A 72089-nucleotide genomic window follows, 5' to 3' on the forward strand; every position below is an offset into this window, starting at 1 on the left:
AAAAAATAATCAGTATATCTTAAGGACTTTGAAACGCAAAAAATATACAGGGTGCTCTATTTGAAATAAGAAATTTCATTAGATTTCCAGAAAAACCGAAAATCTGACAACAATGTAATTATCACTGTAATATCGGCTGCATTAAAAAACCCCTACCCACCAAAACCTACGAAAAACGTGCAAGTCGTTTCCGAGATACTTGAGGGTTTTATACATAAAACTCACTCTATTATAAATATTATAATAATTATTATAATAATATTATATTAATACGTATTAATTGGTTCAATATTTCAATGCAATTAATTTGAACTTTTTATGATAAAATTAGTGAATTAGTCAGTATTCTCATTGTATATTTTGAATCTATAAAAAATACGACTATATTAGTTGCAATAAATTATCGCATTTAAGATGAAGACACCCCTAAGTTTCGGCTATGAAAATATATACAGATTTGAAATTTTGCAGTCATACAGGTTGATGGTTCACAATTTTTAAAATAGTCAACTGAACTTTAAATTTTAAACGCGGCCTACTGCGAATCCACAAACAGGGTGAATTTTCGATATGCGATTCGATTTGCTTCGCGTTACAGATATCGATAAAAGTTATTTGTAAAAGTTGTTCCAAATATTATTATAACCTCACATACCAAAATTTATGATAAAAATTCACAATTTTAGTTTTTTTTTCAGTTGTTGTAGCCAGGATCCTAAATCCTAAAATTGGCTGTCCCGAGATGCATCTCGAGACAGCCAAAAACGGTTTTCTCGATTTTTTCGTTCTTTCCGCTCAGATATTAAAAATTTCGCCTCTGCTATTTAAAAGAACGGCAAAAAGTACACAAAAGAATGCTATTTAAAAGTTGGCCAAATCATATTATCATAACCTAAAATTTTTTTGAAAATTTCAATAATTTTTCCTAAGCTCATTTTTCATTACAAAAATCTGAAAAAAATTAGGTTGTTTTGTATTCAAAAGATACAACCTCTTGAATTTTTTCAGATTTTTTAAACTAAAATTGCGCTCACAAAAAAATAAAACCTAAAAATTCTTCTTTTCTCGATTTGAGACGTTTTAGGACCTCTGGGAAGCTAAAAATTTGCATGAGGGTATAATTTTATATCCTTTATCGAAAACATAAGTAGCGGGGCTGATCGGTGCGGGGGCATTTTTGACCATCTTATCCCGCTATAGCCTTTCTGGTCTTGTCTTGAAATCTAAAATTACTTCTTGTCTTGATCTTGTCTCGAAATCAAGACAAGATCAAGACAATGTCTTGAAATTCTCAAGAAGTTGGCGACCCCTAGTTTAAAGTGTGCGTGAAGTAACAATATATTTTAAATGGGATTTACTTTTTCGCTCACTTTCAATGGGTTTTTTGGCACACTTTCATATAATCAAATATCCTTAACTTTCGCGTTGTCATTGTGATGACAATATGAGCAATGACTTACAACAAAATTTTTGACAATTTTGTGGTCTGAAAGTAGTTAGGATTTTTAAATGTCAAAGTTCTAAAAATTGTAGAATAGAAATGAATTCCAGTGACGAAGAGTTACAGTTTTTTTATGTGTTTATCGTAGATAAAATATTGTATGAAACTGTGCGTGAAGTACTTTTTGCAAACTTACGCGATGTATAGCACTCGCTCCGTTGTCGCTCGTGCTCTAAAAATCGCGTGCGTTCGCAAAAAGCATACTTCACGAACTGTTTCATAAATAACTATTTCAGCAAACTAGAGAGGAATCGCATTTTTGAATACCATAGATAAATTAACAGCAATAATTGTAAATAACCGACTAATAAACAGTGTGGAACCATGTGCATGGATCATGCATCGAACAAATTAATACAGTTAATCTTAGAACAGTAAGTAGCACGAACTCATCTCTTCACTATTCATATGTTTTGTGGACTTCAAGAGTGCCTTCGACACGCTTACCGGTATCGCCATATTGTATAGCACTAAAAGAACTGGGAATACCACAAAAAATAATAAATCTCATCAAAGCACTCTATAGTGATACAAAAAGCAAAGTCCTACACAACGGCATAACAACATGTTTAAAACTATACACTATATCAGTACCTTTGTTGCTAACATCGAAAAGTTCTTCAAACATGGCATACATTTCAAGGTTTCCAGCTACCAAAGATTTATTTTTGTGTAGTTATTTGGTTTGGATGTAATATAATTTTTTTACATTTTTCACGCAAGGAGTAATTATTGCCTTCGATATTGAGAGTTTGTCTTTGTCCTTTCACTCATTTCCGGTTAGTTTGTTAACTAATCGCAGACATCGAAGTACAAGTTTTGAAACATTTGACGTGTATTTGTCAAAACGACAAAAGGAAGAACACCACGCCATATCCTCCTATATCCCAGACTGTTCTAAAGGAGAATATTCCTACAAAGGACTGCTTTAATTTCATTAGTATCGTTCAATTTACAGTCCCTTTCTCATTGAAAATAGTGATTGAACTTGTTGGTTTAACAAACGACGTTCCAAGACTATTCCAATTACTAGGTATTAGTATTTTTTACGTCACCCTTGGTACCAAAAGGCCATTATGTGCTTGTCCACAGAATAGTTCAACATTTAGCCATTTTATGGATTTATCCTTTAACAGAAAAAGTTTTGTTCCTCATTATCTTCCCCTAAATCATCATCTGATTATTAACAGAAATTCCATTATATTGTTCCACATTATCTTCTTCGTCAGTATCGGATTCATCGCCCATTTTTTCGGCTCACGGGGGAAGCTACTAATAAGCAATGCAGTTCAGAGATCTGAAAAAAGTTTCCTAGTTTCCAAAAATACTGATTTATGGCTATATACGAATTATTGATCAATTAAGATAAAAAAATACGAAATAATTACATCAGACAAAAATCCCTATGATAATTACTTAGGAAATAGAGAGAGAAGCGATAGATGAAGGAAGAGAAATAGAGAATAGAGAACTTAAAACTAAGGACATCCGGTGAATAAATAATATTATAATTATTTAGACAAAAAAATTATATTACTTTTAAACAATAAACGTTGCAAATTTACTTTTTTACAAGACACAATATAATGAAGTTAACATTTTCCTTATCCTGAAACTATTTTTATGAATATTGAGAGCTTCTCAATTTTAATTTATACATCATAAAATATTACATCAAACCTGTTTTATTACTCAATCTCGTTTCCGTTTATACTGAGCTTCCTTTTTTCATAAATGATATTCATGCCCATTTTATAGGTACTCCATTTTTTCTTAACAGCTAGGTTTAATAGAGACCATAAGACAGTATTACGTTACTAGTCTATTTTATAGCCGAGGTACAAATTGGAAAAGTCTAGATAAAGTCGGGATGATAGGGCCATAAAAAAGATATATTTTGTTTCTGGAGTAAAAAGATAACGTTTATTGGAAATAATCATTGTTATCCATATTACTCCGAACAGAAATTATAGTTATGGCTTTGCTGATAATTTTTTTTGCGAACGAAAGGATTGGCAACGAGTCATTGTATAATTTAAAATAGAATATTGGTAATTAAAACGGTTCTGAAACTGGTTTCCTGTGGCATGTGTAAGTTAAATATTTCTATACACATATGTGGCTAAATACCGTACTGCATTTAGGTACAACTGGTTGTAATGAAAATTAAACTTTTAATTGAATTCCACTCTGGACATCGCTTTCAAAAAAAGATAGGTAATCTTTTTGGCTTCAAGAGTGTACAAGTTTCGGGCGTTATTTGGCATCCAGGTTTTAACATGTCAAGATGTAAATGTTGATGTATATGGCTGTTTTATGCACTACGTGAAAGCATTTAACACTATTAAACAAGAGAATTTACTTGCTATTGTAAATAACATAGGTATGGATAACCGTAACATTCGGATAACAGCCGGTTTGTACTGGAATCAGATAGCTTACTGTTCAATCACAAATTCCCTTAATTTGTGATCTCACAATAATCTTTACTTCCTAATATTTTATAATTTTACTGTGTATAATTCTAATACAGATTAATAATATAGTTTAATTACAAGTTTGTTCAACTTCTTGCAGAATAGAATCAATTGCTAAATTATGTTGCAATAACTTTCTCATTCCGATGATATTCGTGTAAGCACCAAAGTACAAATTTGTTTGTTACTATGCAAAGCCAATAACCTTGATGAATTGTGGTTTATTTGTGAACGTTATAAATTAGGGGTCGGGCTCTTCTGAGTCGCACTCTATTTAGAATATTTACTTCATTAACAGCCAGTAGGTAAATTAGTGTGATGTTACGTCGAGTGTATATATCAGTAGCTGGCAATAAATCATTTTTACTCCACATTGTACATTTGGTCCTTCGAGCCGGATGTACAGAATAAATATAATATACAGTATCATGTACAGAATAGATATTAGAATTAAAGGTCTCTCCAAATGTGTGATCTGTCCAATTTTGTTAAATTTATATGCAGAAAATATTTTCGGAGAAGCTTTGGAAGACGGAAGAAAGTCTAATTGTCAACGGAGTAGGCATCGATAACTGATATGCTGATGACACAATTTTGTTAATTGAAAAGATAGATATGTTTTTTAAAAAAATAGTATTTTTGAACTGTGTCAAGCTTTTAATTCCCTAGCTAACCGCTGTCGGCTTACAAAGCCATCTTCAGACCTACGAGTACCGCTAGAAGACAGAGGGATCCCATTAGAATTGAAAAAAAAATCTTATGCAGTTTTTTCATATTGTAAACTTTGTTCTAAGTTTGAATATTTTAAGTTTAATAATTGTAAGAAACTAAAAACCACCCAGGACAGCACACGAAACTTACACAAAAATCATATAAAATTTTTTTGATCATATTAAGGTTAAAAAACCTTGATGATGCTGATAAAAATATAAGGGTCCATGTGTTAATTTCGCAATATCTCTAACACCATATAAATTAAACGGTCAAATAATATCCTGGTCGTATAAATAAAAATTCCATGATCGTAGTTGTGCCAAACATCTCGGTTATAAACCCTAGTTGTCAAATATCACTAAGAAAATTGTGACAATTATTGTGAAAATTAATGACAAAACCCTGTCATGAAAGTACAATCGCAAAAATGACTATCAATTGAAAGAAAATATTATTCTGCTCTCTATTCGCTCCGTGCATGACTTCCGCGACACCTAACGCCTTCACCTGACTTTTTGGATCTCACAATTTGACGTTAAAACACGTTGGCTACCAATGATACTGTGATGGTTCTGTATTGTGATACATTATCACGGGTGTTCAACTTTCTTGGTTTATTAAGTCTATGCAAATTTATGCCGGTATAACAGCAACTGATATATCATCGGTAATTCATATGGGAGCCAACCAGCACATGATAAATAGGCAACATTGATTTACCACTTTGGTATACAATGACATTGCAAATATGGTTCCAATATTGTCATATTTCGCTGCTACTCACGCTGGCATCGTTTCGATTTCGAGTTACCCCCCACCATGGCCACGCACGGAGCGAATTAAAATGGGGATATAAGTGTAAAATACATATAGATACTCGTAAAATACAATAAACCACATGGGAAATAATGAAGGTTGCACATACTTTCGTAGATGACATCCCTTTAATGGTATGATGATAAAAGGAGAATCTACCAAATGTATCTTAAGATGTACAAAAAGGCTAATTAATCAAAAAATTGAAAAAAATATAGCCTATTTGACGTATTGAGGGGAACATATAATTCGAGACAATAAAGATGTCGAATCTTCGAAACCATAGAAAATTAAGACGAGAAAAAGTTTTCAGTAGTAATTGCACAAGAGCTCTAAAATTCTATATTAATTTTAGAGATCGAGTGCAATTTGTTGCGATTATTTCATGAATAAAACTGTTCAAAACCAAAATTTTATTGTAATTTATTTATATAAGTACAAATTAGTACAATTAAACACACAGTTGTTATAAATATGTATTTGACGGTTGAAAGTCATCACTTTTATAATTTTTAAAAAAATTGTCATTAATGTCACTGAATGTATTTTTTCGTAGCAACGAAGGGCATCTGACGTAATATGCTTGACGACGGGCAATTATCAGTAGTAATTGCACAAGAGCTCTAAAATTATTGAATTTTTCCCGAGTGTCACTTTGGCAGTTTTAATTTCACGAGCCGAAGGCGAGTGAAATTATGTCAAAGTGTCACGAGGGCAAAAATTCTATATTAATTTTAGAGTTCGAGTGCAATTTGTTGCGATTATTTCATGAATAAAACTGTTCAAAACCAAAATTTTATTGTAATTTATATATGTAAGTACCAATTAGTGAAATTAAACACACAGTGGTTATAAATATGTATTTGACGGTTGAAAGTCATCACTTTTATAATTTTTAAAACATTTGTCATTAATGTCACTGAATGTATTTTTTCGTAGCAACGAAGGGCATCTGACGTAATATGCTTAACGACGGGAGATTATCAAAAATTATCACCTTAATTTGCATGTCTGTAGCTTTCTATTGGTCAGAATCTCCTATGAATGAAATAATCAAAAAAGTTATCAGTTTAATTTAGATTTCTGTAGCTTTCTATTGGTCAGAATTTCCTATGAATGAAATAATCCCGTTAATATGTTTTAAAAATATATTGACGTTTAAGTATATATTGTGTATACAGCGTGTCTACTTAAGTTGGAAACATATGGGAAACTTTTTTATTATTAATATTACGAAAAAAAGTTATTCTTTATAAAAAGTTCTGCATGCCCCAAAACCTAAGATTCAATCATCAGATATCCAATTTTCTTAATATTATACGAGGTATGTCAAAAAATATGAATTTCGGTCAAGGGTAAAGTACCTTTATTTCTCTCAATATCGAAAATTTTTATGATAAAAAGTTGTTTGGAATTAAAAACTAAGATCAAATATGCAATTACATGCTTCTAGTTGAAAAAAAAAATATGGATACCCAACATCGTTTTTAATTATTACAAATATGATTATTACTCTTTTATTATTCACTTTACGAAAAAAAGTTATTCTTCATAAAAAGCTCTGTATGGTCTAAAATCTAAGACACAACCATGATATATCAACTTTTATTAATTTTATACGAGGTGTGTCAAAAAATATAAAATTCGCTGAAGATTATAGTACCTTTATATTTCACAATATTTCAATTAGAAGGATGTAATTGCATATTGAAACATAGTTTTTAATTCTAAACAACTTTTTTAATAAGCATTTTCCATTATGAGAAAAATAAAGGTACTTTACTCTTGAGTGATATTCATATTTTTTGACATACCTCGTATAAAATTAATAAAATGTGATATCTGATGGTTGCATCTTCAGTCTTAGGACATACAGAGCTTTTTATAAAGAATACATTTTTTTCGTAAAAGTAATAATAAAAGAGTTATCGTATGTGTAATAAATAAAAACGAAGTTAAGTATCAATAAATTTGAGAAAAATTTGGAAAATATTTCTTTCCAATTAGAAGCATGTAATTGCATATTTGATCTTAGTTTTTATTTCCAAACAACTTTTCATAATAAGAATTTTCGATATTGAGAGAAATAAAGGTACTTTACTCTTGAACGAAATTCATATTTTTTAACATACCTCGTATAATATTGACAAAATTTGATATCTAATGATTGAATCTGAGGTTTTAGAGCATGCAGAACTTTTTATAAAAAATAACTTTTTTTCGTAAAATGAATAAAAAAAAAGTTTCCCATATGTTTCCAACTTAAGTAGACACGCTGTATATTGACATTAAACAAATACAGTTTTTTTTAATTCCACCATTTGCCTCATTTGTAGAAACAGCACAACAATAATTTAACCGTCAAAAAACAGTTAAATCAGAATTCCGTACAAATCTTCATAAACAAATTACAAAATACAAACAGGTACCAATTCATAAAATGTTGAGAATGTTATGTTTAATTTGCAGCAATTTCTATCATAAAATATTTTGTTTGGCAACAGTAACGAGATATTCGTGCAAAATAAAAGGTGTCGTGGCTCCACCTCTGACCTAACAAATGCTGTTTGGATTGTAATAGTGTGCAAGATATACATACATTTTGAAATTAAAATAATACACTCACCGGCACAAAATTCTGCCAATAAAAATTTTTGATTAATTTTGACAATTTATAACTTTTATCCAATTTTCAAGATTCTTGCATCAAAAATGAATAACCATTTTCAATTTCGTTGCAACACGAAACTACAGCCGCATCATCATTCCAGTTCAATCAGAGAGTGCAGCAAGCACCTCTACCGGTTTCTAAACTTATTAGTCTCTCATCAGGAGGCACATATGCTGCTCTCTCTGACCCAACTAGGACAAACCCCGTCGTGCAATCACGGATTGCAACAAACGAAATAGCAGGGATGCCCTAGCGGCAACTGCTATCAAAAAACTAAGTTTTCAATCTAATAGCATATAAAACAACACCAAAAACTGTCATTCTACATCCTACCAGACTGAAAACAATGGGGACCTTCTCTGGTAACACATCCGAGGCTTCTACAATTTGCAAGCCATAACGGATGCTGAGACTAAGGAAGATGAGGGAATTTTACAATTTATAATTCACGTCCCATCTGCTCAGCGCGGTAAAGTTCCAACAAGAATGGTTCCCATCGTACTCCAATGGGAGTAAACATAAATCAAAAATGAATAACCATTTTCAATTTCATTGCAACACGAAACTACAGCCGCATCATCATTCCAGTTCAATCAGAGAGTGCAGCAAGCACCTCTACCGGTTTCGAAACTTATTAGTCTCTCATCAGGAGGCACATATGCTGCTCTCTCTGACCCAACTAGGACAAACCCCGTCGTGCAGTCATGGGCATCCCTGCCATTTCGTTCGTTGCAATTCGTGACTGCACGACGGGGTTTGTCCTAGTTGGGTCAGAGAGAGCAGCATATGTGCCTCCTGATGAGAGACTAATAAGTTTCGAAACCGGTAGAGGTGCTTGCTGCACTCTCTGATTGAACTGGAATGATGATGCGGCTGTAGTTTCGTGTTGCAACGAAATTGAAAATAGTTATTCATTTTTGGTTTATGTTTACTCCCATTGGAGTACGAAGGGAAACATTCTTGTTGGAACTTTACCGCGCTGAGCAGATGGGAGGTGAATTATAAATTGTAAAATTCCCTCATCTTCCTTAGTCTCAGCATCTGTTATGGCTTGCAAATTGTAGAAGCCTCGGAGGTGTTACCAGAGAAGGTTCCCATTGTTCAGTCTGGTAGGATGTAGAATGACATTTTTTGGTGTTGTTTTATGTGCTATTAGATTGAAAACTTAGTGATTCTTGCATCAGTTTGTACGTACATGGTATTGTTATCGTTTGTTATTATTCCAGCAACCAAAAATTTGTGCTTAGGTAGAATTATACGGGGGTGAATGGAAACATTGTATTTTCTCCTAACTCTAAAAAATTCTGTGGAAAAATTTAAGGGCTGATTTTGTTTCATACTGCTTTCGTATTATCTCGGAGGCATCTCTAAGATTTTTTTTTGAATTATCCGAATATTTCTTTTCTTGTATGTAAATGAAGGGAGGCTTACACATAGACATAATAAGAACAGACAAGGTAAGGTATGGGCCGCTCTGTGCATCGAGGTGTAACGCCAATATCAAGGATGTCATTGGTCAATGTTCACTTTGAGTGGTCTAGCCATCTTTGTCTGTCACATGAGCGGATGGATTAGTAAAAAGAGATAGATAGACAACCGATCGACTGCACGCGCGTTACGCTATTTTGCTCAGTATACTTTGTCTATTCTTATTATGTCTATGGGCTTACATCCGACAATGGATAAAATAGCTGATGATGATGATAATATATTGACTTTTATTTACAAATGAGAAAATCAGCCCGTTTTAGCATTTTTGCAAAATCCAATGAGTGTTGCCAAATATGAGAGCGATTTTTTTGAGTGCCAGTCCTGTATATAATAACATTACACGAGATTTAAAGAACGATATATACATTCAGTTTTATGAATAACTAGCACATTAATATTACGTTTGTAGTAAAACTGACATTAATTAAAAAAGTAGTTTTCATTGAACTCTAATGTTCGATGTCTTAAACCAAACAGCACCTTTCACAGGTCAACGACTCTTTTTATTTTTAGTTTTACCGATTGAGTAACACAAAAATTAAAATAGTGTGTAGGTTATTTGTTATTTGTATATATGTATGTCGAACAGGTGAATTTTTAGAATAATATTATGCTTTGGTAAAGCATTGATAGAAAATATTTTTGTCGGGAGAATGTAACGAAGTATTGGTATGTCTACTATGCGAAGGTTTATAAGAGAAACCGTAGATATTTTCAATATTTGATCTATAAAAGCGAATACCGATTATAAAAAATATAAACTAGGACGGTTAGTATACTGCATGTCCCACTAAACTAAAACAGTAAGTAAAGAAATTACTAGATGCAGTTCCTGATGAAGTTAAATGTGCCATAAACCATCTAACTTATCTTCTTCTTCTTTTTATGCAATCCACTAATGGATGTTCGCGATCACGTTTGACCATTTTTCTCTATCCCTTGCGGTAGTATGTACTAGGTCTCCTATGTTTCTTAGTCTTGTCCATTGTTTGACATTACGGAGCCATGACATTTTCTTCCTGCCCACTCCCCTTCTTCCTTCGATCTTTCCTTCAATTAAAGTTTGCAGAAACTGGTATCTTTCGTTTCTAATTAGGTGCACCAGGTATGCCTTTTTTCTCTGTTTAATTGTGCATAGCAGTTGTTGTGTACCAATTTTTCTCAGGATTTCTTCATATTTGTTATTCGTGCGGTCCAGGGAACTTTAAGGATTCGTCGATATATCCACATCTCAAATTTCTCTAGCTGCTAGCTTATATTCATTGTGTTACACTAAATATATTCTTTTATCTGCATTAGTCGGAACTTCAATATCCATTTGTGTAGTCAGGCTTCTAACTTATTCGTCAGCGTTATGTTGAGCATCCAGGCCTCCGTGTTATTCCTTCTGAAGAGTGTGATAAAGCGTTCGCAAATATTACGTCAGAGTAGATATTAAACAGTATCGGTGATAGCACACAACCCTGTCTGACACCTCGTTGTACTTTAATTGGTCTTGACGTGTTACCATTGGTATTTATGATGGCTGTCTGATTCTAATAAATAGCTTCTATAATTCTAGAATCTCTTTTGTCGCCTCCTATCTTGTTCAATATGTATTTCTATTAAGGTCCTGTGCTGCAGTCGACTAGCGTCGGCGTCATGTAACCGAGCCTTCAGTTACAGTCGACTCCTGTCCTTCAATTTCATGTTTCGGTTGAAGTTCAAAAAGAAGTTTAAACAACATTCATTGCAGAACAATATATGGAGTTGATTGTATAATATCCGATATTGTTGAATTATTGGATTTAGAATAAATTATTGTTGCATTGATCCAAATGAACGCCTATGCAGAAGGCTTCCTTCCATAATAAGTCCGATGAATGACTAAAATTATGGTGATTTACAGCATCGTATTTTATCAAATCCAATTAAAACTTGCAGAAGTAGGTTTAATGTGAAAGGTGTGTTCAAAGCCTGACCACTGCTTTATATATTCCACGAAAATGGAAACTGCTATCGTGTGATGTTTGAAACAGTAAATTTTGCTGCTACTACAAGTAATTAATAATTTACATTTTATTATTAAAGAATGGAGATATAACGGTAAAATTTATTGACGCCTTTATGTATCAAAATGTAATAAGTTTAACAAAAGTATATAAATTATCGATAATTTTTTTTAACTCACTAGCGAATATATTTATATTTTTTGTTCTTGTTTGTAATAACTGTATCCGATTGCTAAATTTTTGTTCTCTCTTTAAACGCTTACGTTTTCCTTAAGAGCATAGGCGCAAAATTTCGGGCCAATGCTTTTTAAATGCAAATACACAGTAAGCCTTAGATCTAATACTTATACAGGGTGATTGATTAGTAGGGTAAAGCTCAATAGCTCCGCTATAATAATAGATAGCAATAAAAGTTAATAACAAAAATTTTAGCCACCTTTGAGCTTCACATTACAAAATTAGTTAGAATGTTACATGGTGTTCGATAACACAGTGGCAGACCTAACTTATGTTTTTTAAATGGAACACCCTATATTTTATTTTATATTCGAAATCCTGTTAACTTCTCCATCACAAAAATATAAAGGTTTGTAATGTTATACAGGGTATTTACAAAGTTATAACCAATTTTGTATGACAATCGTAACAAGTTCAACTCCCTATATAAAAAAATAAGCATAACAGCAATGGATTATTAATGCCATATTTTTTTATTTATTGTCAAAATTTTTAAGAATTATTGATATTGCTAATTTTCTTTATATCAAATACAGGGTGAGTCAAAACGCAAGTACATTATTTTCTCAGTAACGTTAAATGGAACACCCTGTATTTTATATCATTATTGAAAAGTAACGTTAACGTACTTTAATTTTTATATAACATTCCCTATGCCCAAATTTATTAGTTTTCGAGATATTTTCATTTTTCAGAGCCAATTATTTTAGGTGTTTAAATTTATCTAAATTTTAAGTAAGCCATGACTGAATTGACAATTGAAGATTACCGATTATCAATCCGGTAATCAATGTAACACTGTAGCAAATAAAGAAATAAAAATAATTTATTAGTAATACATTTTACACACAAAAACACAACCACTACATGCAACATTTTTGAAACAATTAAAAAGTATCTTTTTATGTAAATGCAACAAATAAACAAAGAAAATTAGTAATAAATTTTACAAAAAAACACACAAACACAAAATACAATATTTTGTGAAGACAATTAAACACTACTTTTGTATGTAAATGTAACAATGTAACAAATAAAGAACGGAACATAATTTATCAGTAATACATTTTGCAAAAAAAGAATGTGTGTGTACTTTGTACGCACGTAAGAAGTTATAATTCTATTATAATATAATTTCAACGAAATAAATATACCTACTTAACAGTTACAATACAAAAAATTAACAATAATTACCAAAAATGAACCAAAACTTAACAATGCCAAATATTAAAAAAAAAAAAAGAAAGAAGTATGAATCGTCCGGGATTTGAACCCGCAATCTCGCGATTTTTTGATCTCTGGTCCAATGCTCTACCAACAACAAGGCCATCAAGCCGCATGCTACTTACCTTTCAGATATACATAATTATACATTACGGCGACAAGTGAAATATAAAAATAGATGTTTTATTATTTTACGGCCAAGGAAGACAAATCCAAAGACACAAAATTATAATAAAAAACATTTTAAACCACCTTTTTCAAATTGCGCAAGTTGTATTATTAATATTAATGTTAATAAATGAAATATAAATATTTTGACGTTTCACAATTTGACAATTCACTTTTAACTGCAGTGCCTTAAAATTTTTAAAGCACTAGTGCCTTAAAGTAGCATTTTTAACGCTCCTATGGAGTCCTAAAAATTGCATTTTTAACACGTTTGTAGAAAATTATATTTAAAAACACTAATATATTCTTTCCACACCTTTTCTGGACTGATACATACATAAATTAAAACATTTTGAAGTATAACTTCAAAAATATAATATTGTAGCGTGATTAGTGTAATTACTTCTAATTACAATAAAACTAGCGGTTCGTAATTTATTTACGACTTTATTATTTATTTATACAAGTTTACTTTACAAACTTTAGCTTAAGACTAACTCTATTTACAAATATGTCCTATTTATATATGCGATACAGATATTCCAGAAATATCTATATATCTCCAGCTATGTCCATGTGACTCGACCGCTTGCACGTCATCGGCGCTGCATCGGCGTATCTCGAAACATCGATAGTGTTCTGTCTGTGCGGAGACGGGAGCTGGTATACGAGGGTAGGTCAATAATTATTTTGTTACACTGCTCCCCTCTTAAGATCTGAGCGTCCCGATCAGCAACTCTAGATGGCCCAGGATGGCGGAATCTACAGGATTCTCCAGCTCTGCATACACCCCTAGAAAAGAAGTAACAGTCTACTGTCTTTGAAGGGTATGACATCTTCGGGTTCATGCAACACACAGTAATCCGTACGCCAGTTTCTCTGAAGATCACTTCCAGCATGCTTCTCACAATCTTCCAATCCAGATTTTCTACTGCATGGCCAATTTTTGGTAAAGCCAAATCTTTGATGTCATAATTACAGACCATTTTCTTCAAATTAGTTAGAGCACGCCATATGTTCTCGTAGCTTGGCGTGTCCGTATAAGACTTCCTGGTCACTATATACAGCAAAGATCGAGGACCATCTTCCAATCGCAATACTCTTCCAATTTTAGGTTGTTGATTCCTTAACTCGTCCAGGCGGCCGAACTTTCTATTGAATACGGACGAGATTCCTTTAGTCATCTCGAGGTCTTGGGCAACACAGTGGGCCAGAGAGACGTTTTCTGGAACACCAAACAGATCTTGCTGAACTTCTGTGGTCACGCCGAATCTAGCACTCTTTCTCGCTGCGTAATTTGACATAAATTGATTAAAACTTGGCTGTGCGACATCTTTCATCTCCTGTTGGAGGACTCGTGCTTCTTCTGTTTCATTTGAGCCAGCATATGGTGCAAGACGATTTATGTGAATAACTTTTGGTTTACCGTTTGGCAACTTCTTAATTCTATATATTACGTCATTTATTTTCTTCTTAACTTCATATGGACCTTCCCATTGTCTTTGCAGTTTAGGACATAAGCCTCGACGACGTTGCGGATTATAAAGCCAGACAAGATCACCTACTTCGAAGCTTTCATTCTTGCATCGAGAATCATATTGATCTTTCATTCTGTCACTGGCTATCTGGATGTGTTGTCGGGCAAGTTCATGAATGTTGTTCATTCGTAATTTCAGGCGGTCAACGTAGTCTTCGCCTGCAACATGTTCCTCGGAAGGTCCGCAGCCAAACTCTAGGTCGCAAGGCAACCGAACTTCACGACCCAACATCAGGCAGGTTGGTGTTTGACCTGTAGTTTCATTTACGGCCGAGCGGTAGGCCATCAGGAATAAATGAATCTGTTGGTCCCAATCTCGCTGATGTTCAGATACAACTTTGGACAAGTGTTTACCCATCGTTCGGTTCATCCTCTCGACCATTCCATCTGATTGAGGATGCAGGGGTGTTGTTCTGGTCTTATTGGCACCAATCAATTTACAAACGTTTTGGAAAAGAGCTGACTCAAAGTTTCGCCCTTGGTCGGAGTGGATCTCCAAGGGAACACCAAATCGGCTGAAGAATTCTTTAACAAGTACCTCTGCAACGGTAGCAGCTTCTTGATTTGGTAATGCATAGGCCTCGGTCCATTTCGTAAGATAATCCATGGCTACCAGGATGTATTTATTTCCAGCATCAGTTTCTGGAAATGGACCTGCAATGTCGATTGCTACTCTTTCCATAGGACTGCCAACATTGTACTGTCTCATGGGTGCTCTCTTTTTACCAACTGGACCATTACCGGATGCACACAGTTCACATTTCTGGCACCATCTTCTTACATCATCTTTACAGTTCACCCAATAGAACCGTTCTCGAACCTTTTGCAGAGTCTTCGTAATACCAAAGTGTCCACCTGATGTACCGTCATGCAACTGACGCAATACTTCTGACACTTTACTTTTAGGTACAATCAACTGAAGCTTAGATTCTGTACCATCATCGTTCTCAAAGGTTCTGTACAGAAGATCATCTTTTAGTATCAGGCAATTCCATTGGCTCCAGTAGGCCTTGACTTCCGGACTACATGCACTAATGTTTTGCCAACTAGGTCTCTCACCTCGACGCATCCAATCCAATACTCTTTTTATACATGGATCGTCTTCTTGGGCTTCTTGTAACTGTTGTGGCTGCCATTGCTCATTAACGACGGTAGTTCGTCTCACAGGGCAAAGCTGTTCATCTACTTTAAGCCGGTGATTACAACTTTCACTGCATGGCCGTATCGAGGAAGCATCTGTATTTGAACCAACTCTTCCAGCCCTCTTCATGCGTCTCTTCGGCATCGTGTCACGAATCACCCTCCGTACCATTTCCACCAAACGTTCATCTTTTCTCTTATCGCCTTTTTCCACGGTTATTACTCGATTGTTTCGTGAAGCTTGGCTAGCTGCTTCGTGTTCCAAGGCAATAGCAAGTGCTTCATCTAAAACTTTCGGCCTTGCTAGTCGTAAAGCTTTCTGTAGTTCATTATCTTTCAGCCCATTGACGAAGGTATCTACTGCAATTTCTTCTAAAACGCTGTCTGGCACCTCTGGATAAGCCAACCGCACCACACGAGCCACATCTGCTTCAAATTCTTGCAGATTCTCACTTGCTCGTTGACTTCTACTTCGCAGTTGTGCTTTGTATACTTGTTGTAGATGGGCATCTCCATAGCGTTTTTCTAGACGAGTGAACAAGGTCTGGTAACAATTTTCTTGACCCTTGGGAATTGACCTTAATATATCTGCAGCATCACCTCGTAAAGCAGCAGTCAAGGAAACAGCCTTTTCTTGTTCGGTCCAATGATTGGCGGTCGCAATAGCTTCAAACTGTCTAAGATATATGGACCAAGAGGACTTTCCATCAAATGGTGGTAATTTGAATCTCATATTATGCGACGTTTCGTCTCTCGGTAGTTCATCTTTCACTAAAGGATCTAACGTTGCTGCATTAACTGATGGTTGTACTTTTGTATCGGTTATCCTGCTCTCTAGCTGTTTGATCTTTTCTTCTACGGTCTCTACACTTTTCTGCATCTTATCGAATGTTCTAGAAACTTCTTCAAATTTCTCATTGTTCTGTTTACAAACTTCTTCTAGTTTTTCGTTGTTTTGCCTACAGACCTCTTTAATTATTTGAGAAGTCTCATCGAATCTTTTAGCAACATTTTCGAATTTCTCGTCGCTTTTTCTACTAACTTCTTCAAGTTTCTCGTTGTTCTTTATAGAAGTTCCATCGATCTTTTGAGAAATGGTTTCGAATTTCTCATTATTTATCTTAGAAGTATCATCGATCGTTTCAGAAACAGTTTTTAATTTCGATAAGATTGCTTGTTCTGCTGACTGGAAGTGGAACGTCTTTGGGTCTTCTCCGTTCTTCGTGAGGACATCCTCGAGTCGTGCTTGTAGGACTATCTTGAGCCCACTGCTGTCCAGATCCCGTTCCTCGAGCTGTTCACGGAGCTGTTTTACTGTAAGTTCTTGTAGCAACATCTTTGGTCGGCACACACGTACTTTCCAAAATGTCTTTTAACAGTCTTTCCGAATACCGAACAATTAACGCACTCCGGTTATTCCCCACGAATAAAGTTCAAAAGTCTTTTAAAGTCTCTCTGTAATTCACTTATTTATATCGCACTAAGTTAACCGAACACCGACACCAACTGTAGCGTGATTAGTGTAATTACTTCTAATTACAATAAAACTAGCGGTTCGTAATTTATTTACGACTTTATTATTTATTTATACAAGTTTACTTTACAAACTTTAGCTTAAGACTAACTCTATTTACAAATATGTCCTATTTATATATGCGATACAGATATTCCAGAAATATCTATATATCTCCAGCTATGTCCATGTGACTCGACCGCTTGCACGTCATCGGCGCTGCATCGGCGTATCTCGAAACATCGATAGTGTTCTGTCTGTGCGGAGACGGGAGCTGGTATACGAGGGTAGGTCAATAATTATTTTGTTACAATATGAAAACTATTTAAAAAGGTAGTATATCTATTAACTAACCTTTGTTGTTTCTCTTCCCACAAATTTTAAAACGAAACAACCATACATAACCAAACCGTCAACCGTCCAAACCACAGCTGCGCTACAGCTGCCATATTGGATAATTTTTGACATGTCATTTGAACATCCAATCAGAACAAAGTTATAATGCGCATGCGCCCGGATCGTAGGTTTTAACATATAAAAATTCACCCTCATATCGCGCGTAAAGAAGTATAACTTCAAAAAACATGTTTGAAAAAATTAGAAGCTACTTTTAATAAAATATTTTTAATATTTAATTACAATAAGGTGTTCAAAATTATCTCCTAACACATTTATGTACGCCTAAAAACGATCATTGAATGAGCTACTTACTCTACGGAGCATTTGTAAATTAACACATCGAAATACACTTTGTATTCTATTTTTCATCTCGACCCTTGTTGTTGGAGGTATTTTATAAACTTCATTATTAACGTGACCCCAAAAAAATCAGTCCAGTTTATTAAATTCTGGTGATTTGGGTGGCCACGGTACTGGTCCATTGAAAAATGAAAATATCTCGAAAACTAATAAATTTAGACATAGGGAATGTTATCTAAAAATTAAAGTACGGTAATGGTACTTTTCAATACTGATATAAAATACAGGTCGTTCCATTTAAGATTACTGATAAAATAATGTACTTGCGTTTTGACTCACCCTGTATTTGATATAAAGAAAATTAGCAATATCGACCATTCTTGAAAATTTTGACAATACGTTAAAAAATATGGCATTAATAAACCATTGTTGTTTTGCTTATTTTTATTTATACAGGGAGTTGAACTCGATACGATTTTCATATAAAATTGGTTATAACTTTGTAAATACCCTGTATAACATAACAAACCTTTATATTTTTGTGATGGAGAAGTTAACAGGATTTCAAATTTAAAATAAAATATAGGGTGTTCCATTTAAAAAAACATAAGTTTGGTCTGCCACTGTGTTATCGAACACCCTGTAACATTCTAACTAATTTTGTTATGTGAAGCTCAAAGGTGGCTTAAATTTTTGTTATTAAATTTTATTGCTATCTATTACTATAGCGGAGCTATTGAGCTTTACCCTACTAATCAATCACCCTGTATAAAGTAGAGCGTCGATAATCCGAACCCTGGTAATCCGAACGTTTGCTAATCCGAACGCAAAAAAATTATAAAATTAAAAAATATGATCGCTGACCGAATTCTTGGATTTAATATGACAATATGGGCAAAATATGACGGCGGATTTTTGTTTTGTTTCTGCAGAAATACTTACAATATATTTGTTTATTATGCAGGTGTTTCATGCCTTGTAACTAAAACGTGTGTACATATGTACATAATATGTACTATGTTTATGAGCTGTATATATTTTGTATATATTTTGAACATATGTTCGATAATCCGAACATTTTGATAACCCGAACTACCCCTGGCCCTGTACCAATTAGTTCGGAGTATCGACGCTCTACTGTATATTTAGACCTAATTTATTATTAATATCTAGTTTAACAATTAACAATAAGCATGACAGTAACTATCAAATTCAAGCTAAATTTTATTGCTTAAGTATACTTGCAATAAAATTGATTTCTTAATTTAATAATAAAATATAAACTACTATACCTCTTTGGTACAAATTCTAGAACTTCATATATTTACCTGAAAAGAATAAAAAAAAATTGTTAAAATAATGTCAAAACTGAAAATAGAATTAATGGATGCTCAAGGTTCAAGTCGCATATAATATACAGAGTGAGTCTGTAATTTGGAATAAATTCAATGGCTCTAATATTACAGTGTTTTTGAAAAATTCTCAGACCTGTCGACTAGTATTTCAAATCGAAATTTTTTACATACAATAATAATGTATAGAGGGTGTCCCAATTTAAAGATATGACGTCATCGTTGATTTTATTAAATGACATACAGCTTAAATGCTATCAAAATAACAGTGTTGCCATTGAAGAAAATCAACGATGACGTCATATCTCTAAATTGGGACACCCTGTATACATTATTATTGTATGTAAAAAAATTAGATTTGAAATACTGATTGACAGGTCTGAATATTTTTGAAGGAAACAATCAGTATTTGAACTATGTATTGAATTGATTCCAAATTACAGTTTTACTCTGTATATGTAAACTTTGTGAGGGGAACTTTGACTGGTGAAGGCAATTTGTTTTGCGAAACCGTATGGAAGGTACTCGGGAAGCTCTTTTTTGTATGCGAATACTCTTACAAAAGAGCATTGAGTTTGGGAAAAATATTTTTTTAGAGTATCACATACGTTACTATTTCAATTCTTAGACTTAGTTAGTTTGGACACGTACGAGATTAGATTGCTCAAAAATCTTTACTACAATCAGACCGCTTGTATTAAGATGGATGAATGGGTTTCAGCTAAAGTTTATATTAAGCGTGCTGTCAGACATGGATGCTTTATGTCACCGATGTTGTTTAATGCCTACAGTGAACCAGTTTTTGAGACAGCCTTAAATAATCGTCAATAAGGTGTTAAAATCAGTGCTGAAATTGTTAATAATAGAGTTTTTAAGCCCCTTATTTCAGGAACGTTAAACGTTATAGGTTATTCTGCTCATGCGCAGTAACAGAAAAATAACGTATTACTTTTTTAGCGGATAAGGTATCCCCTTATTTAGGTAGAAATAAGGTTCACGTTATTAAGAGATTGCGTATTTGTAAGATTGCCAAATGTCATATATCTAAATTCTAAATCATAAAAAACGAAAAAAAGGTGAAATGATTTCATCTAAAATTGGTGGAGGAGGTAGTCAAACCAATGGGCGCCGTAAATTATCGCGTCGTAAAAAATCGCCCGTGTGGCCAAAGCCTAATAGTGAACGAGGGAAAGATTGGACTAGGAAGGAAAAGACTATCCTGGCCAAGAAACATCCGACAATGAACAGGACTAAATTTTGAACAGCTAATAAGAACAATTATTGAACACAGACAAAAATTGGCACTACTGTAATAGCCAACCTCTATTAACGAAAGAGCACTTTAAGAAGAAGAATGCGATGTTAAAATACCGGCAAGCTTATCTTTAAAGTGGCTACTCGAATTTCTGAAACATTTACACCAAACATTGATACCGCCATGTTGTTGGTGACCGCATTACGTTTCTACTATTACTATAACAACCGAGCTATAGTCTTTTTACTACAAAATCAAGATTAGAAAAACATTAGAATGTGACTTTTCATCATGGCCACGTTTATGTCATTACTTGTCGGAGATACTTTTCTTTTTTTTTTGTTTACTATAAAAATAATATCCATAATTATTTTTTATTCTAATTAATGATGCCATTTGGTTTTCATTACTTGCCGAAATATATTAATTAACAACAATATTATCATAGCGTAGGTATAATCATTAAAATAGATTATTTAATATTTCTAAAACTTAGTACTGCAAACGCTAAAATTCATAAGAAAACTTTCTGATCTTTAAATCCAATAATAGTCTTATTTTTAATAAACCTAATCTAAGAAATCTAAATTCTTTAACTTACTTCTCTGCAGTTAATGGTAAAAGTGATAGTCCGTTCTTTAACGGTAAAATATTGCAAAATCTCTAAATTTTAAAGAACCGCTTGGATTGACATGAAATTTGGCATACACATAGCTAACAAGTCAAAGAAAAAAAGTGATATTGTGCCGATATGTGCTTTTGCCCTGGGGGTGGTTTTCACCCCTCTTGGGGGTGAAAAAATATTCGTCCAAAGAAAGTCAGGAAATAGATAAACTGGCTAATTTTAAGGAACTTTTGATCTATAGAGTTTTTTCACTAAGTCAATACTTTTCGGGTTATTTGGCAGTGAATATGTTCATTTTTTCAACAAAATAACCACGCTTTTAGACGGTTTTTCGCAAATAACTCAAATAGTAAGTATTTTGTCGAAAAAACATTCTTAGCAAAAATATAGCCTGTAAAATTAAAAAAAAATGGTGTATATCTCACGTCTCTACACCTAGTAGAAGCAGAGTTATAGCTAATGAAAAATAGGTTCATATTCGTCAAATTCCAAATGGAATACGTTAATGTGAAATAAATAAAAATGAAGCACATTTCGGGGAAAACTCATTACAACTTATTTAAAGAGTTTAAAAAAAGCTTCATTTTTTTTATAGAAAAATTTCTAGCATCAAAATTAAACAAGTTACGCTCAAAATAAAGTTAGTCCCTTTTGGTTTTGGTAAAAAAATCGAGAAAATCACCCCCTAATTAGTATCTTAATTGAACTTAATCGTTAAGACTTCACAAGTTTCTTAACTCGTGTATATATTGTTTATATAATATGTAAGTTTCATCGGTTCAAAGTCCTTATTATTGAAAGGGCTGTAGTTAAAAGGGGTTGAACGAGTCATTGATCACGAATGTATGCAAATTTAGAAACACCAAATCTTAATCAATTTTTGTCTAACAGAAAAACAAAAAAATACATGATATTTAGAAAAGTAAATCTGACTTTTTTTTGTTTTTCGAGATTTTTGGTATCTCTAACAATTTTTAAGTTATTTTGTAAAAAAGCATATTTTTCAAAATTTAAATTTTTAAAAATCTTATTTTGAAACCAAATTTTTTCAAAAATAAGCACTTTGAATCGATAAAACTTACAGATCATATAAAGACGACATAAGTAAAATAATTTGTGGAGCGGTAACGATTAATTTCATTTAAGTTGCTAATTAGGGGGTGGTCTTCCCGATTTTTTTTTTTGCAAAAACAAAAGGGGCCAACTTTATTTTGAGCGTAACTTGCTTAAATTTAATGCTAGAAACTTTTTGTAAAAACAGAAATAAAGCTTCTTTTAAACACTTTAAAAAAGTTATAATGGGTTTTCCCCAAAAAGTGCTGAAGTTTTTGGATATTTCACGTCGAAATATTCTATTTGAACTCTATTCTAATATTCTATTTTTCATTGGCTATAACTCTGGTTCTACGAGATCCAGAGACCCAATGCGTACACCATTTTTTTTACTTTTTTATAAGTTATATTTTAGCTAAGAACGTTTTTTTCGACAAAATACTTACTTTTTGAGTTGTTTGCAAAAAACCGTCTATTGTTTTGTTGAAAAATGAACATATTCACTCGCAAATAACTCGAAAAGTGTTGACTTGGCGAAAAAGCTCTATAGAACAAAAGTTACTTAAAATTAGTCAGTTTAGCCATTTCCGGACTTATTTTGGACGTATATTTTTTCACCCCCAGGGCAAAAGCACACATCGGCACAATATCACTTTTTTTCTTTGACATGTAAGCTATACGTATGCCAAATTTCATGTCAATCCAAGCGGTTCTTTAAAATTTAGAGCAAAAACCGTGAAAGAATGGACTATGAATCCGATTATTTCGTTCTTGTTCAAAGAAGCATTTTGATTTGGCATATTATTTTTCTCAATACAAACACAATAGTAAAAGTACACAACAATAATTACAATAGATAGTTTGTAAATTAAGCTGTATTTAATATGTAGGTATTTATAAAAACATTACAGTGTTTTAAAGCTATATTTTGAATCAAATTGTGTATGAAATTAAGTAAAAATGTAGCAACAGAGAACTGTCACATCAGTAGCGTAAGATTGTCTAATATATTTAAATAAAATTATTATTTTCTGGAGTATGTATTTAACTTAAAGGATTGTTTCATAAAATTTATATTATTAATAATAAAAAATGTTTTTGGCTATTTTATTAATATATTAATATAATTCTAAAATTCTCGATGTAATCGCGATTACGTTTTTCTTATTATAATACGTTGATGTTTATTTACGTTAATTAACATTACAAATATTTCGGCGTATTATTAATATATTTCGGAATTAATGAAAACCGATTGACATCATTAATTAGAATAAAGAATTAGAGATATTATTTGTACAGTAAACAAAAACAAAGCAAATATCTCACAAGTACTTAATGACATTAACGTGGACATGATGAAAAGTCACATTCTAATGATTTGGCAGTGCTCTGACGTCAGAAATTTTGACCCACGTAATCTTGCTTTTGTGGTAAAAATAATATATATGAACAAATTTTAAACGTAGACATAAAGGTATAGAAATTAAAAAAAAAATAAATAACGAATAACGAAACGATAATATTATTTCAAACTAACCTTTGATGGAACGATAACAATTATTCGAAATGTACTCCTCTTAGCGCTACAATTAATTTTCTCGCCATTGTTCATTTGACATACAAAAATAATTACATCAATTAAGTATTGTAAGAACTCACCAAATCTCGAACAAAGTTAAGATCATTCGCGATACCCTTGACCAATGCTCGCTGTTGCGATTATACCAGTACAAATTGAAGGTCCGAGTCTCTATTGTTGTGAAATTTTCGCAGCTGCTTCTTAATAATCAATAGAAACAACCATCAGGTGTCATTTAAATGAGGTGATATAGCTGATGTTAACGGATGCTTCGAGTTTTAGGGCAGATGATTATTTACATATTTAATTATGACTTTAATTTGACACCAGGCTACTGCCAAAATGAAATAATGTTTATTGGGACTATGCTTAACCCAGTGGTACTATGAAGGCAGATGGTTTGTAAATATACATAGTATCGAAAATATATATTTAATAAGGTAATAGAATTATTGATATATGGTAAGTGTACAAAAATATTCTTAAAAACATCAGGCGATGAATATTTCCAGGATAATAACGGAGGAGTTAAACACGGGAAAATGTCTTATAGGGGAGTGCAATTAGAACGAAAACATGCATTGTTTCGGAAAAAATCAAACAAGCTTATATTTTTCAAAAACTTTTTTTGTTAGTTTATATACATGTTAAAGTAAAAAGTTCTACTCGCGGATTTGGCCGCTAATTGTTTATTAATTGTTTAAACAATAACAATTGTTTTGTACAAATAATTTTAAAAATATCGTTGAATTCATCATCATTTTTTGATTATGCTGATTCCGAATATGGCATTACAATTTAAAAATTCTTATACAGAAGCTCGTATACAGTATGTTTTCGTAGCTAGGAACCACATGCAAAACATATATATATAGTCTTTTAAGTCCCTTTTACTTTTCAGTGTCGGGACCCATGCAAAACTTTTTATTATCAATTGTACGAAAAAAAAGTTATTCTTCATAAAATGCTCTGGATAGTCAAAAATTAAAACAACCGTCATATATCAAATTTTTATCAAATTTATACGAGTTGTGACAAAAAAAAATATAAACTTCGTTAAAGAGTAAAGTACCTTTATATTCCAGAATATCAAAAAATGCTATTATGAAAAGTTGTTTGAAATTAAAAACTATGTTTTAATATACAATTACATCATTCTAAACGAAAAAAAAAATTTCAATTTTTTCTCAAATTACGAATACCCATCATTTTATTACAATTATGATAACTGGTTTATTATCGATATTTACGAAAAAAAGTTATTCTTCATAAAATGCTCAACCTGGTCTAAACTCTAAGCTACAACTAACAAATATCAAACTTTTGCAATTTTATACGAGGTATGTAAAAATATGAATTTTACTTTTTATGAATTAAGTGCCTTTATTATTCACAATATTTTAATTAGAAGGATGTAATTGAACACTGAAACATATTTTTTAATTCCAAACAACTTTTCTTAATAACAAATTTCGATATTGTGAAATATAAAGGTACTTTACTCTTGAGTGAAATTCATATTTTTTGACATTCGTCGTATAAAATTAATAAATCAGATAGTTATTCAGTTTTTTCCAAATTACATTATAAAAAGTTGTTTGTGTTAATTAAAAATATATGTTTTTTCTTTCTTTAAACTTATAGATACTTAACATTAGTTTGAGAATCGGCAAAAAATCGGTGCTTTAACCTATATTTGTAATATTTATGTAGATATTAAGTCGTCATTTTGTTTACTTATTAACTATTTGTATGTTATATACAAATATACATGAAGATGACATTGGTTGAACCAAAAAAGTACGTAAATATAACGAAAAAAACATTGATTCAAAAACGGGGAGCATTAATTTTCGTCCGAAGATCAGTATCGTTGGTCCAATGTAAGTAGATACAATAACTAATGCTCAAAAACATTAACTTCTATGAATTAGTACGTTCATTCTATGTACTTTCTAGTTAAGAATTAATGTACCGATACATTGATTCAAGGTACCGATACATTGATTCTTAACTAGAAAATACATTGAATTAACGTACTGATTCATAAAAATTAATGTTTTTGAGCATTAGTAAAGTTAACGTATCTACTTACATTGGACCAATGATACTGATCTTTGGACGACAATTAATGCTCCCCGTTTTTGAATCAATGTTTTTTTCATTATATTTACGTACTTTTTTGGTTCAGTGTATAACTATTAGGTCTGGATCTCGCGTATGAAAAAAAAGTTGATTAATAGCAAGCTGAAAATTTGTTAATAGCTTAAGGGTGTCTAGTCGGACAAACTTTGATGTATGGAAACACTGGAATAGGGGAAGTTTTAATTATGGAACAATTTAAAAATTTGGAACCTTAGACCACGAAAACGTCCCATGTATTTTGTCGGACAGAACTTCCAATTGATTTGTTACCCTTTCATTAAACTCTCATGCAAAAATCAGACTGATATTTGTCACCTGTCATAATTAATGTCATTCGACGTGTTCTACGTATTCCACTCATTAAAATGCCCAGTTGGTGATAAATAGCAGTCTGATTTTTGCAGGACAGTTTAATGAAAGGGTAACAAATTAATTGGAAGTTCTGTGCGACAAAATACATGGGACGTTTTCGTAGTCTGACGTTCCAAATTTTTAACCTGTTCCACAATTAAAACTTCCCCTGTTCCAGTGTTCCCATACATCAAAGTCTGTCCGACTAGACACCCTTAAGCTAATAAAAAATTTTCAGCTTGCTATTAATCAACTTTTTTTCATACGCGGGATCCAGACCTATATGTATATCATCAAAATCGGCTGCAGGAAACATGTAGGTTATTATTATAGATGTCCATACTACTCAAAAAATTTGGTTTCGGCCTGAAGGGAATTGTGTCACCAGCAGGATATTTTTTTCCCTTTAGTCTAGTAAAATAAGATTATACTACATGTAAATCAAAATGTAAATTCGTACAGGTTGAAACAAATTTTATATCAAAGGTTAGGTTGGTACAAAATATATTTTCAAAAAAGTATCCAAATCATATAAGGGAATCATTATTTAAATAATTAAAAAGGGGTCATTTTTGCACAATATTTACTATTTTAACTGCTGAGGTAATTTATATTTTAATGAAGGTTTTTAGGATTTTTTTCTACAAAGCTGAAGGATAGATCTTTTACCTAAGACTTACTAAATTCAATTTGACCCCCTATTTATTTAAATAATTATATATAAAATTTAAAAATAAAATTTGCAAACAAATATTATTTGCGTTTTAAATAAGTATGTACTATAAATTATTTTATTTTATAGGAGAAGTTGCACTGTGATATCACTATAAGGAGAAAAAAAAATTGGTTAAAAAACGCGGTTGTTACCAAAAAAAAATATATGTAAGGCCTCATTACTTTTATTTTTATGTATATTTTCGATCAATGTGTTGATAAATTCAATTTTCAATTTAACTCCCCTCTAAAATGGCATCACTTTTTAGAAATGAAAATGTTGTTGTTGGTGTCGAGAATCCCTTATCTTACAGCTAAGCTACGGCCGCCTTGTAATATGTAATTATAGGTATCAGAGATGTGTTCCAAATTAATGCTCATTATTGCATTTTTTGGTATTTAGTTATATAAGAAAGTGCCAAACGAAAAATTTCGTATAGAATTTATTTGGATTTAAATATACTTACACACATTTTGTAAGAATAATTTACATACCTTGCTGTTAGCTGATTTCACCTTAGATAGGGAGCTATTGGTGAGGTAAATTTTAGCCTTTATGTTCCATTTTATCAATCAGAAATCTGCTTTTTTATGAATTGGAATTAGAATATAGAGGAGTTGAATTTTCTGTTCTTATTGTACCTTTTTCACGACATACTTCGTATTCTCACATATCGTTCATTTCTTAACTGAGTGAGAATCTAATCTATATCTCGTAATATCTCATTAGAGAAATTTACAACTCTTACATGTTATGTGTTCTTGCTACCTTTCGGGCTACAAAATATTATTAAGCTAACGCCTTGAGCATACATACAGGGGAATCATTGTACGCCGCAGGGATGCACTTAGACAACTTTAGCAATATATGAACAAGGGTTGGTACTTTACCAAGTTCAATATCTAAACTCAAGGGTATGTTGGAGATCAGGTGGTTGAAATGTGTAAAGGTTTTAAGTGATATTCATTTGTTACGGGAATACGTAGTGAAAGGGTTAATATATTGAGTATAATGCATAAGTATACCTTGGCCACTGTTTACATTCTAAACATTTGCCTGTAAAAACGTTAAAAATACTCATATCGTTTACTTTTTTTAGAAATATTTATTTAAAATAATTCGTTTCTCTGTCTCATTTAAGCAAATTGCTGGTTTAATTTTATGAAATTTCTTAATCTTTTAACGAAGGTATATCTACTTATTTCATTTGATTTAGTGAAGCTACATATAATAACTTAACGGGTGGATCTTAGAGGGTGGATCTCATACCTCAATCATATTATTAACCCTACTGTAATTTCTTCTTTTCACTTTAAATGTTCAAATATTTTCTTTTTCACTGTGTAGGTTCTTATTTTTGTGTCAGGGCATAATGCAATTGTTGGTCAAAAATCAAAGAAGGAACTAGCACTCCTTTTATTGGACAGAGTTAGTCTGCTTCTTCTTCTTCTTCCTCTTCTTCTTTATAAGCAATTCTGCTTGTTCATTGGCCGATTGATACCTCTATAAAAGCTTGTCACTCCATCCTTTGCGCGGTCGGCCGATACTTCTACAGATTTGTGATTTATCTCTTGCTATTTTGAACACACGTGTCTCCCCCATGGAAAGATCCATGTTGGGAATAAAACTACAAGACAGAAAATCAAACAAATGGATAAGAGAAAAAACAAAAGTCAAAAATGTAACTGAACATAATATAACAGGGTTAAAATGGAGATTTGCGAGCCACAATGCGAGACAGGAAGATAAAAGATGGAAGCTACAAAACTGGAGACCGTGGACAGGAAGAAGAGGAAGAGGAAGACCTCAGATGCGATGGAAGGACAATATTGTAAAAGCTGCAGGAACTAAATGAAAAAGCGCAGCCAAGGACAGACGGAAATGGAAAGATTTGGGGAAGGCCTATGTCCAAAGTTGGATAGAAATGGGCTAAAAGAAGAAGAAGAAGTCTCCCCCATTCTACTTATGTGGTTATTCCATTGTGTTTTTCTATTTAGTGTCCATTAGTTTATAATAATAATAATATCTTATGACATTTTTGCCGGGGAGAATCTTTCGGATTGTTCTGGCGCCATTTACATCTTTAAGCTTGTTTCAACTGTGTTTTTACTAGTGTCGATGTACACTAGCCCACGGGGACCGACGGCTTAACGTGCTCTCCGAGGCACGGTGAAAAGGTCCGTATCATTTTTAGAAATGAAAAATTGATTGTCGTTGGCAGGGCTCGAACCCGCGTGCTCTGGCGTATGAGGCCAGTGATCATGCCGTTGAGCTACGGCCGTTCACATTCGTTTATAAACTGTACGTTATATTGTCTTCTGTTATCTTCACTCCTCTTTCGATCACTCAACGTATTTCCTGTAATTTTTCTCAGTACTATCATCTCTGCCGTTTCTATATAGTAGTTTTTGTGTTGTAGCTGTATCGGGTCTTGTTTCGTTATTGGTCGTACTCTGGCTTTATAAATTCTTGACTTCATCTCAGTGTTTCACCATATTATAGTGTTATTAAGACATTTTACCAGTCTATTTGCTATTTGTACTTGATTTCTCACTTCTTTGTCCAGGTCTCCGTAGCTTGACAATGTAATTTCAAGGTAGTTTATTTACATTACTTGTTTATTTCTGATACCATCAATTTCTATTTTACATCTGATTGGTTCTTTACTGATTACTATTGTTTTAGTTTTCTAAGATCAAAATTGTCAGATTGAATTCCTTTGCTTTTATGTTAAATCTGTGGACTAATCTTTACAGACTATCTTCATCTTGGGCTATCAATATTGCATCGTCTGCGTCAAATTTTCTAAGTATTTTTACCTCTTTGTTTCCCATTCTATATCCTCTTCGTTTAATGGTTCGTTTAAATTATTTTATCCACGATTAAATTGAAAAGCATATGACTCAATGAGTCTCCCTGTCTTCTTATTCCGCTGCCTATGCTTGTAGATTCTGTCAGTTGTCGATCTATTCTGACTTGCATTGGTTTTTATGATATCTATGGGGACTTCCATATTATACAGAGCTCTTCTGTGGTATAAAAAAGCCGCAATGTGGAAGATATTCGAAAGTGGAAAAACAGACTTGTGTAATCTACTGGAAAACTTTTGAGGCTAAAGGAAAAGCGAAAAACATTTCAATATTTTACTACCTACAAAGAAAATTCGCTTGCAGCTTCCGAAAATTCGAAAATCCTAGTAATTAAAGTATGAGAAGTCGATTAGGAACGAAATGTACGCTTTTCAATTTATATTAACCCCCTCTAGAAAAAGAAGGGAGGAAAGAGAAATGCAAGGAATGCTTTCAACAAATTGAAAAAAGTATTTTGTAGCAGGAATATTGCAATTTCTTGATAAGACTTCTGAGATTCTACGTGTTCTCCGTATTATTCTATACGTTGGAGGCTTGAGCATTAAAGAAAGATGTTTCGGACAGATTAGAAGCCTTTTAGTTATGGAAGAATTAGTAGGGTGGAAGACGCATCTCTTGTTGAACAATTTGAGAGCTTGCTTTAACTGCACGACTGCACTTCTGCTGATCTGAATTACCAAAATGGTTGCCTACATGCACATGAGGACCTTCTTAGAAGACTGGGCACTAGTGATGTTGATTATAGTTACTTTCGAGTATTCGTTACAAATCGTTACTTTTGTATAAAGTAATCATTTACAGTATTCGTTACTTTGATTACTATGATTACTTTTGTTACTTTTGTATTTGAGTACGGGTAATCATATCGGGAATCGTATTTCTAAGGAGGTAGGTATTTTGTATAGGTATTCCGATATAATAACGACCTTCACGAAGTACGAAGTAATCAGATTAATCAAGGTAGATACAATAGTAGTTACTCGCTCTAATACGATTGGTATGAAGTAACGAAGTAATCAGAGTAAGCAAAGTAATCAAAGTAGATACAATAGTCGTTACTAGCTCTGATACGATTGGTACGAAGTAACGAAGTAATCAGAGTAATCAAAGTAACGATTTGCCTCTCTGTATAGTAATTGTTGCTTTCGGTATTCGTAAGTAACGAGTACTTTGTAACGAATAGTTACTTTTTCAACATCACTACTTGGCACATAAAGAAAAAGAACCCCCTCTGTAGTTCAGTGGTAAGGGAACCTACCTTTGGATTCAGGGGTCGTGAGTTCGAATATCAGCTGAGTGGAAAAATTTTAATTTATTAAAAACTAATGAATGAAAATAGTTTATATCCTTGAGGAATCGGTAGTCACCGGAGGGATCGCAGATGTTGAGAGGTATCTGATTGCAAAATCAACTGTACAATGTCAATGGTAATTAATTGTCGATGCATTAAGTCAAATAAAAAAATAGTAATTTTATTTTTTTGTCTGTTGAAACATGATTTTTTGCTTCTTTTTACTTCTTGTTTTTATGTGTGGGAATTTTACGATTCATTTTACTAATAGTTATATAATGCTTTCATTTTAAAACCTATAAAACCATAAATTGGGTAAACTGTAATAAAATTAAAATAAAACCAAATACGGCATTTTGAAGACCCGCGTGTTATGTAAATTACGACCTAACCCTATATTGTTTTTTCGAGAGACTGTATACATCGGAATTTGTTCATTAGGGTCTGAGAATGTATATATGCGTGCTTCTGAAAGCCACAGTACGAGGTATGCGACTACTGATAGATAAATGCTTTCACGTTAAATGTTTGGCATAAATATCTGTAACTTATGTTTGAAGGCAGGCTCCACTAACTTTCCTTTCTAACCATGAACAATCCATTGTTTTATTCGCTATTTTAAATTTGAAGGAATGTGTCATCATTAATTAATATAGTTTGGGTAGACATAAATTAAATAACGTTCATAGTCTTTAGTTTTCGGTCCAAACTATTCCAAACCAAAACAAACTCATGTATTCAAAATCTAAACGTTAAAATTGTATATTACAAGTCGGCTAAGCAATCATAAAGATATCAAGGAATACTTCCTTCCCAGTTATGAGGTATGCGACTACTGATAGATAAATGCTTGCACGTTAAATGTTTGGCATAAGTATCTGTAACTTATGTTTGAAGGCAGGCTCCACTAACTTTCCTTTTTAACCATGAACAACCCAGTGTTTTATTCGTTATTTTAAAATTGAAGTAATGTGTCATCATTAGTAAATATGTTTTGGGTAGACATAAATTGAAAATAAAATGAATAAACTCAAAAATAACAAATCTCCAGGACCTGACAATATTCATGCTGAAAGTTAAAACTCTTATGCAAAAGGACAATTCATTCTTAGAAACTTTAACCACTCTCTTTAATAATATACAAGGTGAGTCATGAGGAACTGTACATACTCTTACCTCGTATACAGGCCCCTATGGGGAATAACAAATGACCATTAAAAAGTGTCTGCTCCCATTGTATAATAATATACAGTGCGAGTTTCGCATTTTGACAGAAATTTGTATTCGTCATAATTTTTGAACGGTCAGATCGATGTGTCTCTTATTTTGGTCAATCGTTACACTATTACCACCTAATCAACTGATTCATTTAAACTAGAAAAAAATCAGGCTCGGCTTTAAAAAATTAGTTCGCTTGGGTCTTAGAAAAAATTTCATCCTGTATACGCTTTTTGAAAATTCTAATAGGAATTTTACAAATTAGACAAATAGGCAATTAAAATGGCATACATATTTATTTTTCCCCACACGATTACTTTATAAAAAAATCAAATTTGACTATATGAATTAAAAGTTTGGTACAGTGAACCATAGATTTAAAAAAATTAACTTACAAAAATTTATTTTTTTTTAACAAATATTTAATTTATGTTACCACCCAATCAACTGATTTATTCAAACTAGAAAAAAATCAGGGACGGCTTTAAAAAATTAGTTCGTTTGGGTCTTAGAAAAAATTTCACCGTGTCTAAGCTTTTTGAAAACTCTAATATGAATTTTACAAATTAGACAAATAGGCAATTAAAATGGCATATTTATTTTTTCCCAACACGATTACTTAATTTTTTATTAAAAAATCAAATTTGTCAAAATCGCAATTTTACCATAAAATTAAAAAAAATTAACCAACGTTTTTCTTAAAATTAAAAGTCTCACCATTTTTTTTTTCTATAACACGTCTATCTAAAACTCCCCATAACACTTCTCTTTGGACTTCTATAGTTTAACATAGACGTGATCAAATAGATAAATTTTAATGTTTTCACTTAATTTTTGCGATTAACTTTGCAATTCACGAATCTGCACCTTTTATTTTAAAAATTCCTAACTTTTACGAGAAGAAGACTGAAAGTCTACAACAATTTTCATAGTCTTCACAATGGTAAGAGATATGTGCTGTAAAAAAAGTACTTCAGAAAAAAAAATATTAAAATGGAACATAGTTGTAGCGAGTTAAACCGTGATTTCATTTTTTTTTTTTTCAGTTTTAGGTTAAAATTCCGATTTTGACAAATTTGATTTTTTAATAAAAAATTAAGTAATCGTGTGGGGAAAAAATAAATATGCCATTTTAATTGCCTATTTTTTTTTTATTTACATAAAGTACCTCGACAACTATGGCCATTGGTGCACTTGCCTATTTGTCTAATTTGTAAAATTCGTATTAGAGTTTTCAAAAAGCGTATACAGGGTGAAATTGTTTCTAAGACCAAAACGAACTAATTTTTTAAATCCGGGCCTGATTTTTTTCTAGTTTGAACAAATCAGTTGATTGGGCGGGCGGTAACATAAATTAAATATTTGTTAAAAAAAATTATTTTTTGTAATAAAAGTTATTTTTTTAAATCTATGGTTCACTTTTCCAAACTTTTAATTATTCATAGTCTTTGATTTTTTTATAAAAAATTAAGTAATCGTGTGGGAAAAAAATAAATATGCCATTTTAATTTCCTATTTGTCTAATTTGTAAAATTCATACTAGAGTTTTCAAAAAGCGTATACAGTGTGAAATTTTTTCTAAGACCCAAACGATCTAATTTTTTAAAGCCGGACCTGATTTTTTGCTAGTTTGAATAAATCAGTTGATTCGGTGGTAACATAAATTAAATATTTGTTTAAAAAATATTAATTCTTGTAATAAAAGTTAATTTTTTTAAATCCATGGTTCACTTTACCAAACTTTTAATTCATAGTCAAATTTGATTTTTTTATAAAAAATTAAGTAATCGTGTGGAGAAAAAATAAATATGCCATTTTAATTGACTATTTGTCTAATTTGTAAAATTCATATTAGAATTTTCAAAAAGCGTATACAGGGTGAAATTTTTTCTAAGACCCAAACGAACTAATTTTTTAAAGCCGGACCTGATTTTTGCTTTAGGAATAAATCAGTTGATTAGGTGGTAATAATGTAACGATTGACCAAAATAAGAGACACATCGATCTGACCGTTCAAAAATTATGACGAATACAAATTTCTGTCAAATTGCGAAACTCGCCCTGTATATTATTAAATAATAGGAGCAGACACTTTTTAATGGTCATTTGTTATTCCCCATAGGAGCCTCTATACGAGGTAGGAGTATGTACAGTTCCTCATGACTCACCCTTATACGACAGCAGCCGAACTCCGGAAAATTGGTTACAAGCGACCTTCGTGGCCATATCCAAAAAACCAAACACTAAATTGTGTGTGACCAAAATCTTAGATATATGTATAACAGAATCTACAACAAGTGTGAAGCGAAAGTCAACGAGTCACAATTTGGTTTTAGGAATGCTTTATTGAGAACAAGGGAGACAGTGTTTTGTCTGAAAGTATTAGTACAGAGGTGTAGAGATTATGAACAAGGATGTTTACATGTGCTTTGTAGATTGTTCAAAACCTTTGACAATGTAAGACATGACCAACTATTTAAAATTCTCCAAAACATATGAATTGATGGTAAGGACATCCGAATTGTCACAAGTCACTACTGGAATCAGACATCCAGGGTAAAAGTTGGCAAATCGTCGACAAAAAGCATTGAAATTACAAAAAGGTTGCGACATGGATTCTCTCCCCTCTCGTTTGTAATAGTTACTTAGAACAAATTTTAAAAAAGCTCTGGATGAAGCAAACGAAGACCTAAAAAATCAATGAAGAATTGATCAATAATATCCGATATGTGGAAGATACAGTCGCACTTGCCAGCATTTTCGATAAACTTCTGCATCTTGTGGACAGGGTACAAAGAGCGAGTGAAGAAAGAGGACTTAACAACATAAATAAAACAAAATGAATGCTGGTGAGCAAAACTCAAAAACCTGCCAGACAATAATTAAAAATAAAAATCCAATTATTTCAACACGTAGACTCATATGTATACCTTGAAACAGTTCTCAAACCGAAATGGGATCAAACAACCAAAATACGTTCTAAAGTTGAAAAAACCAGAACATTTAACAACATGAGAAATATATTCACCCATTGCGATATATCCCTCGCACTAAAAATACGGCTGCTAAAATGCTGTGTATTTCCAGTCTCGCTATGGCGCGGAGGCCTTGAAAATAATGGAAACATTAATGAAAAAGATAGAGGCATTCGAAATGAGGGTGCACCGACATATCCTCAAAATATCCTGGGCGAACCTCACTACCAACGTAGATGTATTGCATCGAATGGGAAAACAAAGAAATAGTTGTCACAATTAAGAAACGGAAACTTGAATACCTCGGTCATATATTATGAGACATGATAAAATAGAGAGCAAACGCGGAGCCGGAAGAAGAAGATACTCATGGCTTCAAAACTTAGGCCAATGGTTTGGACTAAAATCGATCGAGTTATTCAGAAACGCCACAAACAAAATTAAAATTGCTATGATGATAGCCAACCTCCGCAACGGACAAGGCACATGAAGAAGAAGAAGAAGAAGACATAAATTGAATAACACAGTTTTTAGTTTTCGTCCCAACACTGTTCCATATCAAAAATCTCATCTTTTAAAAATTAAAACTTTAAAGTTGAACAGTACAAATCTGCTAAACAATCAAGTTCTGAAGGTCAACATCTGCTCAACAATCATCAAGTTATTAAGGAATACTTCCTTGTCAGTTACGTACAAACCGACAAGCGAGAACTGGCGGCTGACCTTCTCATATTGTGTATTTCTCGCTGTGTATTTTCGCTCAAGGTCAGCCGCCAGCTATCGTTTGTCGGATTGTAATTGTACATTATTTTAGTGGTTTATAGGCTATGCTGAATAGCTTCGACGAAACATGGTTCCACTGTATACACCAGAGCCCAAGAAATAGTCGATACAGTGGACATCACCCCGCGAAGGTGCTCCGAAGAGGGCGAGGACTGTCTAATCGGCCGGAAAGGCGATGACCACGATTTTCTGGTATTCACAACGTATAATCTACAGTGGAACCTCGATAAGCCGGATTAATCAGGACCGCGGCCGATCCGGGTTATCGAAAATCCGGGTAGCCGGAGAATATGATAAAAATAAATCAAATATGGTGTACTTATAGATTTGATAAACTCCATTGTAATTGCAAAAACATGAAATACATATGCACAGTACATCTAAATCACAATACAGTTGTGTACAGTATGGTTTATTTTTTGGTAAAAAACTCAGTCAAAGTGAAAAAATGTTTGTTTTTGTCTGATGAAAATCAGTCCGGGTTAGCCGGTCTTCCGGGTTATCGGAGGCCGACTTATAAAGGTTCCACTGTATTTCAATTTCCTGGAAAAGGGCAAAGTGGTCACAGGGCTTTACTATGCCGCATCATTAGGTCTATTCGAAGCCGCAAAAAAATAGCTTCTCAATTGGAAAGAAAAAATGTACTCTACAACCATGACAACTCACTGGTTCTCCGTTCTCATCTCCGCCGTCGTCATGAGCAAATTGGTCGAATTGGAACTGCTGTCATATCCACCGTATTCTTCAGATTTGGCTTTGGACGACTTCATTTTGTTTCCAAACTTGAAGAGTCACTCAACAAGAAAGGTGTCTAGGCACGAAAAATGTAACTTACGTTGTAGTAGAAATAAAAAAGGTGACATCATGGATGTATGTAGCTATATCAAATCCCTATCCGTATCCGTACACGAATTAAAAAAGCAGAAAGACCTCTTCATATTTTGTTCCAAGATCAAAATACTCTAAAATTTATTTAAAATTGACCTATATAGTATCATTCGAAAAAAATGAAGTATTTGTTAAATTATCTTGTTTGAAAATTAGAAAAAAAAATAATTGCCCTAAACATCAATAAACGTTACCTTAAGGGGATGAGTACGTAGTTTCGGCTTCAATGTTATTTATATGGGATTAATTTTTTTAAATCCTGAGAAAACTAATAGTATTTTTGAAAAATGTAAACGCAGAATGAAATATTACGTTCTTACCGAGGGCCGAAAGTCCCTGAAAACTTCTGTAATGTTTATTTTAATAAGTTACAGGGGTGAAAACTAAGAGAAAATGTAGTGTAATTTTTAATTTTAAATATCTCGTTCAAAAGAAACGTTTTATTTATTCTAAGGGACTTTCGGCCGTCGATAATAATTTAGTCTTTCATTCTGCGTTTAAATTTTTTAAAAATATTTATTAGTTTTTTCAGGATTTGAAAAAAATGGACACCATGTCCGTGGTGATATTTTCCAAATCGAACATTCGCTATCTTTGTCATACAACGCACTGAGTCGAATAGAATATGGTGACAAGACAGTGACAATTTAAAATATTTGACATGGCATCGAGAATATTTGAGTTGCTGATTAAATAATATTGATAGTGCATTTGATAAATAATTAATTTTTAAGACGTGAACTTAATAAAAAGTTATTTATTGTTTATTATTTATGGAAGATCCAAGCAGAGAATACAGCAGGATATATTCTGTGATCCAGGTATTTTGTTGTTAAAAATGTTCAAAATTGTAAAGGTTCCATAGTAACAATATATTATCAAAAAATCACTTTATCACTTTTCCTCTTTTCTCGATTGAGTATTAGTTTTTGTTATCTTCTTCTTCTTCTTCTTCTTCCTCTAGCCATTCACGTCCACATCTAAACATAAGCCTCTTCAAGTCTTCCTTTCCATTGTTTTTGTTGTAAGCTACTTGTAGCCAATTTTTCCCGGTAGTTCGTTTCAGATCATCTGTCCATCTCATAGGAGGTCTGCCTCTGGGTCTTTTGTGTTGGTATGGTCTCCAGGTTAGAATTGTTTTGTCCTATTTGTTTAGATCGCTCCTAGCTACATGTCCAGCGTATTCCCATTTCAATTTTAATGATTTTTGTACCACATCGGTCACTTTGGTTTTCTGTCTTATCTATGTGTTTGTTTTCCTGTCTTTAAGTGATAATACGCCAAGCATTGCTCTTTCCATCGCGTGTTGAGTGATTTTGAGTATGTTCATATTCTTTTTTGCGATTATCCATGTTGGTGCCCCATATGTTAATATTGGAATAATGCATGCATCAAAACCTTTAGATCTTAGATGTAGTTGAATTTGCTGATTTTGGAGTATAAATGTATGAGTTTGTTGTACAGTATATAAATTATTACAATCACTGAATACATAGTTAGTGAAAAAATATCATACTAATTAACTGAAATAATGATGCAATTATTACAAGTAACAGTTATCAAAGAACATTCAAAAGGCATGTCTTTAAAGTTAATGATGACATTTGTCAAGTAATGTTTACATATCCATACCAGTGAGAATTTTACTACACGTAATTTACCGTGTAAAGATAGAAAAAGTAGGGATAGCCGTAAAATACTTGCACCCATGCCCTTAAGCCGGTACGGTATCATCAATAATGCAATATTTATGTAGATAAATTACCTTAGCTTATTCAAACAATAATTAACTTCCAAGCCGTCGGCTGATTCTCAATAACTTTCAACCATGTATCTCTATTGATTAGGGAAATCTATCATGAACGCCGAACTTCCAAAACACTGCTTTTGTTCTCTATACTCTATGTCTATAATGGTTACCATATTTCCTAGCTCTTATCGTTGTCTCGAGCTCTCAGACATCTGTAAGTGGGACTTGTTACGTATGTAATACATCGAATATCAGCTTTTGGTAATTAGAGAACCAACGCAGAAATATGAAATTTGTGCGGTGTAGACGGCATAGATGGAGAAGACAACTGCGTGGATTTAAGTGTGACTATAATAACAGAATGAAGTTCGAAACTGTGCTGTTCACTTTGACAAGTTGAAAAGGACACGCGCCAACTCGTAACTTTTAATGACAAAAATTTCCAAATCAAAATGTACACCAGCCAATACGTATCTTTTCTATTACCTGACCTGCCAACTCAAAACTTTCTTCAGGTGAATTCGAAACCATTGATTAAATCTAATACCTTAAATCTAAACCGAATGTTTCTTGGTTTGCTTAAAAACAGTATATTTGTATTATATGTACCTATCAAAAATTGCAAAAATTTAAATATCTTAATAAAATAATGGAAACAATATTATAGTGTTTCATTAACACGTGTTATAAATATTATTTCCATCAGTATAGCTCTACACGAGCTTGGATTTTATCAAGTAATTGTAAATTCAATATTTAGATGTTTAGCAATGATAAATTATTTAAATCCATCTGATAATTTAAAAGAGATTTTCCATATGTTTATTTCAAGTCTAAAAGATTACACCTTTATTCAGTTTCGAATTCACCGGTAGTTGATTGGTTACCGAAAAATTACTTGAGGGCCAGAGTTGCCAATTGGACTGTAATTAGGATGAGGAATTAAAATAGTAACGAATTCACCGAGACCCGTTGAAAAATGTGTGTCACATTAATTGGGATCAATGTCACAATGTTTTTATACAAAGACTAGAATTTTATATATAAGTATTAAAAAATAAACTTTCGAATATCACAAGACAGTAGGAATAAATAAGAAAATAAAACTGCACGTTTTTTCAAACTTCATGTCATTGGGCATTAGCCCAATGACATGAAGTTTGAAACAACAAATAACTGTCAAAGTGTCACTTGGGATACAAATCGAAAATTTCAGAGCTCTCCTGTAATTGCTACTGATAATTGATGCCAAATATTGTGTTCCTCTCTAGACGTTTTTAATAAAGAGATGTTTCTGAAGAAATCAATATTAAATTATCCCACAATATTCTTATATAACTGATCTCCACCGAAGGCGCTGAGAAAGACATGGCTGTGAGAATCTCGAGCGCCTCACGCTATCTAAGGAATTCTCAATGACCACCATAACTTGAAATTTTATTTGCTGGGCAATTTTTTCTTACATGCCTTCTGCAATATGGAGTCAACTGTTATTCAGACCATCATGATAGAACGTTTTTATGAGCTAGTATTTATTGCCAATTGCGAAACAGTGCTGATAGAGTTGACAATTTATTTTTATACTTCTTTATAGTTTCCGTTGGGAACGTGATTAATATCAACAAGGAAACCTTCAATTAATTTTAATCATTAAGCAAACCGTGCTAAGCGTGTTACCTATAAGTAGTAAGTAGTAATATTTTTCAGTTTTTTCTAATAATTGAATTTATGCCATCTATGTACTCACAAAATGAAAATTATTGTTCCTTATATAATAGAAACCACCATGGATCATCATAGATGAACCAATAGAAACCTAAAAGGCAACAGGTTTTTTTGTTAAAGTCATGATTATGTTTATCGCTCTGATTTTCTTATGGTTTTTTTGTTTTGTGGTCTTCTCTTCATTTTGCATGTTTTACTTACTTAAAAGAGTAGATTGTGTTTCTCAATTTTTGTCCTTCAAAATATACGAGTAGCTGATCTTAATCTATTAACAGCATAAGATATGAAGATGACACCGTGATTATGGCAAGCTCTGCTGAACAACAAGGTGATACAAAATGGTCTAAGAGCTAGCAACGTTTTCGAGAAATCATTTTAAGACGGCTGATTCCTTCATATATTGTTGCTTATGCTTCCTCGAACACCGTACCGGCCATCTGGCTGCTGATACAGGTTGCGTTTATTACTACGCAACACACCTGTACAGGTAAACACAAAATCAGGGTGATTGATTAATGTGAAAAAGCTTAGTAGATCCGCTATAGTAATAGATAGCAATAAAAGTTAATAACAAAAATTGTAGCTAACTTTGTGCTTCACATTACAAAATTAGGTAGAATGTTACAGGGTGTTCGATAACATAGTGGCAGACCAAACTTTTGTTTTTTTAAATGGAACACCCCATATTTTATTTTATATTCGAAATCTTCCTAACTTCCCCATCACAAAAATATAAAGGTTTGTTATGTTATACACAGGGCATTTACAAAGTTATAACCAATGCTCTATGAAAATCGTAATAAGTTCAGCTCCGTGTATAAATAAAAATAAGCACAAAAGCCATGGTTTATTGGTGCCATATTTTTTTGTTGATTGTCAAAATTTATAAAAATGGTTGATATTGCTAATTTTCTGTATGTCGAATACAGGGTGAGTGAAAACGCAAGTACATTATTTTCACAGTAATTTTAAATAGAACACCCTAATTAATAACTTGCTTTGAAAAATGAAAATTTCTCGAAAACTGACAAATTTAGGCATAGGGAATATTATACAAAAATTAGAGTACGGTAATGATATTTTTCGATAGTAATATAAAATACAGGGTGTTCCATTTAAAATTTCTGAGAAAAGAATGTACTTGCGTTTTGACTCACCCTGTATTCGATATAAGGAACATTAGCAATATCAACAATTCTTAAAAATTTTCACAATCAACAAAAAAATATGGCACCAATAAACCATCGCTGTTGTGCTTTTTTTTATTTATACAGGGAGCTGAATTTGTTACGATTTTCATAAAAAATTGGTTATAACTTTGTAAAAGCCCTATATAACATAACAAACCTCTATATTTTTATTTGGTTAAGAGGATTTCGAATATAAAATAAAATATAGGGTGTTCCATCTAAAAAAACATAATTTGGTCTGCCACTATGTTATCGAACACCCTGTAACAATCTAACTAATTTCGTAATGTGAAGCTGAAAGTTGGCCACAATTTTTATTATTAACTTTTATTGCTGTCTATTACTATAGCAGATCTACTGAGCTTTATCACACTCATCAATCACCCTGTATATTGAATTTAAATTATTTTAGGACAAAAAATTTTTTGTCATTACTTTTTAAACCACAGAAATGTCTGGCAATTACAGTTCATATTTCTTATAATGTTTAAAAAGTAATGACAAAAAATTTTTCGTCTTACAATAATTTTAAATTCGATATGTTTACCTGCACAAGTGTGCTGCGCAGTAATGAACGCAACCTGTATCAGTAGCCAGATGGCCGATACGGTGTTTGAGGTAGCATAGGGAACAATATGAAAGAATTAGCCGTCTTAAAATGATTTTTTTCCGACGTTGTTTGGTCCAAAAAGAACAGTTTCTGTGAAGAATATGGAATAAAAATGAATATAAAAAAGACCAAATACATGATAATAACCAAAAATCAAATGTACAAACAATCATACAATAGAAAGGGTTGATTATCAAGTCATAAAAAAATTATTATGGTGAAACTTGAGAGAATTAGAACATTGCATATAATGTTAAGTACAGATAATGCTAAAGATCGAAAAATTAAAGAGTTAACTTCTAAAAAAATATGTATAGGTACTACTAACATTTCATTTTAAAATACGAACAAAACCAAAGTGTTTATAATATAATCAATTTATCATTTGCCATAAAGCTTTTATATCCACGTCACGTTGCAAATCCTAAATCACTAAATGTATATTTATTAAATTAACAAAAAAGTTGAAAGTCTACAAAAACTCAACAACATGACAACTGTTGCCACATTTCATTAATCTTATAAAAACGAACACCTTCACTACGTCGATAGTCTTCAAAGCTGAAGGCGATCGCATAGCCGTTTAAAGGCTCAATATAGAGCATTGTGTCGATGGTTAGGGCTTAGAAAACCCAGAGGGAGAGAGAGAACAAACACGTAGCTGGAAAATGTATAAAAATCAATAAGCGAGTTTTCCGATGCGTCACTCTGTTGTAGCCTTCCACAATATCGTCACTACTCCTGGAGGCAGCATGACTCATGACTTCCCGGTGCACACTGAATTACGTAACAACTGAATGTCGAATACTTTTAAGCTGAATCATATTATTTACAAGAGAGGGTTGAATTTTTTATTATTCAATTTTTGTATGCACAAAAGTGGCAGTTCGTCATGAAATATGGGTAGGAAAAATAATTCGGATTAACAAGAATTTAAGATTATCAAATAACTGAGAATTAGGGATAATTTTTAACAATATAAATTTTAATAGAAATAAAAAAAAGTTGCAGTCAATAGGGCTTTCCATTCACAGTCATTTGTTTCGAGCTTCTGTCATATGTAGTATAATCCGTGTATATTAATATTATTCACAGATTATACAACCTATGACAGAAGCTCGAAACAAATAACAATCGGTGAAACGCCCTATGGGCAAAATCAATAATTGGTAGTAATGAACATACTAAAATGTGATAAATAGACTATTTAAACGAGCAAATAGTAAACTCAGCATTCAGTTTATTTACTGTACTTTACTAGAAAGTATTGTGTAGAAAGTAACAGTAAAAAATATTTTTAATATATGTACTTATATCTAATCTAATATACTTTCAGTGCCATATTAGGTCTCCCTAACGTTAACAATTGAAAGCGATTATTTGAAAAACAACAAAAACATGTACACTTTTCGCAAATTCGACTTTATGTATTCTTCTCATAGAATAGTAGTTTGTTTATCCATCTGACACATTCAGTTGTGTAAAAACCTCAGATGTCCGGAGTAAACTACATAGAACATTTGGATAGTATTAGAAAACAAGAGATGTCTGGGAAGTTTCTCTTGATTTGCCAAAATTTTAATTTTTGGACAAGTGTTGTTTTTCAAATAAATGCTTCATACATTGGCGAATTGCTTGCGGTTTTGGTAATTCGACACTGAGTATTCCTGTCCAATCTGAGTGTTTTTGGGAAATGACGTCTAATTTTACCAAATGTTCAATTTTACAATTTTCTCCTAAGATTTCACTTCTTGATCCGATGATGTGGTTGGTCTGTCTCTGCAACTGGTATCTTGAACACTCTACAAGTACATGCCTAACACGTAGTGGAATATTGCAGTTATCACATAAAGTGATCACGTAGTGGAATATTGCAATTATCACATATCCATGGGTACGTCGGGTATGTCCTAGACGAAGACGAGTAACAATGATTTAGTGAGTTCTGTTGGGAATTTGAATTTTCCACGGTCAAATTGGTCTTGTTCTGTTCGTTGTACATATCGGGGATTTATTTATTAGATTATCTGCTTACAGTCTGCTTATACGTATCTTTGTATCTAACTTGTTTTGTTATATATATTTTATTTATCGTGTGTTTACTTATCTTAATAATATATAGTAATATCTTCATTCTTTCTTCCATCTCGGTAGCATTTTCTTTTACATTCGTTATTCTTCTAAACTGTCTAGTTTGCAACGGCATACAGATTATATAAAGATTAATATTAAAATTAGGTTGCGAATTGTTCTTTTGAAAGTTTATCCCAGTGTAGTTTTGTGTCATGTATATTATAGTGTCTTTGACTTATATCTTTTTTGTATTTGTTCTCTTAGCTTCTAATTTCCCATCGACTGTAACAAAGCAGTCCAAAGTTTAAGCGTCCTTACATTTTTGTAGCATTTTTTTTACTTATATCATCTAGTATTTTCTTTTATCATTAAACTTGCTTACTTGCTACTTTTTAAAGAAATTTTTCACTTATGTTTAAAATATCGGGACACGCTAGCCAGATAAGCATAGGGTCGCTGATTTATAGGGATACGGATCCTCTGAACCGAGTCGTGAAAATAGCCACGAATGAAAATAATTACCATTCCATATTTGCAGTTGTACTACCATAAACATTTAGTGGTAACCGCATGTTAAATACGTTTAATACAAATATTGACATCTTTTTCCTTTCCAAGTTTATTTTTAGATTTATTATTATTTCATAACTACGTGCAGAATGTTTGTGGCGACCAGTGGAAATACTGACCCTGGTGAATATAAAGTAAATCATAAATAAAGAACTAAAGCATTTTTAATTCTGAATCGAGAGCATCGTACTTAACATTAAGCGCACGCCTATCCTCTCAAAAAGGTGCGGTACACGTTTTGTGTGTTGTATGCAGACGATTTGTTATGCCGTTATTGTTTGTAATTAATTTATATGTCTGATATGGTAATGGAGCGTACTTCAAGCTTTCGGACTGCTGTATTGTGAAGAATGGTTTGAGGGCATACGATGCTTGATCATTACGAAAATGAGAAAAGTAACAGTGCTATTTATCTTTCAATCAAATTATCTCAGAGTATACACTTCACTATAGAATTTTTAAGCAATCGATTTTAAACAAATTTTCAAACCTGCTACAATAAGGTAAAAAATTATGGCAAACTCCTAGTAACTATTTTTCTTTGAAATCTCACACTTTTTTTCGACCACATCTCAAACGAGTACTTGGGCTATGTAGACGTCTATTGGAAGTATAGAGTCTAATGAACATTACTTTTGATTTTTAATTGTCTATATCATATTTTGAAAGACTTCCTGGTTTTAATAAGTATATTTTCACCAAATAAATAGAGGAGCTGAAGTTTTCATCATAAAGAAAAGAGAATTAAAATATTCCGACCAAATTACGAGAAAAAAATAAGATCTACCTACTACATCCACTCTCGCAGGCAATATTAAAGCCAAACGTGTTTGGGGTAAAGGAAAAACGTCATACTACACCAATGGATGCTATGACTTTCATTCACAGGATGACTAGTCCATACAGCACTAGATAACGTTGAAAATCATACAATTAGCTGTCAACGTACTAGGAGGCCACGATACTTACAGAACAAAAAAGTAAAATGCAATATATGCTGACATATTGCTAATCGTATATATGTACATATTTTTAATTTTTTTGAGAATTTTGTACGCAGCTCTGGTTTAGTATTCCTTATGTGTATAGTATTACACTACCATAGTCTCATTCTTTGACGACTTTGTGTATCTCATAATTCATTCGCGCTCAAACTTTTAATCATAGCTCTCAACGATATTTGTATGGTGAACATCAATCGAGGTTTCTTGATACTTACATACATACATACATACATACATACATACATACATACATACATACATACATACATACATACATACATACATACATAATCAAAAACCTCTTATACCCAACTATACTATCACACAATTTTTTGCGGACGTTAATTTGATGTCCAGTATTTTAATGCTGTTCGAATTGGCGCAGTGCCCCTGCTTTAGAACTAACTGCTTCCAGACAAAACATCTACGTCTTTCAGGATACTTGTTATCTTTAAGGGTACCCTTAGATAATAATATACTTCTGCATAACGTGTTCTCATAATTTTCGCTTTTTGATCTTTGGTTTCTCCTTTTCTTTATGACTTTTGGTTGACTTATTTTCAATCGAGATCTGACATATTTTAAATAGTACCGAGATAAAAATTTGTACCAGCTCTCCACCTCACCTCTAAAATGTAAACTTAACTTCTTTTGGTTTTAGGACCTAATCTTCACAACCCAATAGGTCCCCATGACCCTTTCGTAACTGCAAATTTAGCATTACTGGCTCCCCTACTATTATCGAGTATCTGAATATTTTTAGGCTATTTAACGTTATGCTTCCATTTGTCGGTCAATAACGCTTTTTTACAACTGGGAATTGTTTGTTTTTGAAGATATTCTTCTTTAGCGACGAATCGATCAAGGGTAAAATTTGATTTACCACGCGCATGCGCACACCGACAGTATGGTATTAGTGGTTATACGGGCTCTGATTGGGTGTTGAAATTTTGAAATGATCTGTCAATAATTGTTCAATATGGAGATTATCGGTAAACAAAAATATTGTCTAATATTAGTTTTTATTGATGTGTGGACAGAAATAAAATCAAATTTAAAATTATAGTGACTTTAATAGTTTTGAAAAGCCGCAGGTACGTAATTCTAAATGTTTGAGTTGGAAATACCTAATAGTTTCAATACCTATCTATTAGGAAAATGTAAACAAAATAATGTAGTTACCTATTAGTAGGCAATGCTTTAATTTACATAATCTGATTACGAACAAACTTTCTACAAATCTTCATCTCATATATTGTTTTCTTACACTATATTTTGTTGTATTTTATTTCGACAAAAATCAAACTAATAATTTTATTAAATTCATATAAATTTATGGTGTAAATGTTTAGTTTGTGTATATTCCCACATGACGTACACGAGGATGTGGTCTAGTTTGAAATGCCGTCAGCTTTCGTACAGCGCGGTAGACGTGAAGTGAGTTCGAGCCCCAAGCAAGTTATTATTTTTTTATTTTTTTTTATAGATTTTATGATTGTAAGTATATTATTATACGATTTTTGAAGATATTCTTCTTTTTTGAAAGTGGTAGATAAGAAAGTTAGTTTGATTTTTAAATAAAATAAGTACAAATAACCTTTTAAGTATATTTACTTCGTTTAAATTACCTATAATAGAAGAATATCTTCTTTTGTGCGTACAAAGTACACACGCATTCTTTTTTTTTTAAGTTTTACTTGCTCAAATTGTGAAAAAGTATTTTTCGATCAATTCTGTCCCTCAAAAGCTTCAAAACACACAGAAAAAATCATCAAACGTTCCTGTTTAAAGTACAGTTATTTTTTAAAGTAAGATTATCGAGTTCGGTAAGAATGTATACTTTTATACCATTCTTATATTTTTTGTTTTATTATACCTCTAAGATTTCTTCTAGAAAACAACCCGCCCGGTTCAAGACCCCCGGAAGACCACCAAAAAGATGGAGGGATAGTTGGCAATCTACCTCCCAGGAAATTAACCAGAGGCAGCTTCAGAATTATACAGATCGAAAGATCTCCAAGAAGTAAAAGAAGAAGAAGAAGATTTCTTCGTCTTCATTTCATATATTATCATTAACTCAACAAAACTCAAATTCTATTATTTTAAGTAGGTTGTAACTTTAATTGCAGGATAATAAAATATCTGTTGATATTTCCCAGCGTTTAGTTATATCTTTTTTATACAGTGAGCACGTAAAGGTTGGAATAAATTCATTTTCTCGAGAATGGATGATTTTGGAAAAAAAATCTCGAAATAGGTCAATTTTTATTTTTAAATTACGACTTTTTGGCATATACATCATACTAGTGACGTCACCCATCTGGGCGTGATGACGTCATCGATGATTTTTTTAAATGAGAATAGGGGTCGTGTGATAGCTCATTTGAAAGGTAATTCAATTCTCTATTCAGTAATTTAAAACATTAGCATAATTATTTATACAGGGTGTCCAAAAAAAAATTTTTGGATTAAATTTATTGACATAAAAAGAAGAATGTATGTAATTTATTTAGTTCAAAATACATTTTACTGCTCTCAGAAAACTGAAAAAAATGTTTATTTGAAAAATAAACATTGCTTTTCGCTTAAATTAAATGTTCAAACTGTCACGAGGCTGGTGGGTGACGGCTTTAATATTGAATTTAAGCAAAAAACAATATTTATTTGCCAAATAAACATTTGTTTCTATTTTCTGATAGCAGTAAAATGTATTGTGAATTAAATAAATTATATAAATAAATTTAATTAAAAAAAATTTTTTTTGGACACCCTCTATAAATAATTATGTTAATGTTTATATTACTGAATAGAGAATTGAATTACCTTTCAAATGAGCTATCACACGACCCCTATTCTTATTTAAAAAAAATCATCGATGACGTCATCGCGCCCAGATGGGTGACGTCACTAGTATGATATATATGCCAAAAAGTCGTAATTTTAAAATAAAAATTGACCTGTTTTGGGATTTTTTTCCAAAATTGTCCGTTATCGAGAAAATGAATTTATTACAACCTTTACGTGCTCACTGTATAAATTTGTATAGTAGTGCAGAAAGCCACTGCGCATCCGCTAGGGAAAATATTCTAATTCGGATTTTTTGCACAATCTTACTCAAAAAGGACTACTTTTAACAAATTTGCATGTTGCCAGGACCAAAAGGTGGTCAAACATTTTTTAAACGTTTTTTTTTTGTTTTTTTCCTAAAATTATTTTTTTTGCATGGAAAAAAGTTTTTTTAGGTTTTTTGGATCATTCCAAACAGAAAAGGTTCTTTTCAGAAAGGATAGTTTTTGACATATAAGCGATTAAAAATTGAAAAATTGCGAAATCGGCCATCCTTAACCCTCAAAAACTATATGAAAAATTGAAAATTTGAATGTAGCCAAGGTAGGTAGATATTCTTTAAACATCGATTAAAGAAATCACGAAGAGTTTTTTGCAATACAATATTCAAAACTCCTTTGTTTTTTAATTGCCAATCAAGCGTGCGCGACACTATTTTCCACCGACAGTATGGTGCAAATGAAAGGAATAAATTCGTTATTTCGTAAACCGGCGACTTTAAGGAAAAATCCCGAAACAGGTCGATTTTTATTTTTAAGTTATGATATTGTGGCATATATGGTATACTAGTGACGTCATCCATCTGGACGTGATGACGTAATCGATGATTTTTTTAAATGAGAATAGGGGTCATGTGCTAGCTCATTTGAAAGGTTCTTCAATTCTCTATTCAGTAATATAAACATTTACATAATTATTTATACAGGGTGTCCAAAAAATTTTTATTAATTTAAATTATTTGACAAAAAAATAAGTCGAAGGACACCCTGTATAAATAATTATGTAAATGTTTACATTACTGAATAGAAAATTGAAGAACCTTTCAAATGAGCTACCACACGACCCCTATTCTCATTATAAAAAATCATCGATTACGTCATCACGCCCAGATGGATGACGTCACTAGTATACGATATACGTCACAATATCATAACTTAAAAATAAAAATCGACCGGTTTCGGGATTTTTTCTTAAAGTCGTAGGTTTACGAAATAACAAATTTATTCCTTTCATTTGCACCATACTGTCGGTCGAAAATAGTGTCCCGCACGCTTGATTACCAATTAAAAAACAAACTAGTTTTGAATATTGTATTGAAAAAAACTCTTCGGGATTTCATCAATCGATGTTTAAAGAATATCTACCTACCTTGGCAACACTCAAATTTTCAGTTTTTCACATAGTTCTTGAGGGTTAAAAATGGGCGATTTCGCAATTTTTCAATTTTTAATCGCTTATATGTCAAAAACTATCATTTTTAGAGAAAAGTCACTAAAGGCCTTTTCTGTTTGGAATGATCCAAAAAACCTAAAAACACTTTTTTCCATGCAAAGAAAATAATTTTAGGAAAAAAACAAAAAAAAAAACGTTTAAAAAATTTTTGACCACCTTTTGGTCCTGGCAACATGCAAATTTGTTAAAAGGAGTCCTTTTTGAGTAAAATTGTGCAAAAAATCCGAATTAGAATATTTTCCCTAGCGGATGCGCAGTGGCTTTCTGGACTATAGGCACTTCATTGGTCAATCTAGATTCATACTTTTGTGCATTTTAACCTCATATAACGGAAACTTTTTAAAATATATATATTTTGCGTATATATAAAAGAACGCATATATTTATAAACAAATTTATTTATTCCCAAATAATATTCTTCTTTTTATGGCCTTATACACAACACAATCTTAATATGACACTGTTTTTTACCTCTTGTCGTAAAAACAACATCAATCTCCGTCTTTTATAAACAAAAACGAACAGTACATCCTAAAAAACATCTCAGACGCCATCTCATATTGTCTTACCGCTCTGCTGGCAAGATATTAAATAAAATGCGCAAGTATTATTAAATAGAAGCACATCATTTTGTAAATTTAGCAGCCCAATAAAGCCCAGACTTTCAGTATAATAATGGCGCAGGTTGCCATAATACCGAGCAGGATCTCCTATACTCTTTTGCTGTCATTGTGCTCCACGAGTAAGTACGTGAACTGCAGGAAAATTAAGCAATTTAACTGTAGCCGAAAATATGAGTAAGGGATTTCAGAACGTATGTAGCTGTAAATGTGCTCGAGTTACTCGACGTATATTGCCATGTGTCGGGAAACATTTCCAATGAAATGACTGACATTATTGTCCAGTTTTATGAACTGGTTGTACCAGTCTTAGTTTTAATATAAATGCGATAAAAAGTGCATTTTTATACTCAAAAGTTTGTTTAACATAGATGAATTTGTTTTGATACAAAAACTTCTTAACATTCTGCAATTCCATCCATAAAAATTATATTTTACCTAACCTAGATCGTTTTGTTATTGAGCGTCGATATTATTAAAACGTTTTTATATACTTCACTTGTTCTTTGTCACGATGTCCGGGAAATCTTATAATAATCCATTTTAAACATACTTCCAGACTACCTATACTAAATTCACAATCAAGATGCAGTAAAAATAAACAAACCAAGATACTTCAACGTTACGAGGAGCACCCTCGAATCATGATTTACAATGTATAAACTTTGTAAATCATTATTTAAGATTTATACAATGTATTGTTATGCTCTACTTTATCTCTTTTATTAGATTGATTAGCAAATTCTTAATGTAATTAATTATTCAATTAATTTAATTACTGCCTATGTAAACACAAACCAAATTCAAATTAAATTTTCTAATAAACTTTATTCTCAGGGCTAATTTTGTATTCGATGCAATACCTTTGATTTGTGGCTTCTAGTATCTCTAGTTGCTTACTCCTTCCGGGATAAAACAGGGAAATTAAACACATTCAATATTATATAAAAGTAATCTATTATTTATTTATCCAATATGCCGTATAAATAAGATTTGAAAAAAATTCTAAAATCTAAATTTGTTGCAACAATTTCTTACTTAATAAATCAAGCTTTAATTCTGATGTCTCCTTGTTTTAACAAAAAAATAAAATATTTAAATAAATTATTGTTTATTCATACTAAATTTAATAAAATTTACTTTCTTTCCTTTTGAATTGATTACTTAAAGTTGAAATGACTAAATGAGTTATAAAACTGTTCAATACAAAAAAAAATAAGCATATATGGTGTGGATATAAACAAGCTCTCTCCGTTTCGACAAGTGATTTGACTAACCTTTTTGTTTCTTCACTCCTTCTTTTCCCAGATTGCGTCGTCCTTGATTCTCCTACACGTACTCTTTGGATGTTGCGAAAAGGTCCCTCTCGTCTAACTGCTTCAAAACAAACAAAACCAGGACTCGCTCGAATTCTCTATTCAGTTTTCTCCTTGCTCGATATCTTGTGCAAATAGATACCAATCAGCTACTCGTTCTAGACAGAACAAAGGAATCTTCCTCGGACACAGGAAAATTTTACTTCTCAACCGGTCAACAATTTCGTTTCAACTTGATTCTGCTCGCAAAGGCCGATTTCACCACTTTACACTAACTTCTCACTTCTCAAAAACTGGACTGCGCTCTCCCGATATTCATCACACAGTGGGTATCTTTTCTCTCTCAAATTCCGACTCCACATTCTCATCCCTTCCATCGATCTTTCTCTACCAATCAAAAACAACCTCTCTACCCAAAACATCCATACTTTCCTTTCCTAAGAAAACCAACTTAATTTGTATCCAACTTTCCATTTTGTTAAAATTCCAAGAGACATCAAATTACTATCGTTTTTTCAAAAAAAAAAACTAAACAAAAGCCTTACATTCTAAACTCGATAAAATTTGTTTACCGTTTAAAACTTCTACGAATTATTTACAAAAATCCTATTGATGTTCACAAAACGAAATAACATGCACTTTCCAATATTTTCGAACCATTGTCTGTAAATTATTTCAAAAAACCCATTAACGAAAACCACATTAACGATTTCACATCCCCCGAAGCACTGTTTACTAACTGAATTAGACTCTATACAATTTTTGGTCATATACAGGGTGAAGAAAATCTATGATCTCGTGGTCTCTGATATAAATTTATTTTCTGAATTTTACCAAAAAAAAAACAATTCTAAAATAGTATATACATTGAAAAGCATAATTTGGGAGTGCTCCTCGTAACATTGAAGTGTCTTGGTTTGTTTCTTTCTACTGCATCTTGATTGTGAATTTAGTTTAGACACGTGAAATTTTCAGAATAGCTGAGAGCTGTTTCTTTTTAAAATAGTAAATCTAATATCGTGTATATACTGGTGTGTATTAATATATTATGTATCTAATATTGTGTATATTTCTCATACGAAGATCTTCAAAATGAGAGTTTGCGATTGCAAAAAACCCATATCGTTTATGTGTGTTATTCGTAAGTACAAGGACATTACTACGTAAAATTTTCAAAGGTAAAAGTTATGTGTTCAGTTGAGATTTTTTTTTAGAATTAAATTTGTTTTATTTTATTGTTGTTCTACTGAATGTCGTAATGGCAGCGCTTAATGCAATCCTGTTCATTCTGCCGTTTATTAGAATAATAATTGTACTTGTGTTCAAGTACCCTAACTGGCTAGTTGAATCAAGTGTATATGGAAGAGCGTGAACAACATAATTCTGACATAGATCATAGGTTGATCTCATACTTGTCCGATCGATGTTTAGTCAGTCAATCGCAAAACCGTTTATGTGGGCTTAGCCCTCAGCAATATCATAGGAGGTAAACAATAATTTCAAATTAAAAATTGCTAACAAAGTATTTATTACACATACATACAAATGCACTTCAATCTAGTACGTAGGTATTTAATTTGCTATCGCATATTTTTCACATTTCAGTGAATTTAATTAAAATTACAAAATCCGGGTATTTAAAATATAACACGATTCAGCTTTTAAAGATTTGTACTTAAAACAAACATGCATAATAATTTACATCAATCGGTGAGTCACAAACAATTTTATTAGAAATTTTTAATTGGTCGCAAAAATTCAATCTGCATTGTCCCAATACAGATAGTAGAGGATCCGATATAAGGTCGATTTGCACCGATCTGTGTAATGGATAAAAACTATTGGACATGTAATTTAGCATGTTAACAATTACAGAAAGCAAAGGTTGCCCGATCTAATCTTGATCTAACTTGTTCTACAGGTGCCATCTCCGCTACGGAGGTTGGCAATCATAATAGCTATTTTAATTTTTGAGGCAGTAGCTCTAAATAGTTGTTTTGAGGTGCATCCAAACCATTCTCTCAGGTTCTTCAGCCATGAAATTCGTCTTCTTCCGATGCTTCTTCTGCCATCTATTTTTCCCTGCAGTATGAGTCGTAGGATGCCATACTTCTCGCCCCGCATCACATGTCCGACATACTGTAGCTTCTTTTCTTTAATTGTAAGTTCAACTTCCTTCTCTTTACCTATTCTTCTCAGTACTTCATTGTTCGTAACTCTATCTACCTGATCTATCTACTTGATCTAACTATAATTTTTATTAATTAAAATTTAATAATAAAAATATTAATAATTAAAAATGACATTTTTTTATGAATTAAAAAAAAATTTCAGATCATTTTCAGTTATTCAGTATCAGATTTTTTGGATCATTCTAAACAAAAAAGGTCTTTTGTAATTTTTCTCTTAAGTTGATCCTTTTCGAGTTATAAACAATTTAAAACTGAAAAAAGAACGAAAGATGACAATTTTGTAGGCTCAAAAACACATGTAAAAAATAAATATCATTTACAGTTCATTCAATTTACTTACCGTTGCACGTCATTATCTACGTTAGAGATCTAAGTTGACATTGTTGCCCAATTACAAAAAATTCTTGAATTCATTTTAAATCAAATACGTCACACAATTTTTGCGGAAGTGGATTTTACAGCAAAACAAATTAATATTCAATGTAAATAAATAAAATCTTTAAAAATAGAAAACAAGAATTAATTTATAATCTTACGTTAAAGTACATAATAAAAACAGTAAATATATTGAAACAAATACTTGTAGTAAATAATATAAACAAATATGAACTGTCATCATCGCAACTGTCAAATAAATGTTACCAATTTATGTCAAAATGCCACCTTCGTTCGATTATAGTTACAGTGTATTCCGAACAAATGTGCTTCATAAAAACGCTTTATAATCCATTTGTACAAATTAAATGAAACATATTATTGTGTATTTCTTTACGTTAACTTTACTTATTTCTACGCGTATATAATAAAATATGTCTAGTGGCTGTAATGCCAGTGTACTCGACAAAGTGATTATAAAAAGAACACACCTACCGCCTAAATATTTCGTGTTGGTATCATGTGACGTCACGGGCTTTGACGCGGATGCGTGCAACGGTAAGTAAATTAGATGAAGATGTAATCATCAAGTACATAAATAATTCAAGTTCAAACCTTTTTCTATCAGGTCTCGATAAGAATATTAGCCATGTTTTATTCTAAAACATATTTTTTTTAATTGTTAATGAGGAAGGCTTCTTACAAGGAGACGGGCATTAACAACTAAAAAACAATGTTTCATAATGAAAGAAGTCCAAAAGACTTATCAAGAACTGATAGAATAAGGTTTGAACTTAAATTTAGGTACTTCGTAATTTCAAAAATGATATTTTATACTTATGTTTTGGAGCTTTGAAAATCGTCATCTTTCGTTCTTTTTTCAGTTTTAAATTGTTTATAACTAGAAATTATAGTCAGAACAAAATTAGATCGGGCACCCCTTGTTTTTTATAATTGTTAACATACTAAATTATATATCCAATATTTATCTATTAAACAGATCGGTACAAACCGACCTTATATCGTATCATAGACTAAGAGTACACTCCGACCGGAATAGGAATATACGTAAGCATACTTTCTTTGCCTCCTAAAGTAAAAGTCTTGGATAAATCTCTTATGAATTTTATGTAACAGTGGGCACTTGTTTTTCAGTTGTAATAATATAATTATTAACCTGCGATTATGTTTCTTTGCATTGCAACCGCTACAGTTGGTCACATTTCATATTGCAAAAATTTTAAGAAAGGTACTTTAAAAGATTCTCAAACTCCGTTAGAAAGAACAAATAACAGAAGATTGGCAAAGAGTCCGATAATCAGCCCACTTCATAAAAAATATACAAATCAAGTAGATCTATTAAAATATACAAATTACAGAAATACATATTCTACGTATGGATTTAAAAAAAATAGGTAGAAAGGTTATGCAGTCCATTTAAGACGACAAATGCACTACTACAGGGCTGCTCCACATCCCCTACTTTGTTCAAAATATTCCTGGAAAAAGCGCTGAAACCATTTTAAACTCATCAGGAATGAGTATACTAGAAACGAATATCTATATAAGTACTCGAAGTTTTGCTGACAACTAAATAGTAATCGCACAAGACGAAGGTGACCTCAGTTTTATGATGAGAAAACTGGAACAGGAATATACAAAGAATGGGATGAAGAAATAAACCTAAAGAAAACTGAATACCTAACAACGGAGAATACAAAAATAAAACAGCTGAAAATAGCCGAAACAAATCAAAGCAACAGACAAGTATTTAGGTTTCATAATATCAAACAAAGGAATAACGGAAGAAGATATAAAAAATAGATTAGGACAAACAAGAGACCGCATACTAAAATTGAACCCGGTACTGTGGGATAAGAAGATCAGCATAAAAACAAAAAGAAGAATATATACATAATACATGACAAGAAGTATCCTCAATGAATGTGAAAAGTGGACAATAAATAAGAAAACCAAAAACAAAATAAGAGCAACAGAGATGGAATTCCTGAGAAGAAGCTGCAGAGTAACAAGAAGAGATAGCATAAATAGCACAGAGATTAAGAAAAGAATGGCAATAAACTCAGAAATAATAGAACAATCGCACAGAAGAGATTAAACTGGTATGGACATATCAGAAGAGGAGGGCAAAATCGTTGGACAAATAGAATATCAGAGTGAAGTCCGATAGGAAGAAGGAAGAGAGGCAGACCCCGAAAATCTTTTAGATGAAGTGGACGAAACAATGAAAAGAAGAAATCTACAGGAAGGGGACTGGCAAAACAGAAAGAACTGGAGAGAACGACTACAGTGAAAGCTGTGGAAATCCTTGATATATAGAAAAGTTCTGACACTGCTTTCTTGTAGCATGTCTAATTTAAATAATATGTTTATATGGGACTAAGCCATAATTGATTGTAATGAAAATTGCATTTTTAACAAATGTTCGACACGTCGACTTCCACTCTGGAAATCCTTTTGAAAGAAGAATAGTTTAAAAATTCTGCGAAAATGTATAACCAACCGGTTATTGATATTGAAAAAAATACAAATCGCAATGTTCTACCAAATTGGTTATCTTACCTGATACATTAGTACAGAAAATGAGAAGTATCTTACCTGAAAAACAAAAAAATAAATAAATAATAGTTTTATTAAAAATATAGGTACAAATTAAAATGAAATTAAGAAAAAAACGTGTGACAGTTAGAAGTGAAGCATTTTGTTTTATTGTTGTAGATACCCGAAAAAAAATACCATTTTTAAAATATTATCAAAGGAAACTTTATAGTTCTATTTCTTATTATTACAGGTAAGGTAATTTTATAACTATGTATTGTTAACTATATCTCTGTTTTGGATATCGATTTCTGATATTACTCTAATAAGGTTATACGGACGGATGCAATATTCATTAGAAAACTAGTGAAGATAATGCCAACAAAATACAACAAGCCAGCATATATATGAGGACCTTAGAAGTAAAGGTGTATAATGTATAAGTGACATTTTTGTAAATATTGAGATAACTGCATAGCCAAACTGGAAATCTTTCATTCTATTTGGAGGTAAATAGATCTAAGCGATAAGTCTAATAGGTGCTGCTTTCTAGCGGCAAGTTACTTATAGCCTCCAAGCCGACTATGAGTAGGGCTTGGAAAAGAAGAAATACAAGTGCACTTGTATCCATGTTCCACGGTGTCAGGCTGTTCGTTGAGTTTGGTATCATTTTGGATGGGTAGTGGTATAGCTCCTCTAAAGCAATATTATATTGTTGTTAAACTAATACTTTATTGTAAACTGAAACTAGTGTTTTTTAGTCCTGTCGCCAGGGGGTACAACGGCCTCCTTTATTCAGATGGACTTACCCAAGTTTTTTATGTATTTTGACCCGTTTTTTGGTAAACAATTGATCCGGATGTCGATTAGATTGTTATAAACAAAGAACTTGAGGAATTACATAACAGCGATTTCTCGCAAATCAAAACAATTTTTTGTATTTTTTGGGTGATTCTCAGCAAAAATGGTCTTACAAGTTTTTTTGTAGGATGCATAGTTTTCGAGATAAACGCGGTTGAACTTTCAAAAAATCAAAAAATTGCAATAATTTTTGAACCCGAATAACTTTTGATTAAAAAATAAAATAGCAATTCTGCTTACCGCATTTGAAAGTTCGAGTCAAATTTTATCGGTTTTGATTATTTGCGTTGCCAAAAATTTATTTTTTTATTGTTAAACAAAGTTATAAACACATAGTGTTTCCCGTGCCCAATAAATGCATTCTACGTAGAAATAGCCTCGCTTACACTTTAGTCCTGTCGCCAGGGGGGTACAACGGCCTCCTTAATTCAGATGGACTTTCCCAAGTTTTTTTATGTATTTTAACCCGTAGAACACGATTTTTTTGGGTAACAGTTGATCCGGATGTCGATAAGATTGTTATAAACAAAGAACTTGACGATTTACATAACAGCGATTTTTCGCAAAACAAAACATTTTTTTGTATTTTTTGGGTGATTCTCAGCAAAAATGGTCTTACAAGTTTTTTTGTAGGATGCATAGTTTTCGAGATAAACGCGGTTGAACTTTCAAAAAATCGAAAAAGTGCAATTTTTGAACCCGAATAACTTTTGAGTAAAAAATAAAATAGCAATTCTGATTTCTGCATTTGAAAGTTCAAGTCAAATTCTATCGGTTTTAATTATTTGCATTGCTAAAAATTAAGTTTTTAGTGTTTCCCGTGCCCAATGCATGCGTTTTAATGTACGTAATCTACGTAGAAATTGTCGGTATGCGCGCCTACTCGTTCGATTTCAAATGAGAAATGCATTGCAAACATCATTCAATCACTATGTGTTTATAGCTTTGTTTAACAATAAAAAAATTAATTTTTAGCAATGAAAGTAATCAAAACGGATAGAATTTGACTTGAACTTTCAAATGCGGTAAGCAGAATTGCTATTTTATTTGTCAATCAAAAGTTATTCGGGTTCAGAAATTGCAATTTTTCGATTTTTTGAAAGTTCAACCGCGTTTATGTCGAAAACTATGCATCCTACGAAAAAACTTGTAAAAACATTTTTTGCTTAGAATGGCCCAAAAATTACAAAAAAAAAAATGTTTTATTTTGCGAAACATCGCTGTTATGTGATTCCTCAAGTTCTTTGTTTATAACAAGCTTATCGACATCCGGATCGACTGTTAACCAAAAAATTCGTGTTCTACGAGTCAAAATACATAACAAAAACTTGGATAAGTCCATCTGAATTAAGGAGGCCGTTGTATCCCCACTGGCGATAGGACTATTTTAAGAAGAATTCGTTTTGTTTCTTTGTAAAATCTGAAGGTAAGTTAAGAAATACCGTTTGCTCCAACTATTTAAATAGTTGGTAATAAGCCAAGTAGGTACAAACTTTATTGTGATCTCTGTAAGTAGGAGAATCAGGAAAAACCTGTAAAGGAAAGCTTTTACAGGAATATTTTTAATACTCAGTTCAACCTTAGTTTCAAAACCATCCTAGGACATTCAATCTAATCGATGGATTTTTTAACTAAAAGGCAGACAGTTATTTATTAAGTCTCGTCCAAGTACTTTCGCTACCAGAGCATCTTCAGTATTTAGTCAAAAAAAGAAGTAAATACCTACTTAAAATTAACAATACAAATAACACACACTGAATAAAGGACAAACATACTAAAAAAAAGTCTCCACTGCTTTGAAGTGGAATTATCGAGTAGTTTGGGTAAATCCATTGATGAGTAGAGGTACTACTCAGTAGGTAAGAACCGGTGTCATAATCTACTAAATGTACTAAGAGTCTATATTGCGTTAACAGTGCGCATCCATGTCCTGATGCCAACCTAGAATAATCGACCCGTTGTAGATTGTCATCCTTCGACCTTTTTTCTTAAAATTTTACTTTTCCAAACTTTTAGTTTTTAATATACTACTACAGGCTTATAAACATATCTGCGAGTAAATTAATGTATTGAAATTGGTGTCATCATTCCAATTCCTAAAATATTATTACTCTTTAACTTTAAAATTTAGTACGAACGGTATAAGAAATAGTTTAAGTGACATTTTATGTTAAAGAAATGTTAACGTACTTCTTCGCAAGCCATAAAAATTTGTAGCGCAATTAGATCCCACTACGTACAAGTAATTTTCTCAATGTCATTAAATACGCCAATGACTCAAGATATGGATCTTCGATTAGTTCAGTCAATATCCTTCCCAAGAAGCAGAATCCGACGTAATCTGCTAGTAGTATGTAACTAAATACGAATTAGCTGCATTTTCCACCTCCGTAAAATAGCTGAAGACAATTCACCATTAAAAACCAATATTATCTACGATGTTTATTGTTCATCTAGTAGGCGGATATTAAGGCTGTCTGAGAACTCGTTCCTTGTAGAACTATGGCAAATGCTAAAGATTAATTAGAAGGCAGATGCAATAAACTTCAAGAATAAATACTCCATAGGCGCGTATCAAATAAAATCGATTCTATTAGTGAGAATTTATCAAATATTTTTCGTTGTTTGTTGGAAGATTGTTTATGTTTGTTATTTTTAAAAAATGTTCTACTGGAAGTAGCGTGAAGAACCTATTTGTATTCTAAACTCAAATTATAAAAATAAATAAATAGAAAAATACAATAAAAACAATTTGCACGATTAAACATAAAATGTCTTCTGCTTTTCATTGTGCATCTCCTGTCAGAGATTTAAGTTGTCATGGCATATTTATTTATTTATTTATTTAGCTTTAGCGTATGGCATGTACGATTTACTTCTACTTAAATAACACTACAATGACAGATAAATACATAGATATACATAGCCACATATTCTTAGGATATTGGGATAAAGGGTGCGACAGGGATTCGTATATTGTCACCGATTCTTTTTAATTCCTAATTGGAAGAGATCCTAAAAAGCTCTTGAAGATCAAGCTGCTGGAATAAAGGTAAATGGAGTTCCCATTAACAACATTAGATATACGAGGATGGCACTGTTATCTTAGCCGAAACCATTGAAGATCATCAGAGATTGGTGACCAGAATAGCAGAGTATGGGCAAGAATACGATCTTATAATGAACGTCAAGAAGACAAAAGTTATGAGAATATCGAAAACTCAAGAAATATCAGAATCTTTTCATAAACGGAAGCAGTGTCGAACGTGTAGACCGATATGTAGATCTTGGAACAATGATCAACGCTACAAATGATAACTTCCAGAAAATCAAAGGAGTGATAGATTTAGATGAGAATTTTAAATAAGGTTGTTGCAACGAGTGAAGAATTTGGTCTGTCACTAAACATAAAGAAAACGAAATTCATGGTTATATCAAAGAAAAATATTAGAAACATCAATCTACACGTAAATAATAAGACGATAGAACGAGTTCAGAATTATAACTATTTAGGGACAAACATTAGTGAAACAAACGATTATACCAAAGAAATCCGAGTTAGAATAGAAAAGGCTAGAAGTGCATTCACTAATATGAAACAAATATTATGTAGTAGATACCTCAGCCTAAATATTACAAAGCGAGTACTAAAATGTTATGTATTTTCTGTTCTTTTGTATGGTGTGGAGACATGGGCATGACGATATAGAACATGTGAATAGATTCACGTACCTAGGAATGGATCTGGTTGCAAGCAATGAAGAAGAACCGGAAATAAATAGAAGGCTTGTGCTGGCAAATAAAGCCTATTTCGCGATGGGCCACATATTCAAATCGCGAGACGTACACCGGAAAACAAAACTCCGGGTATATAAAACAATAATCAGGCCCATAGTAAGTTATGGCTGCGAAACATGGGTGGTGACACAGAAATCTGCCAATGCATTAGATGTGTTTGAAAGAAAAGTATTACGTAGGATACTGGGCCCAATAAGTGAAAATAACAACTGGCGAATTAGGTATAATAGAGAAATATATGAGCAATATAGCGAACCAACTCTAGCACAGCACACTAAACTGCAGAGATTACGGTGGACAGGGCACGTGGTCCGCATGCATGAGAATAGAATCCCCAGAAAATTGCTGAATGCAAGAATGCAGGGAAGAAGACCTGTTGGAAGACCTAAAAAAAATGGGAAGACGAAGTCGATGAGGATGCCAGGAACTTCCTGGGAACGCGTTCATGGAAAAGAACAGCGGTAAATCGAAATGATTGGAGAAGCTTATTGAAGGAGGCCAACGCTCGATTTGGGCTGTAGTGCCATTGGATGGATGGATGGATGGAGACATGGACTCTCAATAAACAATGCCTCAATAGATTGGAAGCATTTGAGATGTGGACGTATCGAACAATGCTGAGAATCTCCTGGACAGACAGAATAACCAATGAGGAAGTACTAAGGAGAATACAGAACAGCAGGGAGATACTGGATTTCATCAAAATAAGAAAACTTCAATACTTGAGTCATATAACACGTGGTGACAGATATGAACTCCTAAAATTAATTATGCAGGGAAAGTTTCAAGGAAGGCGCAGCACAGGTAGGAGAAAAATGGCCTGCCTGAGAAATCTCAGAGAATGGCTTGTATTCAGCTCAACTGAACTCTTTCGGGCTGTAGTGTCAAAAGTGAGAATAGCAATGACCTTCGTTGCGGATATGGCAAGTAAAGAAGAAGAAAATCAAAATCAGAGTAGAAATGGCTAGAACAAATTTTAACAAAATGAAAAGAGTGCTCTGGCACAAGAGATTTTAATTTGGAGCTAAGAGTTATGTTGGCTAGTTGCTAGGTTTTTGTCAACTTTATTTTATGGAATGGAAGCGTGCACCTCCTGATAAAGATGAATAAAGAAATGGAAATCCTAAATACAATAAAAACAAGAAAATTTGAATATCTCGGACATATTACACGTAGAGAAAGATATAACTTGCTACAATTGATTATACAAGGAACGATTCAAGGAAAAGGAAAAATAGGAAGACGTAGAAATCGTGGCTGCACAACATGAAAGAAGGTACAGATATACACCAAATAAACTTTTCAAAGCAGCCGTCTTTGAAGTCTGAATAGCTATGATGATTGTCGACTTCCTTCGCGGAGATGGCACTTAGAAAAATGTGGAAGTCTGGAGCGCAATCTGTTTTTGTTAGTTCCTCTACTCAGAGCGTGTATAGGTAGTTGCAGGTTGTTTTGTAGTTTTTGATACTCCTTGTGATATTGTTCAATGTATGTAGCCCGTATGTAGGAGTTGCTTTTATATTTACTGAAATTATTTTTATTGCTTGACTTAGTTCTACATCCACCTTCTTGGTGTAAGTACCCTTTAACCACACTGGAGAACAGCATTTAGCTACAGAGAAAACCAGTGCTAAAGATAAGCTGCGCAGTACAAATTCATTAGATGCCAGTACCGCATTTCTTTTAGATGATTTTAATCCGTGTTAGTATCTTCTTCTTCTTCTTTTTGTATAGACATGACTCTGTCTGTTTTTTCAATGTGCCTCTAGTAAGTTGTCGTTCCATCGTTTTCGTGGTCTTCCCACTGATCGTCTTCCTATTGGGGAACCGCCTCTCGCTGTCCGGACTACCATATTTGTTGTCATTCGGGTTATGTGGTCATTCCATTCTATTCTTCTGTTTCTTACCCAGTTATTAATGTTATCCACCTTGCATCTCCGTCGAATATCTGTACTTCTAGCTCTGTCCCATAGAGTCTTACCATCGATTTTTCGAGGGGTTTTCATCTCCGCTGTTTCGAGTGTTAGTGTTAGTATCTCCACATTCTTATTCATGACCCTCTTCTACGGTCAGGTTTTCTTTTTTTTCAATTTTGACTTTCATTATGTTTTAAAGCAACAAGTATTTTTATCTTGTCAGAAGATGTCCCAAATACAATATTAGTTAACCCATTCTAACATTTTCTATATTCTATATTCAGATGTAATTATTTTAAAAGATACTGCCAGATATTTGCCATTTTTTACAACTGAGTAAACTTTAATATCGTGACAACATATTCGCCAACAATTGGCAGCCTATTGCAGTCCAATACAGATTACAGATATAATTGCTATTTAGAGTAGGGACACATGCAGTTCTTGGATAGTATTTATCCGTTTTCATTGACTTCATGTCGTTTAATTTAATACTTCTAAGTCTCTAATCAACAATTTAAACCCAACCACTGTTTAGTTTTGCGGTGATTAGCGCAAGTACTTCAAAGTTCACGGCATGTACTAATAAGTTCTGATGTGGCGCCATCCGGTTGAAACCAAATGTTGTGGAGGCCACGAGCTTCAATTTCAGGTACCAGATAGTCTATTATCATGGCACGATAACGGTTTCCATTCACAGTAACGGCCTCTGCTTTAAAGAACAGACGATTCCACCGGCCCATAAAGCATACCAAACTGTTGTTTTTTTTTATGCAATGGCAACTCTTGATTTCTCCAGGTGGCTCCTCACCCCAAATATAGTATTTTGTTTATTCACATACCCATTAAGCCAAAAATGGGCCTCACCGGAAAACATTTCTTTTTTTTTTGAAAAGAGTGAATCTTCTGCAAGCTTGTAAAGAGCTCATCGACTGAAACGGTGACTACTCGGAAGGTCGGCTGGCTTCAGATCTTGCACTAACTGAATTTTGCATGTTGTTAATTCAAGATGCTTACGTAAAATATGCCAAGCTGTTGAGAATAGCGACGAATCCATTCTTCATTATTTTCGCGTACACTATCCGCTACCGCCGCTATATTCTCTTAGTACGTGCTGAATGTTGTCTATTTGCTCCCGGTTTTCCCGGGTTTCAAACTTACTGATGGTATAACGAATTCCGAGTTCGGTAGTCCGATTAAGAGGACCATAAGCTACCCCAAGCACACGAAACACATTACTCGTAGAACGCTCATTTTCGTTCTGCAGCTGAATAATTACTAGAAGATGTGCCGGGCTAAGTCGTTTCATGAAGAAATGTCAATGACAAACAATAGTGAACAAAAACGCAAGGTCAGGTGATACGATTGATGTCCAATCTACCTTCAAATCCCCACCAAAAAAGCACATCTAAATGAATCACGTATTGCTAATATTAATGAGAATATTTAGAAATATCCCTTTTCTACTTTCCTGTATTTAACAAGTAAATCGATCTCGACTACTGCAACTCATTTAAAAAGAAAATACTTTTCTTTGCTTTCTACATGAACGTCTATGAAACCCGTCTGGTCCAGTTACCGTAAATGGCGCATAACCCACGCACACAAACTCATATTTTACCATGTAACTAATAAATATCCATTGGTTTTCACATGTGGTCGAACACTGCACAATAAATCATGGCAAATATTATATTGAGAGTGTTGTGAGAGATCGCATCCGTACGTTTCCCGAAGCAGTTTAGATGTGTTTTTGTACGAAACCAAAGAGGTTAACGGCATATATAAGACCTTTATTGTCAGTATTTCATTTTTAAACCGTAAACTTGCCATATTTTGTTGTATTTACGACAGCCAGTTTTTTCTTATTAAAGAAAAGAAGAATTTTACGTGAGGAATTATATAAGGAAGGTAAAAACAGTAAAAAATAATGAAGAGACGGTCAATTACAAATAAGAGTTCAGTTCAATTAAGTATTAAAAGCCACATTTGTTTTCAGTTTTCTTTTAAATGCTCTTTTAAAACGTTGATATTTTCTGTTTTCTGAAGTTTGACCCTACCCCCTCCCCCCCCCCAGAAACTCAGACACCAAGAGTTTCTTAAAGATTTAAAAAATCACTTCAATTTATACTGGGAGGCGGTCGAATTTTCATGCAAAACTCATGCCCTCAAATGTAACCCCCTACTGCCCAGCATCAACCCCCGGTTTTCTTTAAATAACAAGTATGGTCGAGTGGCACATCATTTGAAAGGTATTTTTTGAAGTTATACTTCTTTCGGCACGAGGTTGAATTTTTATTTTCCCGGGCGCATGCGCACACCGACAGTATGGTATTAGTCGCTCAAACGTTATACGGGATCTGATTGGGTGTTAAAATCATCTATTAATAATTGTTCAATATGGAGATTATGGATAAACAAATGTTGTGTATATTAGTTTTTATTGTTGTAATGGCAGAGAAAAAAGCAAGTTTATAATTGTAGTGACTTTTTAAATAGTTTTAAAAGCGACAGGTACGTAATAATTGTAAATGTTTCAGTATCCCAATAAAAAATTACCTACCTATTTGGAAAATTTGAAATGAATCTACCAAAATACTATGTAATGCTTTGATTTACGTAATTTGATTACCATCAAAATTTCTACCAATATTCACCTAATATATTGTTATTCCTCAAAATATTCCTTTAATTCCACAAAAATCAAACTAATTTGATAACATTCATATAAGTAATAAACAACTGTCAAAAGTTTATGGTATAAACGTACAGTTGGTGTATATTATTCCCACATGACAGATACGCGAAGGTGGCGCAATGGGAAAGAACTTTGATTTTCGATCGACGGGAAGTGGGTTCGATCCCCAATGCAAGTTACTATTTTTTTTTTATTTTTTTTATACATTTTATGATTGTAAGTATATTATTAAATAATTTTTTTCAGAAAATACGTATTTAGTCAAAATTTTTGGCAGCAATTATTGTTCAGAAATCATTTCTTTGTGGCATTTTTCAATGTGTTTGTGTGTGTTTTATTCTTTTATTTTTTTAATTTTTGGTATTGTTTTAATAAAAATTTTTGAAAATTAGTAAGTATTAAAATTAGTTTAATATTTAAATTAAATATAAATAAACTGTTTAAAGTATATTGATTTCGTTGAAATCATATAATAGAAGTGTAACTTCTTACGTGCGTACAAAGTACACACATTTTTTTTTCTCTACACGACATTTTTTTTCTCTACACGACATTATTTTTTTTTAATTTGCGGAATAACTTTGAAGATCATTTTGGATTTAACTAATTTATTGGTTACGATATTTATGACACTCTCTGAACGAAGTGAAATATAAGACGTGTCTTGATTTCGTTTTGCAGCGAATTAATTTAACAATAGTATCAAAATCATTGTACATATTTATATTATTGTTAAGTAGATTCTTACGTTACCTCAACTGTTACTTCAACATATGGATCTTGATTTATCAAAATAACATGGATATTTTTTATTGAAAACGAAGGTAGTCAATACATATACCGCAAGTGTTCAAGCATGAGGTCCAGGTGTGGATATCTAGAAAATTAAAAAAACTCAAAGGGTCATGGTCATAGAAAGATGAGGATATCATTCGGAGACACAAATAAAAAAATGCGTATGGAACAAAGAGACTAAGAAAGAAATTAAAGGCAGATGACCATATACCACATACAAATAATAGGAGGGCAGTATATGAGATAGAACAATGATATTTTGCAAAATACACGTCCACGTTCACCGCCAAAAACGCAATACAAAGGGAAAATACAAATACAAATGGCAAACAAAACAATAGAACTGAATGGGAGAGGTCCTGATTAACAATATGGATATTGGTTGTGCGTTTTTCGAAAAATGTCCAATTGTTTGGTGTGATTATCATGAGATGCCACAGACATTATAGCTTTAGAATATTTAGAAACACCTATGAGCTAGTCATTCTAAATTTTAATAATTATGTTCATATGCTATTTGCCAAAAAGTGAAAAACTCTTAAAGTCGTAAGCGAGAGAAGCAACCTCTTTTATATGTAACGTATTATTCCTCCTCCTCCTCAGTCGTTTCCTCATTGCTGAGTGTCGTGATTCTCTATAATACGAGCAACTATCTCTTTCCATCGGCTTCTGTCCTGAGATTCCCTCATGGATTCAGAGAATGTTTTTCCACTGGCTTTCTGTACTTGATCCGTCCATCGAGTAGGTGAGCGACCTCTACTTCTGCGCCCTTCAACGTTTCCCGAAATTATAAGTCTCTCAAGATTATCATCACTTCTTCTTGCAATATGGCCGAAAAATTTTAAGACGGTGGAGAGGCAAATAGAGGAAATTCGAGTCTGAATATTAAGTTCTTGGAGTATTGAGTGATTTGTTCTCTGTTCCGTCCATGAGATCCGAAGCATTATTCTCCAGCATCACATTTCAAAGGCGTCAATCCTTTTTCTGTCATCCGATTTCATTTTCCATGTTTCTTATCAAGGCACGTACTAATCTTATTGTGGTGTTCTTCGACAAGGAGCGATCTTTCCAGATTTTCGATAATCGACTCATAGCGTTTTTGGCCATGCCTATTTTCCTACGTACTTCTGTTTCACAAGATCCTGTATTACTGATGTAGAATCCTAGATAATTGAACTCGTTATAACCACTTCAAACTGGTCAAGGGGTTCTGTTGTGTGAAGTGAATTTGAATAATCTACTATCATAATTTTTGTTTTTTGTTTATTGATCTTGAGACCACATCTATTGCTTTCGGGTTCCACTAGCTGCAGCAGGCTGAAAATTTCGTCTTCGGACGCAGTTATTAATGTTGTGTCATCTGCATATCTGAGATTTGAGATATTCTTTCGTACGATAGAAATACCGCCATTCCATTTGTCGACTGATTTTCTCATTATATGTTCCCCATAGAAATTAAAAGGACTTGGAGATAGAATACATCCTTGTCGGACTCCTCTACCTATTTTAAAAGGATCGGACTTATGGTTTTCAATTCTTATTCTGGTTTCACTGTTCTCATGTAGGCTTTTCACCAGAGCTGACAGATGATCAGGAACCCCCATCTCATGTAGAACTTTCCACGAAACTGTCCAGTTTACACAGTCAAATGCCTTCTGATAATCCAGAAAGCAAATAATCATCGGAATTTTGAATTCTCGTGCTTTCTCAATGAGTTGTCGCATATTAAGAATTTGCTCTCTTGTGCATTACATATTACGTTTAGCTCTTTTAAATAATGTTCTTCTAGTAAATATGATAAAAACCGCTGTAAATATTATTGTTTAATACATTAAAAGGTAAATTTGGAGTTAATTAACAAAAATAAATTGTTGTGAAAGATATCTGAATTATATAACTTTCCAGAACTTGGTTTAATTCACTAAACCTAAGTTTTTCTTGAACGAAGTACATCAACTATAGTTTGGTAACTAATTAAGTACCAACGAAAATGGGAATAACTGACAAACTGAGAAAGTTTCTGAGTTTGGGCCCGGCTGCCACTTGAACTTTCCGCTATCAGAATAATACAAACTTTAGACCATCATTGTTGTATCTGTCCAAAGTTATGCTACGACCGTTTGTTGATTATACAAAATAAATACGGTATTTTGTACCCGAATTGAAATCCATGATCTGGCTTTTATAAGTGTTAACAGTTTGCTATACTAAATAGAGTCGATTTCTCTACTCTATTAGTTATTTTTTCTTTTTCGTTTTAATGCAGAAAAATTTAAATGGTTTTATACCACTATAAAAATACGTTTTATAACTAGATATTTCTTGCAATAAAAGTACTGGATATCTTACAAGATAACTACCAAAATTTGGAGCACAAGAAAAACATTATTCTGATAATATTGAACCTATAACCATAACCTATTGAGTTTTTAGAAGACAAGACTATTAACGGTTGTAAGACTTTTAAGCATTTAGGCTCAATGATGCGCCGAGATGGTACTTGTATGATTTCATATATAGAAATGAAAATAGCTCGGGGAAAACAAGCCACTAAATCTCAACAAGCCCCATGGAATGATGTGGAACAAAACTCTAACCAAAAAAACAAAAAAAGGAGCTCTCAGATCATATTGATAACTATCACCCTATGTGGAGAGGAAGTGTGGCCATTGAAAATATCAATACGAATTAGAATAAAAACAATTGAAATGGACTTTGTGAGAAGATGTGAAAGTAGAATGCTCAATTCAAAAAAGTTGGAAAATACAGTCCTGCAGTGGTACGGGCATGTACAAAGAATGCCAACGCACAGATGGCTGAAGAAACGGCGAAATCATAATGAAAAAAAGCCGAAGAAGAATGTAGCAGGTACAAATACAGGTGAATAAACTAAAGGCGAAAATAAAGGTCAATACATTGCCATCAGTAGGTAATATGATCAAATAAAAAGAATGGATGTAATTAGAATACGAGTACTATTCATTCATTCGAAAACATTCATTTGTTCAAACATTTAAATTTTTATTTTTTATTCCACCTATTTTTGAGTAACAACTTAATAAACATCTATCTATTTTTATTTTTATTTTAATCGCTTAATCCAAAATACTACAGAAAATAATCTACAATAAACGAAAATACTTTTAATTGAAGTCTCATTCTGTCTACTCGCTTCCAATATCCTGAAATTTTCAACTCTCAGTTCAATAAGCAACATCCGAAGTTACGATCACCCGACTTGCACTCGTCTTTCAATTTTAAATAGAAAACTTCGAAAAACTTCTTTCTGTAACTTCCAAAGATCTCATTTCCTATCGATGATTACTAATACAGCCTCCTGTGCCAAACACAAGAGCTGGCTCCCATTGAGAGACGTTTACAAACATTTCCCTGCAAATTGCAATTTATGGATTTATATCATAACTAAAAATTCCAACAAAACATATTTAGAATAGAAATAACGAATAATCGTAATCGTTGAGATATCTAAAGTCCAGAAAATTCACGCAATCAAATATTACAGAATTTTAACATATTTTTCTATAATTTATTTTTTCTACAACCGTGTTAAAAATGCAATTTTTAGCACTCCATACGAGCGTTAAAAATGCTACTTTAAGAGGATGGGTACGTATTTTCGGCTGCAATGCTATTCAAATGGGGATTCATTTTTTTCGAATCCTGAGAGAACTAATAAGTGTTTTTGAAAAATTTTAACGCAGAATGAAAGATTACGTTATTATTACGTATTTTTTATGGGAAATAAGCCACAATTTTACTAAAAAATGAATTTATTAACGTTTCGAATATTTCAATAGTATTTTGTATTTTGACAACGAAACCCGATTTGGGCTTCGAAACGTTAATAAATTCATTTTTTAGTAAAATTGTGGCTTATTTCCCATAAAAAATACGTAATTATAAAAATGCCACAAAGAAATAGCTTCAGAACAACATTACGTTATTAGTGAGGGCCGAAAGTCCCTGAGAACTTCTATAATGTTTATTTTAATAAGTTACAGAAGTGAAAAACTAAGAGAAAATTTAGTGTGATTTTTAATTTCAAATATCTCATTCAAAATGAACTTTGTATTTATTCTAAGCGACTTTGGGCCCTCGGTAACAATTTATTCTTTCATTCTGCGTTAAAATTTTTTAAAAAGATTTATTAGTTTTTTCAGGATTCGACAAAAATGGACACCATGTCCGTGGTAATATTTTCCAAATATATCTTTGTCTTACAACGCACTCAGTCGAATAGAATATTGTCAGCAATATGTCAGTCAGACAGTGACAATCAGTGACAATTTTAAATATTTAACATGGTATCGGAAATATTTTGAGTTGTTGATTAAATAATATTGATAAATTTATAGTGTATTTGAAAAATAATTGATTTAAGACGTGATCTTAATAAAAAGTTATTTATTGTTTATTATTTGTGGAAGATCCAAGC

Source organism: Diabrotica virgifera, chromosome 7 (genome assembly GCF_917563875.1).
Source record: "Diabrotica virgifera virgifera chromosome 7, PGI_DIABVI_V3a".
Lineage (NCBI taxonomy): Eukaryota > Metazoa > Arthropoda > Insecta > Coleoptera > Chrysomelidae > Diabrotica > Diabrotica virgifera.